This window comes from Juglans microcarpa x Juglans regia, chromosome 8S (assembly GCF_004785595.1).
Source record: "Juglans microcarpa x Juglans regia isolate MS1-56 chromosome 8S, Jm3101_v1.0, whole genome shotgun sequence".
NCBI lineage: Eukaryota > Viridiplantae > Streptophyta > Magnoliopsida > Fagales > Juglandaceae > Juglans > Juglans microcarpa x Juglans regia.
In genome coordinates, this window is record NC_054609.1 from 11,806,208 (window position 1) to 11,878,296 (window position 72,089).

Below are 72,089 nucleotides of genomic sequence, written 5' to 3' on the forward strand. Positions count from 1 at the left end.
GATAGTTCAAAATATAAGGAAAATGACAAAAGAGTAAGTAGTTAAGAATGTATATGGAAGTGAGAGAAAAGATAATAGATAAAGATTATTTTAATAAAATAGAGAAAAGATAATGAATGAGATGTATGAGGTTATTTATAGATGAGTAAACTTTAAGATAAAAATTTAGGAATGGTGTTTTTTAGCCAAAATTTAGGAAAATTTATAAGTGGATGTGGATGCTCTTAGATCGTATGTTACGTGCAATTAATTACACAATCACTATTTTCTAATTAATATATTGCTATAAAGCTTGCACTAGGTTTTTTTTTGGATTGAGTCGTGTTTTTCTAGGTGTTAACTAAACTGCTTTAACATATATGAATATGCCATTGTGGACAGATCCAAACTGCTGTAACATTGTGGTTCTCTGTCCAATTTTCTTTCAAGCTTACAAGATAAAAAATTAAAAAAAATTAAAAAAAAAAATATTTATTTTAGACAACTACTAAATTTGACAAAATTTGAGTAAAAAATCCAACCCAAACTTGTGCAGAAGTAAGTTTTACACTTATTTTTTTGAAATATAATAAAGCTTCATAGAACATCTATCCAGACAATACAAGATTACAAAGACACATAAGGACTTCATCTACATCTATAAGAACTTCATTACAAGATAATGCATTCTTAACTAAAGCATGAGCAACTTGATTAGCATCTCTTTAAACATATTGACAGCCAAGCATCATGCCCATGAAAGAAAGGTATGATTTCCTCCAATATATGACCATAGTTGCTGAGATTTTATGTCAGATTTGTTGACAGCATGAACAACCATTGCTGCATCTCCTTCTAATATAACATGTGACAAACCCAAGTCTCTGCAAAAGATGCAAGCTGTGTAAGTGTTGCACTAACTTCAGCTGCAGTTGGATTAGAACAAAAAAAGCTATGTTCCCTTATGATAGCAATGACTTCTCCCTTACAGTTTCTGATCACTATACCAATACCAATTCAAGTATGATCTTTATCAATTATCACATCCCAATTTGCCTTGAAATAATTTTCCTAAGGATCTTGCCACTGAAATTATGCAGATTGATCCAATGAATTTATGTCAGCATTTCATTTCTTGCAGCTTGATACTCCTGGAGCTGTTCCACAGCTTGAGAAACCAGGATATTTGAATTCATGAATATACCATCAAAGATCACAACATTCCTCCTAAACCACAACTTTCTCATTATGACAGTTACTTCTGCAAAATCATGAGAATCAAGAGCATCACTGAGAAACAAAATAAAGTTAAGAAAATTCTAAAAATCGCTATTTAGCTTCTTCACTTTCCTACGACAGACACTCCATACATCCCTAGCTACTGCACAATTCCATAGGCATGTATTACATCCTCTCTTACAAGTCCACAAATAGGCAGAGATTTGAGTCAACTACTAACTTCAACTGTAAGTTAGCTCTTGTAGGTAAGCCATTACTACTGGCCCTCCATAGAAACAATTTGACTACCATGGGAGTGCTCAAATTCCATAGCTATTTTCCAAAAATAGTTTGTTGAATTACCAGTAGAAGGCTCCCCTACACCTCTATCCATCAACAACTTCTGAACGTGATAAGCACTTTTAACAAAGAAAACTCCAGAGTTGTTATAATACCATATTTGTTTATCAATAATATTTAGCCATACCAAGGGGTATTTGCAATATAGTTGTAGCATCATAGTCATCAAAGATAGACCTCACCAGCTCTGAGCTCCATCTCTGTGTCAAAATCAATTAATTCCTCTACCATAGTAGTACTAGCAAGAGTATTAGGCAGAGTATGAACTGCAAATGTCAACGGTTTGGGGAGCCATTTATCTTTCCAAAATGAGACCTTGCTGCCATTACCAATTCTCCAAACCAAAGCTTCTTGTAATAACATTTTAGCTTCATGAATGCTTATCCTTGCATAAGAAGGTTTATAACCCAATTTTGAATCCAAAAAACAACATTGACTATAATATTTTGCTTGCATAACTTGTGATACCAAAGAATCAGAATGCTGAACAAGTCTCCGCCCTTTCTTAGTTAATAAAGCTTTGTTGAAACATGCATGCAAGATCTCGAAAACCAAGGCCTCCCCCTTTCTTTGATGTACACAGTTTTAACCAACTGACGCCGGACATAATTTAGATGAATTAGGGGTGGGCAATGGGGCTCTGCACCCCACTGCCCCACCCCCGTCTGCCCCGCCCTGGATTTTTTTTTGGGGGGGGGGGGGGGGGGGGGTGAGCCCCCGTGCCGCAGATGCAGGGGGTGGGTGGCCACTCCTGCATCTAAGGCCTCCAGTGGAGGCGGGGGTCGAAAGGGGCCAAGCCCCGCTCCGAGTTTCCCCTGCCGCGCACCACATGCGCGTGCGCGCACACACACACGCATATATATTAAACCCCCCCCCCCCAATAGACAAAACGATGCCCATTTCGTCATTATAGACAAAACGGCATCGTTTCGTCATTATTAAATTAACCCCCCCTCCGGCGACTCCCCTCCCCCCAACCCTCCCCTTCTCAGTTCACTGTCTCTCTCAAACTCTCATGTTGCACTCTCACTCTCAATTCTCTCTCAGTCTCTCTCTGCAAAATCTCTATCGGTCTCTGTGGTCGTCTCCGTCGTCGTTGCATCATCTTCGCCGAAGGTAAGCCCCAAATCCGAACCTCTTAACTTATGTATTTTATGTTTTTTTTTTTATGAGTTATGGAGATCGGAGGAATGTTGAGATTAAATGGAGATGAATGATAAGATTTGTGAACTGTGTGCGGTGGAGAATCTTGATTTTGCATGTTATTTGTGAATGTGATGTGATTTCTGAAATTGTGAATGTGCATTGTGCATGGGTTTGGGATTGTAACCCTAAATTAGTTTAGGGTTCCAATCCGAAATCCTAAATTAATTTAGGAGTTTCAATCTTTAAATTAATAGGTTGCTTAAATTATTGTGTGATCATATTGCATTTTAAACTGTTTTTTAAATTTTTAGACTGTTTTGCATCAAATTTTGTAAATGAATAGGTAGATCAATGAAAATTTGTATGGATGAAAAAATTTTGAGATGCTATTAATTATATACTTTGGGTGTTGAATTTCATAAATATTTGTGTGTGTGGCTGTGTGTGTTTATAGTCTAAATAGACTGCATATACTCAAACGACTTAAAAGCGAAGTTGATTTAATTTATAAAATTAAAGTTGATCATTTAATATGCCAACCTGAAGAAAAATCCCGACTTTGTCTCTGTCTATAAGGGAAGTAAAGTAGGCGTAGTACTATATATATTAACCTCATGAACTATATATATATGTATATGTATATAACTACTCATGAATCAAGTTAATTGGTATCTTTTACTGTAACCCAGAATGAGCATGCATGATCGAAATGCAAGTGGTCTTATTTGGAGAAAATATTAAATTATAGGAAAATAAAGTGTACAAGCTAAATAACAATAGCCAAGAGTACTCCAGATCCTTTCCAGTTTTAGTTCAGCAAAACACGTACAGCTGGTGTAGCAAGACTACGAATACATTTTCCTTTGGTCTCTAATTTTCAGAACTTATAAAAACATATTCTTGCCCCCTCCCACCCAAAAAAAAAAAAGTATAATAATCATATTTTTAGAAGATTTATAAAAATTATACATATAGTTAGGTTTCTACTAGAATTATATATATGACCCCCACATGCCATAAAAGTTTATTTTTTTAAAGTCTGAGTTAATTAAAAAGCTATATACACACATATATGCTAAAAGAAATTCCATCATTTCCTTTTTCTTTTTCTTTTTCTTTTTTTAACTTTACTTTGAGGCCCCTTCATTGATCTATGTTTAATGTTAGCTCTCTCATTGCAAGAATCAGTTTCTTTGATTATCTTTTGGCTTCCCATCATCATCACATTGCATGGTTTTAATTGTTTCAACTTGGTGTAATGTTTCTTCATTTCAGATTTTTGTCAATTTTGGGGAATGGAAAATCCGTTAGATTGTAATGCTAGCTCTCCTACCCCAACCCCAACACCTATCCCTATGGACCCTTGCCCTGCCCCCTTCCCCCCCACCCACAAAGCAAAAAACATGTTTCTATAGTTTGGACACACTTCACTAAATTAGAGGGTGGTAACCCCAATAACCTCCAAGCTAAGTGTAAGTATTGTGATAAAGTGTATAGATGTCACTATGAGAGATATGATATATCACAATTAAAAGTACACTTAGAAGAACAATACGAGAAAAGTTCATTATTAAAATCTTTACATGAGAATAGTCAATCTAGACTAGAAATTGAACTTAAAAAAATGGTAGATAGAAGTAGAGGAGGTGCAACGTTGAAGGGACATACTAAGTATGATCCCGAGGAGTGTAGGAGATACCTAGCTTGTATGGTCATCATGGACGAACAGCCTTTTTCAGTTTGTGAAGGAGAAAGGGTTCCAAGCATATTCTAAGTACTTGGAACCTAGGTTTAATTTTCCTTCTCGTCACACGGTGGCAAAGGATATAAAGAAACAGTATATGTCAAAGAAAGAGTTGCTAGGGGCCAATTGGCGAGTCAAATAGTTTGCCTTACCACCGATACTTGAACATCGATCCAAAATTTTAGTTATATGTCTTTGATTGCGCATTTTGTTGATTGTGATTGGACATTACATAAAAAAAATTAAGTTTTGTCAAATTTTTTATCACAAGAGTGAGAATGATTGGAAGGCTCTTGGAGGCCACAATAAAGGAGCAGGTGTTGGCAAAAGTGGTGACCATTACAGTTGATAATGTCTAGTATAACGATGTCCCAATGTCTAGTCTAACGATGTCACATTGGGACATCTTAAGACTTATCTTAGAGAGACAAATAAGATAATCATGGGTGGTGAGTGTTTGCATGTCAGATGTTCTGCACATATTCTGAATCTAATTATGATTGATGGTTTGAAAGATCTTGATGATTCGATTGCTTGAGTCATAGCTGCTGTGAGATTTGTGAGATCTTCTCCTGCTAGATTGAATAAATTCAAGATTGTTGTAAGGTCTGGGGGCATAATATCGAAGAAGGGCCTCTGTACTGATGTTCCTACAAGATGAAACTCAACCTTTTTTATGTTGGAGGTGGCCCAAGAATATCAATCGACCTTTTACATTATTAGGTGATGAAGACATTCAATATGTCAGATATTTTGATAAGCACAGGGGATTGAAGAAGCCTATTGATGATGATTAGGAGGTGGTTGCTAATTTTGTAGATTTTTTTAGGCTTTTCTATGAGGTCACAACAAAACTATCTAGTTCTTTGTACCCTACATCCCCTCATTTCTGTTAGCAAATATGTAAGGTAAGAGAAAAATTAGATGACATGTGCGCGAGTGACCATATTAGGATACAGGAGATGGCATTGATGAGTGTGAAGCATGACAAGTACTGAGGAGATTTTAGTAGGTGTAATATTTTCTTATATGTGGCTATTGTTCTTAACCCCCAATTTAAGATTGATAGCATACAAATTGGGAATTGCGCATAGGAATGCATGGGCGGAGTTTATTGCGGCAAGGGTTAAAGAAACTCTTGTTAAATTATTTGATGAGTTTACCGTCTTCAGGAGTGATAATATTCTCACATGTACACCTACCCCCCACCCCCACCTCCTCCAGAAGCCAGGGTTGAGAAAAAACATATCTTGGACTGGAGTGAGAGGTTGGAGCACAACCCCGTAGTCCGTCATTCTACAGAGGCTCAATCAGAGGTAGACAGATACTTAGCAGTGGACCTCCAACCATTTGCATGAGACTTTGATATATTAGCTTGGTGGAAGTGTCATGCTGTGAAGTATCCCATCCTTGGAGAGATAATCCACAGTATTTTGGTCATCCCTATTAGCATCGTAGCCTCAAAGTCGACCTTCAGCACTGGAGGTCAGATATTGGATCCATTATGGAGTTCATTATTTGCTACCACTGTGGAGACATTAATTTGCATGCAGAATTCGATAAGGGACCCAAATTCATATTCTGGATGTTCTCGACTTTCAGGAAGCCGATGATGAGGAGAGTGGTAATCAGCCTTGATATGGACCATCTGATAATCGTGAATTTTATTTTATTATTTTAATTTATTTATATTCATTTAATAAGTATTAATTTCAAATTTAATTGTTATAGCGAGACATGAGACGGCGTTTACGAATAGCTTCGCTGCAGTATGACTTCGTGTGTATTAAGCCCATCATTGCCATCCGTCATTGGTTTGTACAATTTGTCCCTTAATTGTTTTTTGTATTTCTATTTTATGTAATTTTTTTTATCTAATTGTTTTTCTTGTATTCTTTTTAGCTTTTATAATCTCAATATCATATGCCGAATCCTAATCCTAACTTCCGAAGGACCCATTGATTACTCTCATCTTAATCTCAATCTCATCTTAGTTAGTACTTTTAATGTTTGTAGTTTTTTACATTTCTAATATATGTTTTTAATTTTAATTTTTGTTTCATGTTTATAAATCTAATTTGTTTTTCTTTTAAATTATTAATGTTTCAGGTTTTATGATCTCAATTCTCACAGTCTCACAGCAGTTAGCACAACTCAATTTTTTACTACCATGGCCACCCCAAATTCCATTAAAGAGTGAATGTTATTCTTTTGTTATTTTAGTTAATTGTAATATTGCTCTAATAGTAGAATTTGTAATATTTTTAAATGAATTTGTAATTTAAATTTGTAGTAGTTTTCTCTTAATTATCATTGTGATATACTAATAGCTTAGTTATTATTATTAGTTAATAGTTGCAACTTAGTAGTATATAATTAATAATTTTTCTTGTTTTAAATTATTTTTTGTTATTTTTATTAATAAATTTTGTAATTTTTAATTTTTTTTTTTACTTAAATTCTAGTTCCAAAATGGTCTAGAAACAATTTTGGGCCTAAAAATAGCCCAGAATCTTTATTTGACCCGTGGCCCATTCATGCGGGCAGGGGGCAGACAGTTGGGGTGTCCGCCCCCGCACCCTGGTACCGGACGAGGTACCCCGCCCCCACACACCGAGGGGTGGGTGTCAGGGTGGAAAACTCCACTCCCTGTACATGCAGGACAGGGGGCGGGGAGGGGGCTACCTCATCCCGTAGGGGGCAGGTAGCACCCCTAAGATGAATTATGGCGGCTAATTTCAACAGATGATCAATATAGAGAAGACTAGATATTCTCTCATAAATACTGAGAAAATGAATCTAATGTTCAATTGAAATTATCAAAGCTCAAGAATGTCAAAATCAACCTACAAATCAGGTTGTGATAGCTGTAATTCGAAAATATCATATTTTTACCCAAAATAACAAAATTTCAATAAACATGCCAAAAATAAATTCGTAAATAAAGAAGTAATCTTCAAAAAATTTGGCCAAAATCGAGTTCAAAATCAATTCCTACACGAGAAATGAAATATTACCATAAAAGGCAAAAAATATCTAAAAATGGAGATTTGAAGGGGAAAACGGTTGATTTTGGCTCGAAAATGATGCACATCAAGCACAGCTACTATTTCAAGGTAGTTCAACTCCATCAATGTGCGATTTGACAGCTTAGTTTCATTTGACTCAGATCCTCTTACATCACCAACCAACCCATTGTAGTTTTTTGTTTTCCTAATGATTACCCCACCAAAAACTTTGCCCCATCTCACTTATATCTGACAGTAATCCTTTGGGAAGCTGAAACACACTCGTTCTATATAAAGGAATAGCCTGAACCACAACCTTTATAAGCACCTCTTTACCAGTTTGTGAGAGAAACTTTATTTTCAAATTACTAATTTTGTCTCATTCTCTATCAAGAACATACATGAAAGCTTTAAATTTACCTTACCTACCATGGCAGGGAGTCCCAAGTATTTATCATATTTATCATAACACTTAATGGCCTAAACACTAGTTAGACATTGAAAATCTGCTAAACTTCTAATCTAGTGGTGTTACTAAAATAAAAGGAGGTCTTGTCTTTATTCAACATCTGTCCAGAAGTAGCCTCATAAGCAAATAAATGTTTTGTAAACACCACCATTCCTGCATTGATGCTTTACAACAGAGCAAACCATCAAAAGCTAATAGAAGATGACTAATGCTTAGACCCCCTCTTCCAATCTTGCCACCACTAATATGTCCATTCTGCTATGCTCTCAACAAAGCTGCACTCAACACCTAAGTATAAAGAATAAACAGATAAGGGGACAAAGGATCCCCTTGCCCAAGCCTCTAGTAAGAAAGAATCTATCACAAGGGTTCTCATTTATTAGAACTGAGTAAGAAACAGATTGGAGGCAGTACATAGCACAATTGATCCATTTCAAATTAAACCACATCTTGAGTGAGACAACTTGAATAAAAGGTCATTCCATTCGATGCTTTACTCATATAACGTTTTAAGGTCATATATCATTCCCTTTCATACAGTTTCGAGACCTTGTTTGTTTTCACAACTCCTCTCAACTCATCTCATCTCATTTAATCATTATAACTTCTCCAAATTTTCACACAAAATATAATAAATAATTCAACTTTTTTAAATTTCAAAACAAAAATAATATTAAAAACATATATTCTAACAATATTTTATTCAACTTTTAAGTTTAATCTCAACTTATCTCATCTTATCTGTAAAAACAAACGAGACTTAAATGTAAGGTTTCATAAGCAACTAAGATCTTATCTGAAATAAGGGTGTTGCTGCATCAAGGAGTGGTATGTCCATTAATCATCTTCTGTTTGCAGACGGCTATGTCATTTTTTGTAGAGCAAAACAATAAGAATGGGGCTATGTAGAACAGATTCTATGGTTGTATGAGTGTGCTTCAGGTCAGACTATGAATAAGCAAAAAACTTCTATACTTTTTAGTTCAAACACAGACCCTGCAACAAGAGAGTTGATCACTAAGACTACAAATGGGGTGTTATGTGGCAATTATAACAAGTATTTAGGCTTACCTACTATGGTAGGTAGGTCTAAGTACAACACCTTTAGATGTTTGAAAGAGAAGGTTTGGAGAAGCATTAATAGTTAGAAATCAGAAATGTTATCATTAGCAGGAAAGGAGATTCTCATTAAAAGTGTTTTGCAAGCCATTTCATCATACACTATGAGTGTTTTCAAATTGCCCTCTATTTTATTAAAAGAAATTGAAGCTTTGTTCTCTTGATTCTGGTGGAGTCATAAGAAAAAAGAAAAGGCTATATTCATTGGAAGAGTTGGGAAAGATTATGGGAAGTTAAAAATAAAGGATGCCTTGGATTCAGAAATTTAAATAGTTTCAATAGAGCTCTATTGACTAAACAAGTGTGGAGATTACTTCAAGAACCCAATTCTTTGGTGGCAAAGGTTTTTAAAGGGAAATATTTCTAAAACTGTGTTATTTTGGAGAACTCAATTCTCCTTCTCACATTTGGAGGAGCACTTGGCCTTTTATTAAACTGGTCAAAAAGAAGGTGCAGTTCGGAAGATAGGAAATGGGCATAACATTTGAGTATGGCATGATAGATGGCTTCCACATCTTACTACTTATAAAACTCAAACTCCTATCAATGGGTCGTCTGCAGACTCAACAGTTGTTGAGTTAATTGATGTTGCTAATTTCAAGTGGAAGTCTGACTTAATAAGGGAAGTATTTAACTTAGAAGAGGCACAACTTATCTGCAGTATCCCTATCAGCTTGAGGAATGACAGTGACAAACTGATTTGGGCCAAAAATGCAAAGGGTGTCTTCTCTGTAAAGAGTGCTTATTTCTTGGATTGCTTAATGACAAAATAGTTTATAGGTGAAGATTCGGGTGGAAAGGCAGCTGAGGAAGTATGGAGGAAACTATGGCAGTTACAAGTTCCAGGAAAGATTAAATAAATTTTATGGAAGGCACTTATTGATATTCTACCTACAAAACAATTGTTAAGGAAAAAACAAATTGTGGAGGATGGCTTGTGTCCTGTTTGTTAGAGAAGTGAGGAGACTATCATTAATGTCCTTTGGAATTGTCCTGCTTCTATGGATGTCTGGGGGGAGAGAGATAGTCCTCTCAATAAATGGAGTTCTAATTATCAGGACTTCAGATTGTTGTGGTTGGACTTGCTTAGCAGATTGGATGTTGTGCAGCTAGATCAAGTGACTGCTATTCTACATAAGATTTGGGCTAGAAGAAATTGTTTTGTTTTTAATAACAAATTTAATAGCCCACTTGCTTTAGTTAGATCAGCATTGAATGACATAGAGGTTTATCATGAATTACATCTGAGCTTATCAACTGATGCAGATAGACTACCTCGACATATTGCTGACATGGGATGGAGACCACCATCAGATCCTTACTACAAGTTAAACTTTGATGTTGTTTCTTATTCTGAAAAGAGGTTGATGGGTATTGGCATTGTGGTAAGGAACAGTAGGGGTGAGGTTTTGATTGTGGCTTCTGCTCCAAGAAGTCATATTTGTTCTGCATTTTCTAGAGAATGCTATGCTCTTTTAAGAAGCATTAAATTGTGCCAAGAGATGTGTTTACACCAAGCGGTCTTCGAGGGTGATGCTAAGGCATTACTTGAGAGTGTTAATGGTTATAATAATAACTATTCTTGGCAAGGGTAATTGATTGATGATATACAATACTTATTAAATGAACATGCTGATTAGAAGTTGAATTTTGACAAGAGAACCATCAATAAGGCTGCTCATATTGCAGCAACATTTTTTTTTTTTTTTTGATAAAAAAGTAAACATTTCATTAATAGAATAGAAATTACAGACATTTATCAAGCCAAATAGTTTGGGAAATAAAGTTTGGAAAACAATCAAACCACATTGTGATACTCTCAACATTCCAAGTGTAACAAGCAAGCGTGTGAGCTACCCCATTGCCTTCTCTATAAACATGTTGAACTTGGCATTCCGTATATGAAGCTTGGAGCTTCCTAATTTCAAAAACCAGATCCTCAAGCAAAGCTGCAGCCTCTATATCGGCATTCACCACTTGCACAGCCATTAAGCAATCTGATTCCACAATTAATCTAGAAATTCCCAGCCCGGCACAAAGTTGCAAAGCTCTAAAAATAGCTAAGAGTTCAACAGCTTCCGCATTAATCCCTTCATCTTCAACTTTAGTAGCTGCCCAGAGAACTTGACCCTTATCATTCCGCAACACCAACCCCACACCAACTTTGTGAACATCCCCAAACATAGCACCATCAACATTTACTTTTAACCACTCTATAGGAGGCGGCTTCCATTCATAGAAACTCCGGATCATAGACCGTGATATCAGCTGAACTTCCTTAAAAGAGGCAAGCACCGATAATGCATTATTAATAACTTGCTTCACCACAACAGAGTGCTGCTCATGCACCATCTGGTTCCTCCTCCACCAAAAACCCCACGCTAGACAAAACAGTAAAGCTAACTCCCCTGACTTACCCTGCTCCACCACCTTCATCACAACCTACATCACAATCATGTCTCTATCCAAGGTTCGCATTACAGGCATCAAGGCATGCCAACTAGGAAAAATAGACTGACAAAAGAAAAGTGCATGTGCAAGATTTTCGGTCTCTCCTTGACAGAAACAGCAAGAAGGTAAACCCTCTTTGCACGCCCGCCAAGCAAAAATCTTAATTTTGTGTGGGACTTTCATTTTCCACAAAGCCTTCCATAATTTCCTCTGCTAATTAGAATTTGAACATTCCCCTTGATTCCCAGTTTTCCTCTCCATAGCCAACCGATAACAGCTTTTTACACTAAACTTTCCATTCCTTTCTTGAGACCAAATCCACTGATCTGATTGTTCCCGAAAACTGAGTGGCACTTTCAAAATATCTGCTACTAAATTTGGATTGAAGAAAGCCCTTAAAAGTGTCACATTCCACCCTCCTGTCTGAGTATCTATCAAGCAAGCCACAGACTCTTCTTGGTAATCAACGCTGAGATCAATTTGTTCTTGAAACAAAGCCTTGTGACCAGGTATCCACGGATCTTTCCACAACTTAGCAATCCTCCCATCCCCAATCTTCCATACACAACCAAACTTCAATAACTTTTTTGCTTCCCAAATGCCTCACCATGCATAAGATGGATTTCTTCCTAAACCAGCTTCTAGTAAAGTGCCATGAGGACAATATCTAGCTTTGTAAATTTTATGCAATAGAGAATCAGTCTCTTTCAAAATGCGTCATCCTTGTTTGGCTAATAGAGCCAAATTAAAGCCATGTAGAGATTTAAAACCCAGCCCTCCTTGTCCTTTCGAATCACACAGTTTTTGCCAACTAAGTCAATGTATCTTCCTCTCATCATTTTTCTATCCCCACCAAAATTTAGCCATCATTGCCTCCAACTCAGCACAAAAACCAGCAGGTAACAAAAAGTAACTCATTGAGTAGGTCGGAATGGACATAGCAACTGCTTTAATAAGAATTTCTCGCCTAGCTTGTGACAATAATTGCTCTTTCCAGCACTGCAATTTCTTCCAAACGCTTAATATGAGAAAAAGCCTGAGATTTTGACCTTCCAACAGCACGAGGTAAGCCTAAATACTTGTCATATTGTTGTACCACTTGAACTCCCCAAAACTGCATTAACTCAGCCTTCCTAGTAAGAGAAACATTGCCTGAAAAAACCATCGTTGTTTTGTCCTTATTAATTTTCTGACCCGATGCAAGCTCGTATCTCTCCAATAAGGCTTCAAGTTTCCTATTTTCCTCCATATTTGCTGTACAGAAAATTAGGGAATGATCTGCGAACAGCAAGTGATTTATAAAAGGAGCACTCTGACAAATTTTGATCTCAGGAATATCATGGTCAAAAGCTGCATCTTTTAATAAAGAAATAAGCCATTCGGTACATAGCAAAAACAGATAAAGGGACAATGGGTCCCCTTGTCTTAGGCCTCTACTTGGAACAATATTTCCTTTTGGTTCCCCATTCACCAGAACTGAGAAAGTAGCAGTTTTAACACAACACATAATCAAATTGACCAAATTTATGTCAAAACCCAAAGTACCCATAACCTTCTCTAAAAAATCCTATTCAACCCTGTCATAGGCTTTACTCATATCAAGTTTAAGGGACATATAGCCTTTCTTACCGATCCTCTTCCTTTTCAGATAGTGGACTAGCTCATACGCCACAAGCACATTGTCAGTAATTAAAAGGCCAGGCACAAAAGCACATTGTGAATCTGAAATTATGCTAGGCAACACTCGCTTCATTCTATTAGCAATCACTTTCGAAATCAATTTATAGACCACATTACACAAGCTAATGGGTCTAAAATCTGCTACTTTCTCTGGGTTCTTCTTCTTTGGAATTAAAGTTATAAAAGTATGATTTAAAGAAGATGGAAAAGACCCAGAATTTAAAGCATCTAAAACAGCCTGAGTAACTGAATCACCAACAAGATGCCAATACTTTTGGAAAAACAAAGGAGCCATACCATCAGGTCCTGGAGCTTTGGCTGGATCCATCTACTTCAAAGCCTCCCGAACTTCATCTTTTGTATACCTCTTAGATAAATTCGCATTCATATCATTTGAAACCCTTCCTGCTAGTGCATCAAGGAAATTCATGGGACCTCTCTGTTCTGCAGTAGAAAACAGCTGCTGGAAATATTCAGTAATCAAACCATCCCTCCTCTCCCCTTCCTGCCATTCACCCTCATCATTTTGCAATTTTCCAACCAAATTCTTCTTCCGTCTGTGAGTAGCCTTTGTATGAAAAAACTTTGAATTCTGGTCCCCCTCCCTAAGCCACGGAGCCTTAGACCTCTGCCTCCACATGATTTCATCTCGCTCCAACCACTTGTGAACATCATCCCTAACAGCTTTTTGCTCCGCCATTCTGAAACTCATTGGGTCCTCTTCTTCAATTTCTTTAATCGAATTTTTGCTTCTATAAGCTTCTTCTGCACATGGCCAAAGCTAGAGCGATTCCACACTTGAAGCCTTTTCCCACAAGCTGAGATCTTATACATCAAATCATCCATAGAGTTACGACCCGTGCCCCTCTTCCAGGTATCTTCCACAATTGTATCACAGCCCTTTTCTCCCAACCACATAGCTTCAAACCGGAACAACTTCTCCCTTCCACGTGCCACAACAGGTGCTTCTGAGTACAAACTGATGGGTACATGATCCGAATAGGCAGTCCCTTTGTGTATTACTCGCGCTTGTGGAAAACGATTCCACCATTGTGGATTCCCAAAAAACCGATCCAGTCTGACACTAATACTCGAACCAAACCCCCTCCCATTACACCAAGTAAACTTGGGACCACTGAAACCAATATCCCTCAATAAGCAATCATTAACAACCTTTCAAAAATCAAGCATCTATCTTTCAGGCCTAGCCCGACCTCCCCCGGCCTCCCCATTTCTCATGCTGAAATAGGATTTCATTGAAATCCCCAAACACCAACCATGCCTCATCATCCCTTCGCCTCAAAGAACGAATTAAATCCCACGTCCTATGTCTAAGACTATGATTCGAATGCCTATAAATCCCCGTAAGAAAACACGTATCGATACGGATCCCATCTATCATCACACATGCGTCAATATGGGATTTCGAGTAATTCAGAATCTTTAAATGAACATCCCTTCCCCACATCATTGCGATACCCCCACTCCGACCCTCACTACTCACTGCCAGACAATTACTAAATCCAAGCTTAAACTTAACAGAATCAAAATCACGCACCTGTAATCTGGTTTCCTGAAGAAACACAACATCGGGAGCTTCCTTCTTGATTAAATCACAAAGGGTCCGAACACCGCGTGGGTTCCCAAGCCCACGGACATTCCAGCTGAGGAGTTTCATGGCTCTCGGCGGGGCTGCACATCAGCCACCACCGATATAGAAGTTTGGGTCTCCACCAAACCCTCTGCTGTAAGATTCCTACCATACCTTCGTTTATTAGTGCTGACAGTCTCTGGGTCACCAACATCCACTCTCGCCTTACGCTTACGAGAGGAAGAAGTCCTCTGTGATATTTCTGTGGATGGAGGGGAGATACTATTAAGAATGGACATCCGTTTCCACTTTGCCCCTTTTAACACATCAGGCCTTTTATGCCCCGTCTTAACCAGGCCTTCATAGTGATCGGACTTGGGCCCAATCTCATTAAGTGGTTCCTCTGTTACGGGCCATAGTAGCCTCTCCTAAAAGCCCATTAACTCATGGCCCTGATCCACTACACCTCCCACAGCTGGATTTCCTTCAACCTCCAAGTTATTCATTTCGTAGTTCCTGGGAATTAAATCTTCTCTGGGATTTGAAATTTCGCCACCTCTGTTCCAACGTCTGTTCCAGCCCCTCATCCCATGCGGGTACAGTTCTAACATTCAAATCTGTCCCATTCGCCACATCATTCAAGCCAGAAGTTACGGGATTTTGGGATGATAACGGTTGCGGAATATCAGAGACCCATCTATGTCAGTTTCCTTAATCTCCGCCCCATCACCGCAAATCTCTCCAGTTCCCTTAGCAGAACCTTCGGAACTCGACGCCGGAAAATTTCTGGGGACACGAGCCCCATTGTCACCAGACAGAGGCCGTTGAGACCACCGTCGAAAACCTGGACTTCCTGCACGTAGCCAATGTCCATAGGGGAATCCCTCTTTCTCAAACTTATTCTGGCACCCTTCCACAACATGCATTCCATATGATTATGGCCTAAGCAACCACAATAGTAACAAAAGTTAGGGAGCCTTTCATAAGAGAAACGAATCCAGACCGGATCACTAGAACCAATATTAAGCATCTTTCCACGTAGCAAAGGCTTCGTAATATCAATGTTGATCCGAACCCGCATGAATTCCCCCCATGCCATTTCTCCCTCATCTATATCAACTACCTCTACTGTACCTATAGCAGCTCCAATCAGATGACCAATATAGGTAGTTCTGGCAATTAAAGGGAGATCATGCAACCTCACCCAGAAAAGTGCTTCAGTAAGATGAATTTGATGGACCTGTTTGTGCCCTTCAACCTCTTTGACCAGAACTAATTGCTTATCAAACGACCACGGACCATCTCGTATCACATGATCCTTATCACGAGAATCATCAAACTCAACCAACATGATGACCGGATTCATCTCCCGAAACTGAATTTGCCGTACCGGCGTCCATGCTTTCTTCATTATCATCTTGAACGCTACCCGGTTATAATGACGATCAGTGAGCAATTTAACCAGCAAACAATTACCACCACTCAGTGCTGCCGTTTCCAACTTATGAGCCTCCACACAAATCTTCTCGCTTTCCTTCTCCGTCAGTGACATTCGTTTGTACAGATCCTCTAAACCCTCATCCATTATACCACCAGCCTCCAGGACACCACGTTAAAAAGAGATCATGTACGAAACGACAGGCGGAAGCCTCTACAGAGGAAAAAACCTTTGAGAGGAGATCAAGGTATATTGCAGCAAAGTTAGGCATGTATCTAGATAGTGAGTCTCTGTGGAAAAAAGAGGGTTCCCCTGAAGTTTTGACTGCTATTTTGCTTGAAATGCCATGTACCGATTGATTTGAATTAATGGAATTATATTTCCTTTAAGAAAAATCTTATCTGAAATAATTAAGTTTTACACTAACACTCAAGGATTCTATAGTTTTGTTTTTTACATGTATATATAGTTGCATTGAAGTATTTTTAGAATTGAATTATTTTTATAAAATATTTCAGAATATAGAAAATTAGAAAATTATCAACAGTACGTAAAATTGCACAGTATCATATATTATATTGCTTGTGAAGCCCTTCCCGTGTTCGTATTACCGCACTAAATAATTTTAGATAATATTTTATATTAATTAATTTGAACAGTGCATGAATGATAAGCAAAATATGCATTGTCCCGTACATTGACCGTGAATTCTTCATTGTCTTGGGGGTTGTTTGGAGATAGTGATATTTCATCTCATCTAATCTTAAAATTTATAATTTTCTTTTAAACATCACTTACATATAAATATTCTTTAAGTTTAAATCTTTAAATTTTTTATCTAATTATTATAATTTTTCTAAATATCTAAACAAAACACAACAAATAACTAATGTTTTCAAATTCTAAAATAAAAATAATATTATAAAAATATTTTTACTTTATGTTAAAGTCATGTTTCGCACGATTTTGGGTCAAGTTTCGACAACTCAGGTATTCAAGAACAGGCCTGCAAAAGATGGAGAGTAGTGAAACTTGGAGAGGGTGGCCTTAGAGCCGGGTAACCTCCAATACTGTTAAAGTTAATAAATATTTTTGAAAGTTTGTAAATAAGTTAAGGAGTTTAGGGATCATAGAGTTTTTTGTACCTGGAACTGACTATTTATACCGTAGTTAGGGGGTGTGAATCATCTTTGTCTTCATGAAGTTTGTGTCTTCCTTTCTGCTTCTATTGACAGACATTCTTTAATGCGGCATGACTCTATGATGGTTCCATAAATGTGGCGTGTAGCTTAACAGCGGTGTCATTAATGCGACGTGGTTCCCTGATTCCGCGTCTGGTCTATGAGCCGTAAATGATCTGATACCGATGGATCGATGGTCCTTCGTATTTTCCGCTGCACTCTATGCAAGTATCTAGATACTAAAAGAGGCCGCAAACTGTCAGACTAAGCTATCTTGTCGACTATTCGGCACCCCTCTCTAGTAGATGTTCCATCCCCTACACGGACTTGGGAGCCTTCAGACTGAGCATTGGGCCGAGGCGCTGTGGGCTTTAAGCAGTGGAGAAAATCTCCTTACACTTTATAAAATTTTATTTAACTTTGTCTCTTTTTTTTTTCTCAAAATTTAATAAAGAGAAAAGCTGGGGAGCGGTCCAGCTGCTCCCTCATTAAGCCAGCCCTTTAATGGTTGTCCACCACGTAAGCATTTTATAGTATTTAATCTGCACTTACATACACTTGATTATATACCCATACAACCCCCTCCCTCACTCCTTTGTCTTCCAGGAGATCCCAACCCAAACGAAACCCCATCTCTCTCTCTCTCTCTCTCTTCCATTTGGATATGTCCTCTCTCTCTTTCATCTTCTACTCCCCCCTCCCGAATGCCTCTTGCGTGCCCCTCTCTCTCGCAAATAATCTTCTCTCATTTTCTTAATTCTCTTTTATATACTCCATGGCTCAAGACCCATTTCTCCTCCATTAAAATCCTCCACCCAATATTATTGTAATGCACATGAACGGCCAAAAAAGCAAAAAGAAAAGGAAAAGATTAAAGGCAACAATGAAAGAAGAAAGTTAAGAAAGAGTACATTTATATACATTTATTGGAGCATTTAATGTAAAGAAAGGTGAAAGAAAATAGAATCGTGCGCACACATACATGTATAGTTGTAGTGAAGAGGCCACCATTCTCTTATAGCTGCAGTGATGCATTCTAGTGGAGACTGCAGTGATAAATCTTCAACTGATTTGGTTCAAGCGGAAAGCAAAGTTAGAAGATGAAGACACGAAAAACGAAAGAGATGAAGGAGCGTTAAACGGAGTGAGTCACTGGAGATGAAGAGAGATAGACGAAGTGTGTGGAGATGGAGTGTGAAGATAGCCGTGTGAGAGGGGAATTCCCTACCAAGAGTGGGTCGTGCGATTCCTGGAGAGGGGGGCTGGAGAGACGACATGAGGAAGAGCTTGGTCTTGCGTGTGGTGATTCTGTATAGTGAAGTCTAATTAGTCTATTGTCTTTTTTTCCTACATGTCACCGTCTCAATAGAGGATTATTCTTATACATTTAATAACCCGACCGTCCTGCAACATTTCTCTTTAATAAAACACGTTAACTCAAATTATTTCACAAATCATTATACTATTATTTACAAATTATATATCTCATTTGATTTCTCAAACATCCTTTAATATCATTACTCTAAATAAATTTAGATAATATATTTATATTAATTAATTTGAACAAGCATAATAGAAAGGGGGTAGCACTTCAGCTATCAAATATACCGAAAATTCCTCCCGATACTTGCATTCCTTTTTCTTTTTATATACATTTTTTTAATCTCTTTAAATATTTTTTAAAAAATGTATAATATCATTAAAAAAAATACTTTTATTTATCATTAAATAAATAAAAAATCTGTCGGCACCATTGTCTGGCCCGGACCCATTTTCCTAAGAAAAAAATGTCCTGTCACCGCATTGCTTGTGATTCTGTGAACCGTTTCGGTGTCAGTATCTCTATTTTAAATAATTTTTTATAATATTTTTATTTTGATTAATTGAAACAGTACATAAAAAATGCACGTTTCCGTGAAGTCGTCCACCCATGTTTTTTGTTTTTTTTGCCATAAGTCGTCACATGTTAGAATCATTATAAATAATTTTATATAATATTTTAAGAATAATGCTATATTTATAAATAAATTATATAAAATTAATTTTATTTATTAAACTTATTTTATAATAAAAATAAATTTATAATTTAACTAATTAAATCAGTCAATTTATAAAATTATTTTTATATAATTATTTTATGATTAGATTATCTTTCATATTTTAATATTGTTTAATAAATTAATCAGTTAATAAAATTATTTTTATAGAATTTTTTTTGGGTCAGAGTACTTTTCATATTTTAATACTGATTAATTTGTTTTCTACATTATTCTGTCTGGTATGCGAACAAATGAAAATATTCTCTCCAAACTTAATATTTATACAATTATATAAAACAGTCGAGCTAGATTCCACCGCAGCATTACCAGCAAAAGGAGTGCCGATCTTTATTTGTTCGCTCTTCACAGAGAGGGTGAGAGGGTTTGAGAATCTGAGATGGCGTCGTCTGCATCAGGGGAAGTGAAGGAGGAGGAAGAGAAGAAGCTGAAGCAGAAGCAGAAACAGAGGAGGACGAAGAAAGAGAGGCTGGGATGGATAGAATGGGTGAGAGGGTGGTTCAATGTTATATACGAAATGCTGTTCCAGAGAATTATCGCCAGCCACTTGCAGAACCCTTTGCCTTTACCTCCCCTCAGCGATCTCACCTGCATTGTCACCGGTTCCACAAGCGGTATCGGCCGCGAAATCGCCAGGTTCTTGGCTCCCTCACCGTGTCTGGATGAAGCTCATCTCCAAAGCAAAGAAATATTTGTTTGTTTTTACTCTTTTTTCTCGTTTGGAATAGGCAACTGGCGGAGGCAGGGGCGCACGTTGTGATGGCTGTGAGGAACCCCAAAGCGGCTAACGAATTGATCCAGAAGTGGCAGAACGAATGGTCCGGAATGGGCCTTCCTCTCAATATCGAGGTTATTGGCCCTCATAAACCTCTATTTTAGCATACTGTAAATTTTGTTAATCAAAATGGTATATCATAATAATATGCTTTTGTGGTGTACATACTCACCTCTATTGATTGTGATAATTGTATTTAAGGTGATGGAGCTTGATCTTCTCTCTTTGGATTCCGTTGCGAGATTTTCCGAAGCATGGAATGCACGTTTGGGACCTTTGCACGTTCTTATTAACAATGCGGGGATATTTTCCATCGGAGGTTAGTCTTTAAGATGTCCCTGCATTATTTGTTTTCTCGTCATGGTCTTGAATGACATATTAGCCACCCTGGGAATTTTAGACCACTAGTGTAACTTCTGGTTCATAACCGCATTATTTATCAATCTGTATGTATGTGCTATGTTTTTTTTGTTTGGGAAAGATGTTCATTGATCTGTAGTGGTTATACATGTGTGTGTGTGTGTGTGTGTGTGTGTGTGTGTGTGAGAGAGAGAGAGAGAGAGAGAGAGAGAGAGAGAGAGAGGGGGGGGGGGTAGGGAGGTTCAAACAATTCAACCTGATCTGAGGTCGCTGAACAATGCCAAATTAGGCTTGATATCGTTTTGCTACTCTATGCCCGTGCTCAAGTTAAGCTTAAAAGCTCCCCCTCCAGCTAAAGGAACTGAGTCAAATTGCATTGTTCTTAGTGGGCAATTAAATCAGTCAGCTTAATTCTCCAGTATCTCTCTCAAATATGTCGTGATCTATTCCAAAATAATGTCCTTTAAATCTGGAGCAACATCTATTACATTGAGACGTGGTAACTAAGGTAGATTGCTCCTGTAAGGAAGAATGAAGCAGAGCACCTCGACGACTCCCCTCATCTTGAAGCAAACACCTATCAAAGAGATGGAAGGGGCTTGTTTCTTGAGGTCTGAACTTTAACCAAATTACATTCCAAATTAAATCTGGCAAGGAAACCATAAATGAGTCTCTCTTCCAGTATTTTCGAGAGTTTAATTGTGTTCACTGCATACTCAGTTTGTGGAATTTTCAGTAGAGATTTGATTCCTGCACAAAGCACGAAGCCTGTAAAAAGAAGTTGCTCCTGACCACCCAACTTAGGTTGTCCCATGAATTTGACGTTTCAGTTCATAGATTTGTGTTGCATTCCCTGGTCGTATAAGTTTGAGAGGTTGCATCCCAAATATCTTTTTCCAGTGTTGAGAAACATTCCATTGTCTAATCTCTGGTTGCTTTGAGAAACAAAGTCCATTGACTAATACAAAAAACCTTTTCATATGTGGGAGCATCTAATTTTGGTTCTTGAGTCTTAATATACTAGTTGTGTTTGAGCTCTTGGCCAGTTGGACAAATCTAGGCGGTATTCCACAAATCACAGCTGTGTAGAAGATGGTTCCTATTTGTATTCTGTGGTGTTTATGGTAGGAACGTAATGACCGGACATTTGAAGACAAGGAGTGTTCATTAGAGGAGCTTTGATTACTTTTTGCTAGAATTTATTTCTATGGGCCAAAGCTGTTGATTTCAATGGCCTTGATCTTCTGATTTTCTTGTTTCCATTTCTACTTCCTAAATACATGGTACCTCTTGTATACCCTTTTGTGTACTTGGGCTCTGCCTATTATTATTAATACAATCAATTTTTACTTATAAAAAAAAATATACTTGTTGTGTTTTGCAGAGTTAAATTTTCATTCTGGGAGGCCATGTGACTCTCTGCCCTTATTCTGAGGCATGACTCCTCTTTGGCTTTTAAATCAGACATCCAAACAAATAGCTCTAATACACAATAGCACTTAATAAATATCATGTTCTAAAACTAGTCAATGCAAATCATACAACATAAACAAGACAAGTAGAGCAGTCATCTTACCTAATAATTAGTGCAAACATTAGGTCTAATGATGGGTTATTTTTTAAACTGAAAATATTACTCATTCAGATTTTTTGTCATTTCCCCTTGCACTGAATGACATGTCATTTTCCCTTGCAGCAAATAACTTGTTTTCCCTTGCATTGAATGGCATGTTGGTTCTTTCATGTTAGAGGATTATAATTCCTACATGTCACATGATATATCATTTACTCGTACAAAAGGACCGTTTCTTTCTCCTATTTTCTCCACTGTCCAAGCACTAGAACTACCATCACTACCACCAAGAACTACAACTTTTTCTTTTTAATGATTTTTTTATAAGTAAAATAGTTTTTTTATTAATATGAGAAATAGGCATAAACCAAGTATATAGAACGTATACAAGGGAATGCACCTAGTTAGGAGCCAGAGATCCAAGAAACATCCTATAAGATGCCAGTTACTCCAATCAAGCACACCTCTTGTGCATATTTTCTTTTTCAGATTTAACTTAAAAAAAGAAACAAGAAGAAAACTTGGAAGGATGATCTTCTATTTATCTCAAACAACATTGGTGGGTAAGCACACGAGATTTGATCAAAACCCTAGGCTACACTTCTGTCAGCGGCAGAATTTGTCTGGTTGACATTAGCAACTGCAGAAGACAACATTTGTTTTTTGAGGATTTGATTTCTCTGATTTCAATTTGAAGAATATAGAATATAGAAGAAAAAAGAAAGAGAGGAGAAATTACCTTTGTTTATTTGTCTTGATCATTAATCAAACTTATCTCATTGATTAAAAAAATATATATATTTTCTACTCCAAGCCCTAAAAATGATCATTGTGACCACTAGATCCTCCTTTTGGAAGAGTTAAAAAGGTAATTTATCCTCCATGTGGACACACTATTCATGTATATTTGAAAGTTTATGTATAGAGTATATTTGAAAGTTTATGTATAGATGTATGCTATATTGTTTCTTGAATCAGTCAAATTATGTCTTTCTCATTTGCTTCCTCAACAACAGCAGGTTTAAGCTCTATGCATTCCTAGAACTTCTTTTTAATCCTTGCACTTATCATTCTTATTTGACAATTTCCACTGTTGTTGAAGTAGCTTTACCTTTTTCCCCAGACGGACATGATTGGGATTTCATGTCTTGTATCCTTCTTTCATATGGTACTCTTTCCAATTTAAATTTTATAGCTGTTTTCAACAATTTGGGTGCTTTCCTATCTTGTTGTCTGTAAAGAATTTGAAGATAGACTATTGATGTTTAATATAATAGTTGTTATGGTTTTGTCAATTTTTTTTTATATAAGTTGTTATGGTTTTGTCTATTAAATTATATGAATGGATTTGTTGTATCCAGAGCCACAAAAATTCTCAAAAGATGGGTATGAAGAACACATCCAAGTGAATCACCTTGCTCCAGCATTGCTTTCAGTATTGCTGCTGCCATCTCTTATCAGAGGTTCTCCGAGTCGAATCGTTAATGTTAATTCCATTGTAAGTTCCGCCATGATCATTCATACCTGTGATCTTCATTGTCATTGGCTGCTATGACAACTATTTTTTGCAAAGCATAGAGTTTTCCAGCACTGTTGGCTGGTGTATGGAATAGATTCATAGAAAGTATCCTTAGAAAGGGATGAGAAAAGGAAAAGAAAAACGAATCTATATTTTTGTCTAAAGTACATTCAATAATTTATGATTTAATTTTATTGCTTCTCTCCTACAAGTTTGGTTTTTTCTTATTGTACTACTCGTTATTATGGTTAGCAAGCTGTTAGAAAGGGGGATTACCGACTATCCTTTCTTGCACTTATTTCTCTGCTTCGGAAAAGAAATATGTGTTAACTAGATGTGTGTTTTATGCTTTCTTGTTTTGTTTTTCTTTTTAATTGCTGTGAAAGTTGATAAAGATGTGTAGGCAACAAAACTAGGCATGCATGGGAATTAAATGCTAGAATTCTCCAAAAAACTGAATAATTAAGGAGTATTGCTACATGTACTTACAATTTTACTTACAAGACTCATTTTATTAGTTTTTTTTTTAAATTCAAATTTCATAATTTTCAGCATATCAATAACTGACATGTGGAGAAATAAGTTTTTTGTAATTTTTTCTTAAGTACATTTAGCATTTTCCATTAAGGAGTTACAACTACTGAATTTCATTGCACAAGGCACTCTGCCATGATGTTCAATAATATTTGCAAACTTGCTATTGTTTCCCATTTGTCAGTAAAGACATAGCAAGTGAATTTCAAATATGGCTATTTTTGCTAGATTTCCAAATTAAACACAAATGCATGTCTATGTTTCAGTTATAAGATGCTTAAATGATTATTTCCAAGTATTAAAGTAATAAAGTAACACTTAATACATTGAACAACATGTGAAGCATTTGTTTTTGACTGGTCTTCACTTTTAAGCTTGAGTGGCCTGCCTTTTTTCCCCTTCAGATGCATTATGTTGGCTTTGTTGACGTAGAAGATATGAATTGTGTTTCTGGAAAAAGGAAATATACGAGCTTAGTGGGATACACGAGCAGCAAGCTAGCAGAGGTACACTTTGAATTCAATATTGAATCCTTCAAATATTTGTGGGCCTAGAAAATCTCTTGCATTCAATTATGGTTGTTTTCACACTTCATATTCGAAAGATAATTTTAAGAATCTTGTGCTATGTTTTGGGTTGTTTTAATTTATATCCCTTGCGTGTTTTATTATATTGGGTGTACTAAGCATGCTTGAACTCATACTATTGGGCACTGTGTTTTTTTCTATACCTCCCTTCTCCTATAGAAATACTATTTCTGTAATGATCCAAAGAAAGTGTTAACCACGTATGCACTTTAACTCTAAAAAGACTAGTCAATGTTATAATTTGAGTGCCTTGGAATTATTATAAAAAGATAAGATCTTTTCCATCCTAGACAATGTGAGATCTCATTCACCACCACGTACACCTTCTATACCCAAAATCCTAACATCTTCATCAGGCCATTCTATTGTAGGTGGCATGGCTCAAGTTCTACACTTTTGCTAGTGATCAACTCCAAGTACTAGACTAGTCAATGTTTTTTTATTGATAGGTCTAGACTAATCAATATTATAATTGGAGTTCCTTGGAATTATTATTAAGGGTAAAAACTTCTCCCTCCAAGGAAATGTGGGATCCTATTCACCTTATATGGAATCCAGGTTATTACCATTAAATCATATGGTAACCACAATTTTGTAGGATGCTGTTGAAACATATCTTGAGAAGTCTTTCCCATGTAGGACAGACTTAAGGAATCTGTCTATTTGTACTTTTGGGGTTTGTAGAATGTTTGGAAGTTGATTTGGTGTCAACTTTTTTTTTATTGGCTCCGGGTGTCCAAGAACAAAGTCCCAACTAATCTCGGGGGTGTACAGGCCCTCAACAAGGAGTTTCCCTCAAGTGCACCTCAGGTAATTCAAGATAAAGTTCTCACAATCCGATGCCCCTAAAAATTATTTGCATCCAAGATGTTTTGAACCTTAGACCTAGAGGAAGCATACTGTAACGCCCCAATGAAATATCCAAACCACATGGCCTATACTCCTAAAGGACTAGTCAATGATCAAATTGGAGCCCCATTGGAACCTTATAAAGACCAAGAACTTCTCATTCCTAAGCAATGTGGGGTCTCATACACCACCTACTCTTATCCTTATCAAATGGGGTATCCCACATACCACCAAAACCAAGGCCTTTACCACTTGAGCCACCCCTAGGGCTTTTGGTGTCAACTTTAAAGGCAAAAGATCTATTCTTGAAGAAATCGGGGGCAGTATTTTCTAAGTAGTAACGGTTTTAAGGTGTGTTTTTATTTGTTATTTGATACTGATTGGCTTCAGAAAGTATATGCTGTTTTTGGGTTTTTATAAATGTTTGAGAAGAGCTACAATTTAGGGTTGAACGACGAGAAAGGTGTAACTTATAGGCTGTTTGGGGGCTGTAAAAAGTAAAATGAACAGTGCCCAGTGCTCCAAGAAGAAGAGGAAGAGAGCTAGAGGAAACATGCACATACGAAACATACTTAGAAAATTACTTATAAAAATAACTACCGGGGGAGATTTATAAAACTTCAGATCTACCCTTGTGTATGTAGAATTATTGACAAATCTCAAACTAATATCTCAATGTAAGAACTTTTTTAACATTAGGCGCTTATGCTATCCACTTTGAGACTACATTGGTTTTGTTTAACTGGACATTGCAGGCCAGGTTTAGCACACTGAAAGCTAGAAGCCAACAAAATTGAAAATCATATTCAGGATAGCAACTTTGACATTTCTTCCATGGCAGTAATAGCAAAATTTCCAAAATCATTAGAAATCAAGTGGGTTCCACTAAAACATACAACGCGACATGCTTTACATTGAAAGCCCCAAATGGAAAAAATAATGACATTTCATTCAGAATATGATATTACTACTGGTGAGTAATGAATACATACCTAAAGTGTGTGGACTGACTTAACCTCTTGAGACTTACATTGTATCGCTCACGCTTCTTCACCAATTGCCATTTCAACTATCCTTTTTCCTTCTCTAATATTCTGAATCAAATTCATGTCCTATTCTAGATAAACGGTAGTATTAATAGGAATAGGCAAAGCCCAAGTACACAAGGAAGAATACAAGAGATAAACCTATCTAATTTGCTATAAAGAAACAAGAAAATCATGTACATTTAGGCCATTAAAATCTACAGCAATAGCCCAAAGAAATAAGGTGTGGAAAAATAAAGCTCTTAAGTTCCTCTATTGTCCGCTCCTTGTCTTCAAATGTCTGCTCGTTATGCTCTCGCCATAAACTCCACATGATGCAAATAGGAACCATTTTCCACACAATTTTGATTTGTGGCACACCACCCGGCATTACCTAACTAGCCAATAACTCTACCACTATAGCAGGCATCACCCAGTTTAACCCTATCCGACTGAACACTTCGCTCTATAAGTCTCTAGCTGTCTCACAATGTAACAAAAGATGATCCACTGTCTCGCCAGCTTTCTTGCACATGCAACACCATTCTGGAATAATTATCTGGCGCTTCCGCAGATTATCAGTAGTCAGAATCTTACCCAAAGCCGTTGTCCAAGTGAAAAAAGTGCTTTGGGAGGCGCCTTATTCTTCCACAATCTTTTCCAAGAGAAATGAGAGTTTGGTAGCAAAGTAACTGACTTATAGAAGGACGAAATGTGAAGGTTCCTCTACCTGCAGGCGTCCACCATAGCTTATCTTCACGCAAGCCATACAACTTCAAAGAATACACTCGGCTAAAAAAAGCCTCAAAACTATTTATTTCCCAATTTTGAGTTGCTCTACTAAAAGTGACATTCCAATGGACTTGGTCCCCTGAACGAGTCATGCTGCCACCGAGGCTTCTTGATCACATGCCACTCGGAAAACGGATGGGAAAGCGTCTGCTGGAGCCTCCTCCCCACACCAAATGTCCCCCCAACATTTTAATCGGGAACCTTCCCCCACCATAAATTTAGTATGACGAATAAACACCCCCCACCCACATCTTATGTGCTTCCAAACCCCCACCCTACAAGACCCATTCCCCTCTCTAGTACACCAACCCCCCTCCCCCCCCCCCCCCCCTCCCCCCCCCCCCCCCCCCCCCAAAAAAAAAAATAATCTACCATATTTGCAATCGACCACTAATTTCCATAGGGCTTTTGGTTCCAAATTGTGTCTTTCAGCCATTTCTCAAATAGTGCCCAATTAAAGGTTCTCAAATTCTTAATCCCCAACCCACCTGAAGGGATTGGTCTGCACACCTTATCTCAACTGATTAGGTGAAATTTGAATTCATCTCCCATCCCACTCCATAAGAAGTTATGATAAAGTTTTTCGATCTGCACCACCACGTTAGCTGGAATTGGAAATAAAGACAGAAAATAGGTAGGTAAGTTGGAGAGAGTACTCTTGATAAGAGTCACCCGGCCTCCTTTCGACAAGTACAATCTCTTCCATCCTGCCAATCTTCGTTCTATTTTCTCAATAATTGTATCCCAAATAGATAAAGCTTGTGAAGCAACCCTAGCGGTAGTCCCAAATAAGTCATAGGGAGAGAAGCGACCTTACACCCAAGTGTGCTAGCCAATTGCTGAGTAGTACTGACAGTCCCAACGGGCACTAACTCTGATTTATCGAAGTTCACTCAAGCTTGACACTGCGTCAAAGCATAGGAGAAGCGCCTTCAAAGCCCTAAGATGGTCTTGCTTTGCTTCACAGAAAATTAGTGTCATCTGCAAATAGTAGGTGGGAAACTGAGATAAGGCTCCTCTGCGGATCACCTACTGAGAAACCAGCCATCAAATCATGACTAACCACAGCCGACAACATCCTACTCAGGGCCTCCATGACGATAACAAAAAGTAAGGGGGATAGGGGGTCTCCCTGTCTTAGGCCTCGAGAGCTGTTGAAAAAACCCTCTGGATTGCCATTGATCAAAACTGAGAATCTTGCCGTTGAGATGCACCATCTGATCCACATACACCATTAGGGGTTTAATTCGGTCGGTCCGGACCGAACCGTCAAAACTGAGAATCTTGCCGTTGAGATGCACCATCTGATCCACATACACCATTAGGGGTTTAATTCGGTCGGTCCGGACTGGACCGGACCGAAAAAATGCATGGTCCGGTCCGGTCCAATAAATAGAGAAATTTCGGTCTCGGTCCTGTCCCGGGGTGGAGATTTCTCAGACTGGACCGGACTGACCGAATTAAAAAATATATATATTATATATATTATTTATATAATAATCGTACAATTAACAATATAAAATTTTAAATATGTTATTAACATTTGTTAATATTCTATGATTTAACTAATATATAATATCAATTAGTTAATTATATAGTAATTATATAAATTAATAATATAATTTTCATCTAATTTATTATCATTGACCATATAAAATATTTTTTTTATTGAGTTTGTTACATAATCCACATTAATAAATCACTTAATTTAATTTAGTATTTTTAATAAATTTGTTTTATTAATTGATTTAAAAAAAAATTAGGCCGGACCGATTGGACCAGACCGGACGGGTCCGAGGTCCGGTCCGGCAATGGACCGAAAATATTTGGTCCATTGCCGGACCGGACCGACCGGATTACACCCCTATACACCATTTCTCCCCAAAACCACATCTCTTTAGTAAATACGAGAGAAAATCCCAGTTCACATGATCATATGCTTTTTCCATATCCAGCTTACAAATAATCCTTGGAGTGCCAGACTTATGTCTACTATCCAGACACTCATTTGGCTATTGAGATTAGTGAACTTATGGCCACCCCTAACCTGTTTGCAAGCACTTTGGAAATGATTTTGTAAACCCCGTTTATGAGGATAATGAGATTTAGCCTAAAATCTTTCATTTCCAATGCTCCGGGTTTCTTCCGAATCAAGGTGATAAATGTAGTATTCAAGCTTTTCTTGAATTTCCCAGCCAAGAATAGCTCCTGGAACACATTCAAAATATCCTCTTTCACCACCTCCCAACAAGTTTGAAAATCGAGAAGCCGTCTGGGCCTGGTGCTTTATCCTTCCCCATCTTACAAACCACATCAAATACCTCTTCTTCCTCAAATGATCTTTCTAACCAAGACGCTATATGAGGCTCAAGAGAGTCAAAACCAAGTCCATCTAATTTCGGCCTCCAACTCTCTCCTTCTGTAAAAAGATGTTCATAAAAATTCACCACATGTTCTCGAATCTCAGGAGCCTCCGTGCAATCTCTACCATTGATTTTCAGCAACTCAATAGTATTATTTCTCTTATGAGAGTTTGCCACTTTATGGAAGAATTTTGTACTTCGATCCCCTTCTTTCAACCAAAGTGCTTTTGACTTTTGTTGCCAAGAAATCTCCTCTAACGATAGAACCCTTTCCAACTCTGAGTCTAGCTCTACCTTACGTGAGACTTCTTTTGTAGTGAGAGCTCTAGCTTCAATGATCCCCTCAATGTTTTGTAATTCCTCCATTAGAGATTTCTTTTGATCCCCTATGTTTCCAAAAGTTTGGAAATTCCAAAGCTTTAAATCTTCCTTTAATGCTTTCAATTTGCCTACAAGTATATAAAAGGGGTTACCATAGAACTAATAAGAATACCACCAAAGCCTTACCCTGTCCACAAAGTCTTCGCTTTTAAGCCACATGTTTTTGAACTTGAAATAACGATGACCTCCTTTAATACCGCCTCCATCCAACAATATGGGAAAGTGATCCGAACATAGACGCAACAATCTCTTTTGACATACCTCTAGATAATGACTTTTCCAATCCGATGATATTAAGAATAGAACAACCAAGACCACGTCTGACTATTAGACCAGGTGAAAGGGCCACCTTCTAATGGAAGATCCACTAGATTCAGGTCGAATATATAATCCGAAAATTCCACCATGGCCGGATTTAACCGACTATTTCCAGATCTTTCAGTAGGGAACCTTACTGCATTAAAATCACCACCTATGCACCAAAGGAGGTCCTAACAGCTATAGATACCAGCAAGTTCTTCCCACAACCGCTTTCTAATGTTGTCAACATTTGATCCGTAGACGCCTACAAAGGCCCACAAGAAATTATCCTCCACCATTTTAAAAGAACATGTCACTGTAAATTCCCCTACAAACTCCTCCATTTTCTCTACAACCATTTTATTCCACATCACCAAAATACCACCCGATACCCCATCTGGAGTCCAGAAGACCCAATCTGCGCACGGGCAACCCAACACACTTCTCACTAGTTTTTTAGATTCCAGTTTCAGCTTGGTTTCTTGTAAACAAACGATGTCCACCTTCCATTCCCATAGCAAATTTTTTATGCGCAAGCGCTTATTAACCTCGTTCAACCCCCAAACGTTCCAAGACACAATTTTAGGCTTCATAAAGAAACAATAGTCCTCTTCCTTTTGGATCTATCACGGCTTGAGCTACCATCATTCAAAGACCACTTAAGTCTATTAAGCTCCCTCTATTTCTTGGATTTAGATTTCTTGGACTAAGAATGACTCGCCTCTATGGCCGTGAGGAGGGCCATAAACTATTCTTCGTATCCCACACACTCCATACCCACAACATGTTGGATATCTTTCACCTTTTGAAACAGCCAATCAGTTAACTCAAATTCATTCTGTAACAAGCATTTCAGTGGAAAAGGCTCCCTTGCATCTGCCTCTTCCTCCCCGCCAATGCCCATCGGGATCACAGTTAAATCCTCATTACCCATCATAATGCCCACCGGGATCACAGCTAAGTCTTCATTAACCTCCATAAACCCCTGGGGTAACCCCACAACTTTGTCTTCCAAGAAATCCTCACTCCTCATGTCCCCATCCTCCAGTAAAGCCTTAAGATGCTCTTCATAGTCTATCGGCATTTCCTGTAGCTCGGGAGCTTGGAAAGCACTGAAAGGAGATGAGAAGTCCTTTGTCACCTCTATGCACGACAGTTGGATTTGATCTACCACCATTGGCGACGTTACCTAGGTGGAGAAAGTGCCGACAACCACCGTCAGAGTTGTCTATACAGGTCCCACTAATTCGAGAGGAGATGCTCCGTCATGATGGCTCTGTGAAGGATCACTAAGCACTGTAAATCGCCCCATCGGCATCGTGACTGCCGCCGATGACGTGACGGCCTGTGGCGAGGCTGCCTGAGACCTCATTGGCAACGATGGCCTGGGCACACTAGCCAAAGGGCCAGCTGCAGCCTGCTTCTTCATTCTTCAGACAAGGCCACTGTCTAGTGGGTTGCTTAGCCTCGTGGGCTAGAGCCAATCACATGGGCCCAAGGCCCTGCCCTTTCCTTTAGAGGACGTGAAGCCCGTCACACGAGAGCCCTGCTTGCTCCAGAAAAAAGAGTTTCGTTTCCTGCCCCAAGACGCACTATTTCAAGCACAACACTTTATAATTCAGTTCCTTCAACTGATTTTCGATACCGGACAAAACCTTAGCAACCATTTCCATTTTCGGGCCAACACCTCCCCGGACGTCTCCTTCCCCATGCTGGCCACTTTCCGAAGATGGAGCGCCTCCAGACTTGGGTAGACCTGCTAACTCTGTCCTCTTCACAACTCGAGGCCCCTCTTGCCGACCTAGAAGTGCCTCCCTATACGACGACGGAGCCGCACCAAACGACGGCTTCGTAGGCAATATCGACAAAGTAGAGACGCCATCCCTGACAGTTTCCTTCAACACCACCACTAGATTCCTCCGTCCCACACCATATCTCCCTTCCGGAATGAAGATGAAGCTCCGTTGCCCCCCTCCTCCATACTCCATCAGAGCCATGTATGTCCCTCTTGAGTTGGAACAACATTGCGCAGTGTACCCCTGTCCCCATCCCCATGGGCAGAGTAGAAACCTTTAGCCGCTGCCTTCAAACAACCTTCCAAAGCTCTACAAATCCATCTAGCTATCTCCAACCCCACCCTCATGTTCTTTACAAGTTTCCACCCTTTCTCACACAAGAAAACATATCTCCTGTCCCTTCTCACTTCAAAAAGCTTAGACTCAATCACCACACATTTCATGGACGGCATTTTCCAGTGAATAAACACCATCAAACACCCATTACCAACAACAGCAACGTAGAGGAGAAACAAGCGTACAGAGAGAAAAGTTGGAGAGAGAAACAGATTAAATAGAATAACATCCAAATTAAATATGAGAATAGAATGAAGTATAGTGGTTGCACAAACGATAAAGTATGTTGGTTTCCAGAAATGTCTTAAAAAAATAAGAACCGAGATTGGTTAATCAGTGTGTCATTTGAACAAGGCTTCAGATGCGATTAGGTAATTTTAATGTGGTTGACAGCTACTTGACACGACATTCAAACCTACCTACAAATGTCCTTCAAACGATATATTCCGTTGGCCTAGTGGCATCTTCCCTTGTCCTTAGGGACCATTGGGCTTTCAGTTGGGGGGTTCCAAATCCCCTCTCAACGAGGCTCCAATGCTCCCCTCAAAATTGCCTAGCCAAAAAAAAGTGTTTTGCGTGATGTTTCTCAGATTGAGGATTTTAATCAACATTCAAACTATATATCAAACGTGAAAGCCATTATTCAAATGACAACGAGCAGTTTGTAAATTTGTCATTTTAAAGCAAAAACAAACTGATCATTGTCTAACTTGCAACAATTTAACTATCATAGTTACTTGCATTTTTTAACTTCAGAGCAGTTGTAGTTTTTAGTTTATACTTACAACCTAAGGTGCAGCTTCGACACCTTGTGGTCAAAAAACAGGTTTGTTCCTCTTCCTGGATATGTGAGAATTCTTGGGAATTTTTTGGGATGTGTTTTCTATTGGGTTTTGTAAAAATAGATAGATAGAATGGAAAGTTTTTTCAATAAAATTTTTGGGATGTGTTTTGCATTGTTTTTGTGAAACTAGGTATGTAGAATGAAAATTTATTTATTTTTCAAAATGGGTTTTTTATTGGTTTTCTAAAAATTGGTTTTTGTGTTTTTGTCACAAAAACCAATTTAAATGATCAGATTAAAAGAAGTTTGAGAGATGATTTTTTTTGGAGTTCAATAAATGTTTGGATTGGAAGAGGAAAATATTGCTAAAATTTTTTGAAAAACTTGTGAAACTAAAGATACCCCGAGTCACATGCCATACTAAATGATTGAGATTGATTTTTAGCTGCATGATGGCATCTTTATGGGTGCATGCCAAACTTCAATTTTCATGCGACATGACTCATTAGATTTATGTTCTATTTTACAATTGCTGTGTCATCTGAATCTACCAAAACAACTTATGGAATACTAGTGGCGATGAAAGAGAAAACCCATCCTTAGTTGTAAAGGCTGGCCCATCTCCCTTCCAAACTATGACCAAGGAAAGATCTATCAAGATACTGTAATATCAATATATTATGTTCATTTAGCTGCTACTACAATTTATAATGCTACTAGTAGAAGTAATAATAATAACAATCCGACATTCAGTTTTTCTTTGTATTTTTAATTTTTTATCAAACTAATTAGAAATTTGCATGGACTAACACTTTAGCTTGCCATGGGTAAAATGTTGTGATGTCTTTTTTTGCCTTTGAACTAAAATGGTAAATTTAAAAGACATAGGAGTAGTCCCTTTTGGAAACAGGCCCTTTCTGCATTGTTGATAATATGGAGAGAAAAATAATTTCACTTCACTTGCATGAAGGCTACTACTGTTGAGCTTAAATTGTTATTCTTATATGCATTCAAGACCATTGCCTGCCTTTTGCCCTACATTCCGTTTGTGCACACTAGCTTTCTCCTCTTTTGCAGTAAAATATGTACTGATTATCAAAACTTTTTTTTTCATAAAGAACAAAAAACCAAAAGCTATGAGGGGAACTAGCAGAAAAAGTTCAATGTATTGAGGTATTTGGCTATTTCTCTGAATGACTTTAGCTTTGCTTTAGGATTATTGTTTGGATTCACGTTGTTAAAGGTATAATTGTACCAAGACTGGACAGATTTCTCATTTCTCCCTCGTGGGAGCTACAATATCCAGATGTAAGTCAAACAAGGCTCCCAAGTATATGCTCTAATCACTTTCCTATAATGTTAGATTGCGGTGGTATTCAAGGGGGTAGAAGGCCATTCAAATTTGAGAATATGTGGTTAAAAACAGATGGGTTTGTGGACTCGATTAGACAATGGTGGAATTCATACCTATTCGAGGGCAATCTGAGCTATGGATTGGCTGGAAAGTTGAAAGCTTTGAAGAAGGATTTGAATACATGAAATGAACAGGTATTTGGTGATGTAACCTTACAGAAGAAAAGTTTGTTTCAAGAGTTACAAAGCTTGGAGGGTGTAGGGGATGAGAACAACCGAAAAGATTAAGTAGTTTCTGAATTAGAAAGATTGATTCTAATGGAGGAGATTTCATGGAAGCAAAAGTCAAGAGCTTTGTGGCTTCAGGAGGGGGATAAATGCACAAAGTTTTTTCACCGAGTTGCCAATGTACATAGGAGGTTTAATTCCATTTGAGTCCATGAACATAGATGGAGATGCATCCTCAGATCAGGTTGTGATAAAGGAGCATGTGGCTGGCCATGTCGAACATTTGTTGTCGGAACCTCATGCATCGAGGCCTACCGTAGATGGACTAGCCGTTGAGGTCATTGGTCAAAATAGTATGGCTTGGGTGGAGAGACCATTTGAAGAGGAAGAGGTACAACAAGTAATCAGGACAGTGAATAAAGATTGGATGGTTTCACTATGGCTTTTTTTAAGACTTGTTGGGAGGTGGTGAGAGAGGATGTATTGCTGGTTTTTCAGGAATTCTTCACTTATGGCAAATTTGAGAAACGCTTAAATGTTACTTTTATTGCACTAGTCCCTAAAAAGGCTGGTGCAAGAGAGGTACAAGATTTCAGGCTGATTAGTCTTGTGGGAATCGTGCATAAGATACTTTCAAAAGTTCTTGCTAATAGGATGAGCACGAGAAGATCATCTCTAAGTCCCAAAATGCATTTGTGAGAGGGAGGCAAATTTTGGACTCGGTTCTTGTAGCTAATGAATGCTTGGATAGCAGGATCAAGTCGGGAGTTCCAGGTATTTTATGCAAACTCAATATGGAGAAGGCATATGCTCACGTTAACTGGGATTTTCTGATATATATATATATATATATATGCTGAGTAGATGTGGGTTTGGAAAAAATGGAGGAAGTGGATGAGGCATTGTGTGTCAACGGCTCGCTTCTCGGTTTTGGTAAATGGTGATTCTGTGGGTTTCTTTAATAGTTCGCAGGGACTACGACAAGGTGATCCATTATCACTTTGCATATCCAATCTTTGAATGCCATCTTACTTTGTTTTGAAGCGGTATCCAGGTTGAAGATTAATCTTGCTAAGATGGAGATGGTTGCGGTTGGTGATGTAAGCAATATTAAAGGGTTGGCGAACATTTTGGGTTGTGTGGTTTCTTCATTGCCATTGAAGTACTTTGGTCTTCCGTTGGGGGCTTCTTTCAAAGTTAAGACAATTTGGGAGGTGGTGCTGAAAAAATTTGAGCGTAGGTTGGCCGGGCGAAAAAGGTTCTATTTATCTAAAGAGGGCGGATCACACTTATCAAGAGTACTTTATCCAACCTTCCCACACTTGATAAGGTAGGGCCTAGAGAGGTCGGTGAAACCAATGGTGGTGGTGGTTTGCCGTAGGTGGCGGCGCAAATGGTGGTTTTAAGGCCAAAAAGTCTGAAACGGAGATGGAGTTAAATGTGCTTCACCGGTGGCGAATCGGAGCTGGGGCTGGGTCCATTGGGTTGCTCAGAGGTCGAGGATGAAATGGTGAAGAGATGGTGGCCGGAGGTGGCGCGACGGCGGCGCTGGAGCTCAAAATGCGCTGCGGCTTGGAGGGGCTCGTGGGGGCAAACGGCGGCACGATAGGAGCTGAGATTTACGGGGAAGGGTCGCCAGCCGGTGGGGGAGCGAATGGGATGGGCGGTGTCGCGTACGGCGGCGCGACGGCGGTGGGTTGGGTGGAAGGAGAAAACGGACGGGGAGGGAGTGCAGGGGCTTCACGCGCGGGGAGAGAAAAGGAAGAGGAAGAAAAATGGGGAAAAAGAAAACAAAAAGAAAAGAAAAAGGAGAAAAAGAAAAGTGGGGAAAAGAAATGAGGTACAATCTTCACCTCTTGGGTCACAAAAAATGATCCAACGAAGATGATTTTAAAACAGCAAATCAATTAAAATAAATTAAACGTAATGATACAATGAAAATAAAATAATTAAATCCCACAATCAATTAATTTAAAAGAAGAAAAATTTAAATGTACAACAATAAATAAATATTAAGAAAACATAACAATTTAATTTTCACAATTCAAAGATCATAAAATAACCCATTTAAAATATCCGATAATTATAAAATAAGAGAATAAATTTTTGAATTATTAAAAATAATCCTTCAGTGAAAATACACTAAAATATAGGGTGTTACATCCTCCCCCCTTAAAAAAAATTTCGTCCTCGAAATTAGTAAGGTCAAACATTAAGGCTAAGACAGGAATAAGATTCAACTAGGAGCAAACTTAAGAACATACCGTCGAATCAATCGAACAGATACGGGTATTGCTCTCTCATGTTAGTTTCTCTCTCTCAAGAGAAATCCTGAGCCATCGGATCGCCCCATGACACCTTCACCAAAGGTATTGTCTTAGACCTTAACCTTTGCTCTTTCCAATCCACAATCTGAGTCGGGACAACTTCATAAGAAAGATTAGGCCGAAGTTCAATGCGTTCAGGGTCGACAAAACGCGGCTCTAGCTGTCCAAAACTCTTCTTCAAAGACGACACATGGAACACATCATGGACATCCCCAAAATAATCTGGCAAGGCAACTCTATAAGCAACTAGCCCAACTTTCTCTATAATCTGGAAAGGGCCAACATACCTCGGACTAAGCTTTCCCTTCTTGCCAAAGCGCTTAACCCCCTTCATCGGAGAGACTTTAAGGTAAACCCAATCGCCTATCTCAAATGATAAGTCTCTTCTCCTTGTATCTGCATAACTCTTTTGGCGACTTTGGGCTTCCGCCATTTTAGTCCTTATAAACTGAACTTGGTCCTTCATTTCTTGAATTATCTCAGGCCCAATCAATTTATTTTCGCCAACTTCATCCCAACACAACGGTGATCTACACTTCCTCCCATATAAAGTTTCATACGGGGCCATCTGAATGGAGGAATGAAAAATGTTATTGTAAGCAAACTCAATTAGCGGCAGATGATTCTCCCAACTCCCCTGAAATTCCATGACACAAGCACGCAACATATCCTCAAGAGTCTGGATAGTACGCTCTGATTGACCGTCTATCTGTGGGTGATGTGCAGTACTAAACTTCAACTTAGTGCCTAAAGCTGCCTGCAAACTCTTCCAAAAATGGGACGTGAACCGCAGGTCCCGATCTGACACGATGCTCTTGGGCACTCCGTGCAAACGCACTATCTCCTTATCATACAATCGAGTCAACTTACCCAAAGAGTCAGTGTTATTGATAGGCAAGAAATGGGCACTCTTGGTCAGCCTGTCAACAATCACCCAAACTGAGTTCTTTTCACTAAGAGTCATCGGCAAACCCACAACAAAATCCATAGAAATATCATCTCACTTCCACTCAGGAATAGGGAGAGGTTGAAGCCTACCAGCAGGTCTTTGATGTTCAGCTTTAACTTGACGGCACGTGTCGCATTTCTCGATAAACATGGCAATATCCACCTTCATTCCTTCCCACCAGTAATTTCTCTTTAAATCTCGATACATTTTCGTGCTTCCTGGATGAACTGAATAAGGAGCCGCATGAGCCTCTGCCAAAATTCGCTCTTTAAATTCTGAATCTCGGGGAATCACCCTACAATCCCGAAACCGAAGGATACCATCCTTATCCAAACTATAGTGCAAGGGTCCTTTAGACTTTCTGACTCTCTTTCTGATGGTCAACAACTTTGGATCCCTTCTTCGAATAGTCTTCAATTCTTCAAAATCCACAACCCGGACATCCAAAACCGAAGATAATAACTCTTCCTGCTGCGAACTTTCAATATGGAGTCTCCTCATCCCGCAAAGGAGAGAATCCACATCTGACGACTCTGCTTCTTCCACTTGTTGAGACTTCCTACTTAAAGCGTCTACGACTAGATTCGCCTTTCCAGGATGATACTTGATCTCACATTGGTAGTCGCTAATCAATTCTAACCACCGCCTCTGCCTCATATTGAGATTCTTCTGAGTAAACAGATATTTCAAACTCTTGTGGTCGGTATAGACTTCGCCATACAAATAATGCCGCCAAATCTTAAGAGCAAAAACTATAGCCGCCAATTTCAAATCATGGGTGGGATAATTCCTCTCATGAATTTTCAATTGGCGAGATGCATTAGCTACAACTCGATCTTCTTGCATAAGAACACATCCTAACCCGAATTTAGATGCATCACTAAAAATCACAAATGGCTTGTGTGGCTCCGGAAGTGCCAAAACAGGTGCCATTGTCAATCTTCTCTTCAACTCTAGGAAACTTCTTTCACATCTGTCAGACCATACAAACTCAGCATTCTTTCTAGTCAAAGCAGTGAGAGGTCCAGATAGTCGAGAAAATCCCTCCACAAATCTTCGATAATAACCGGCAAGTCCCAAGAAACTCCGTATCTCACGAATTGTTGAAGGGCGAGGCCATGACAAAACAGCTTCCACTTTACTAGGATCTACGGCCACTCCCTCTTGGGAAATCACATGTCCAAGAAATTTAACTTCTTCCAACCAGAATTCACACTTACTTAACTTAGCATATAACTGATGCTCCCTTAACTTTCCAAGTGCCAAACGAAGATGACAAGCATGTTCTTCCACATCTCTCGAATAAATCAGAATATCGTCAAGAAACACCACTACAGAAGAATGCAAAAAAGGCTGAAACACCCTATTCATCAAATCCATAAAAGCGGCAGGGGCATTAGCTAACCCAAAAGACATCACCTTAAATTCATAATGCCCATACCTCGTCCTGAAAGCAGTCTTGGGCACGTCCTTATCTCTTATTCTCAACTGATAGTACCCTGATCTCAAATCAATCTTCGAAAAGACAGCTGCTCCCTGAAGCTGGTCAAACAAATCATCAATTCTAGGATGAGGGTACTTATTCTTGATAGTCACCTTGTTAAGTTTCCGATAGTCGATGCACATTCTGAGTGTACCATCCTTCTTCTTGACAAACAAAACAGGCGCTCCCCATAGTGAAGTACTAGGCTGAATAAATCCTTTATCAACAAGTTCCTGCAATTGAGTTTTCAACTCTTTTAACTCAGACGGTGCCATACGGTAAGGAGCCTTATGCACAGGAGCCGCTCCAGGTTCCAAATCAATAACAAATTTCAAATTACAAACAGGTGGTATCAGATCAGTTCGGCTCTGGGTAAACCCACATGTCCCTTAGGTGAAGTACCAGAAATATTATTTTAAAAATATAAGTTAAATTATTTATTTTAAGGTATCATTTAATATGGATTTGTTATTTATTTTGTTTATGTTATATTATTTTATTTTACTTTATCTTAGTTATTTCAGTTACTTTTGTTTTGTGTTTGATTTTGTTCGGGTGTTTAAACGGAGTTAAAGATTGCTATGACAGGAAGATGGTGAGACCAAGAAGGCAAGCTAATGAGCCCGAAGATGAATTACCAAGAGGTGATGGAAATTATGCCATGGCGAGGGCGTTGAATAGGATGATAGAGTTCCTCCAACAGAATTTCCGACCGCCGCAAGGAGATTTAAATAGAGCTGTCCAAGTTGGGTGCACCTATGAGCGCTTCCTAGCGCATAGGACTCCTGCCTTTACTGGGGAGGAGGATCCACTGCGAGCTAAGAGGTGGATAGAAGATCTTGAGAGAACATTTGAGGTTTGTGGGTGCACGGAGGCCCAAATGGTATTGTATGGAAGCTATATGCTGCAAGGTGAAGCGGCAAACTGGTGGCAGACCAAGCGGCAACTCCTAGAAATGGAGTTGGGATCTTTTGCTGCTGTGTCCTGGCAGCGATTCAAGGAGTTTGACGACCGTTTCTTTCCTATTGCGGTGAGACGGCAAAAGGCTCGAGAATTCACTAATTTGGTACAAGGAGACATGACGGTCTAATATGCTAGGAAATTCATGGAGCTTGGGCGATTCGCTACTCACCTCATTGCCACTGAGGAGTTGCGAGTTGAGCGTTTCCAGGAGGGTCTGCGCCATGATATACGCAGACAAGTAGCCTGTCTTGAAATTGTGGATTTTCAGAAATTATTAGATTTGGCCACTATTGCAGAGCGGGAAAATACTTTTGTGGTAGGCTCCCCTCCAGGACAGAAGAGGCGGAGTTTTGCTGGTGAGGGCAGTAGTTCTGGGTCACCACATAAGTTTGTACAGAGGACTGGGGCCCGTTCGCAGGCAGCCTCTAGAGTTCGTGCAGGAGGTCGAGCTCCAGTTTGTAGCAGGTGTAATAGAGCCCATAAGGGTGACTGTGGCTAGAGAGGGATCCAGTACTTTAGATGTGGCCAGTCGGGTCACTTTGCTCGTGAGTGTCCCAGTCAAGCTCAAGAAAGTCAAGGAGGACGAGGAGGTCGACGAGGCGGGAGGAGCAGCCAGAGACAGTTAGTACAAGCCCGAGTATATGCTGTGACTCCTGGTGATGTGGATTATGGGGCTCCAGAGACCCACGATGCTGGGGTGATTACTGGTATGCTTTTAATTTAATTGTTGGACTTGATGTTTGGTGTGAGTTGGTTTTTGGATTTATCTAGTGTATGTGTTTGCTTCAGGTAGAGTTCGTCTATATGATTTTTACGCATGTACCTTATTTGATTCTGGAACGTCTCAATCTTTTGTGTCCGCTACTTTTGCACGGATGTGCAATCTAGTCACCGAGCCGTTACCACAATCCTTAGTAGTGACTCTTCCAGATGGTGAGCTGGTGTGGTGCTCCAAGGTTGCTTTAGGCTGTCCTTTGGATTTTGGTGGGAGAACATTGGATGCAGATTTGATTGTATTCAAGTTGCTTGGATTTGACATAATTTTAGGTATGGATTGGTTGCATCGTTATTCTACAAATATCAATTGTAGGAGTCGGATAATTGGCTTACAACTTTCGGATGGAGAGTATTTGGAATTCGTGGGAAGCAAATTGAAAGTAAGACCTGCAGTTATATCTGCAATTCAAGCTAAGAGAGATATAGCATGTGGAGCAGATGCTTTTTTGGTTCAAGTGGTGTCTACGCCATCCGAGAAGAAGTCTTTAGTGGATATTCCGGTTGTGGAAGAATTCCCTGATGTATTCGTGGACGAGTTGCTTGGATTACCTCCTGTTCGTGATTTGGAATTTGTTATTGATTTGGAACCTGGAGCGACTCCTGTGCATAAGGCTCCTTACCGTATGGCACCGTCTGAGTTAAAAGAGTTGAAAACTCAATTGCAGGAACTTGTTGATAAAGGATTTATTCAACCTAGTACTTCACCGTGGGGAGCGCCTGTTTTGTTTGTCAAGAAGAAGGATGGTACACTCAGAATGTGCATCGACTATCGGGAACTTAACAAGGTGACTATCAAGAATAAGTATCCTCTTCCTAGAATTGATGATTTGTTTGACCAGCTTCAGGGAGCAGCTGTCTTTTCGAAGATTGATTTGAGATCAGGGTACTATCAGTTGAGAATAAGAGATAAGGACGTGCCCAAGACTGCTTTCAGGACGAGGTATGGGCATTATGAATTTAAGGTGATGTCTTTTGGGTTAGCTAATGCCCCTGCCGCTTTTATGGATTTGATGAATAGGGTGTTTCAGCCTTTTTTGGATTCTTTTGTAGTGGTGTTTCTTGACGATATTCTGATTTATTCGCGAGATGTGGAAGAACATGCTTGTCATCTTCGTTTGGCACTTACAAAGTTAAGGGAGCATCAGTTATATGCTAAGCTAAGTAAGTGTGAATTCTGGTTGGAAGAAGTTAAATTTCTTGGACATGTGATTTTCCAGGAGGGAGTGGCCGTAGATCCTAATAAAGTGGAAGCTGTTTTGTCATGGCCTCGCCCTTCAACAGTTCGTGAGATGCGGAGTTTCTTGGGACTTGCCGGTTATTATCGAAGATTTGTGGAGGGGTTTTCTCGACTATCTGGACCTCTCACTGCTTTGACTAGAAAGAATGCTAAGTTTGTATGGTCTGACAGATGTGAGAGAAGTTTCCTAGAGTTGAAGAGAAGATTGACAACAGCACCTGTTTTGGCACTCCTGGAGCCACACAAGCCATTTGTGAGTTTTAGTGATGCATCTAAATTCGGGTTGGGATGTGTTCTTATGCAAGAAGATCGAGTTGTTGCTTATGCATCTCGCCAGTTGAAAATTCATGAGAGGAATTATCCCACCCATGAATTGGAATTGGCGGCTATAGTTTTTGCTCTTAAGATTTGGCGGCATTATCTGTATGGCGAAGTCTGTGAAGTCTATACCGACCACAAGAGTTTGAAGTATCTGTTTACTTAGAAGAATCTCAATATGAGGCAGAGGCGGTGGTTAGAATTGATTAGCGACTACCAATGTGAGATCAAGTATCATCCTGGAAAGGCGAATCTAGTCGCAGACGCTTTAAGTAGGAAGTCTCAACAAGTGGAAGAAGCAGAGTCGTCAGATGTGGATTCTCTCCTTTGCGGGATGAGGAGACTCCTTATTGAAAGTTCGCAGTAGGAAGAGTTATTATCTTCGGTTTTGGATGTCCGGGTTGTGGATTTTGAAGAATTGAAGACTATTCAAAGAAGGGATCCAAAGTTGTTGGCCATCAGAAAGAGAGTCAGAAAGTCTAAAGGACCCTTGCACTATAGTCTGGATAAGGATGGGGTATCCTTCGGTTTCGGGATCGTAGGGTGATTCCCCGAGATTCAGAATTTAAAGAGCGAATTTTGGCAGAGGCTCATGCGGCTCCTTATTCAGTTCATCCAGGAAGCACGAAAATGTATCGAGATTTAAAGAGAAATTACTGGTGGGAATGAATGAAGGTGGATATTGCCATGTTTATCGAGAAATGTGACACGTGCCGTCAAGTTAAAGTTGAACATCAAAGACCTGCTGGTAGGCTTCAACCTCTCCCTATTCCTGAGTGGAAGTGGGATGATATTTCTATGGATTTTTTTGTAGGTTTGCCGAGGACTCCTAGTGAAAAGAACTCAGTTTGGGTAATTGTTGACAGGCTGACCAAGAGTGCCCATTTCTTGCCTATCAATAACACTGACTCTTTGGGTAAGTTGACTCGGTTGTATGATAAGGAGATAGTGCGTTTGCACGGAGTGCCCAAGAGCATTGTGTCAGATCGGGACCCGCGGTTCACGTCCCATTTTTGGAAGAGTTTGCAAGCAGCTTTAGGCACTAAGTTGAAGTTTAGTACTGCATATCACCCACAGACAGACGGTCAATCAGAGCGTACTATCCAGACTCTTGAGGATATGTTGCGTGTTTGTGTCATGGAATTTCAGGAGAGTTGGGAGAATCATCTGCCGCTAATTGAGTTTGCTTACAATAACAGTTTTCATTCCTCCATTCAGATGGCCCCGTATGAAGCTTTGTATGGGAGGAAGTGTAGATCACCATTGTGTTGGGATGAAGTTGGCGAAAGTAAATTGATTGGGCCTGAGATAATTCAAGAAATGAAGGACTAAGTTCAGTTTATAAGGACTAAAATGGCGGAAGCCCAAAGTCGCCAAAAGAGTTATGCAGATACAAGGAGAAGAGACTTATCATTTGAGATAGGCGATTGGGTTTATCTTAAAGTCTCTCCGATGAAGGGGGTTAAGCGCTTTGGCAAGAAGGGAAAGCTTAGTCCGAGGTATGTTGGCCCTTTCCAGATTATAGAGAAAGTTGGGCTAGTTGGTTATAGAGTTGCCCTGCCGGATTATTTTGGGGATGTCCATGATGTGTTCCATGTGTCATCTTTAAAGAAGAGTTTTGGACAGCTAGAGTCACGTTTTGTCGACCCTGAACGCATTGAACTTCGGCCTAATCTTTCTTATGAAGTTGCCCCGACTCAGATTGTGGATTGGAAAGAGCAAAGGTTAAGGTCTAAGACAATACCTTTGGTGAAGGTGTCATGGGGCGATCCGATGGCTCGGGATTTTTCTTGGGAGAGAGAAGCTGACATTTGAGAGCAGTACCCGTATCTGTTCGATTGATTCTGGCAGTATGTTCTTATGTTTGCTCCTAGTTAAATCTTATTCCTGTCTTAGCCTTAATGTTTGACCTTGTTAATTTCGAGGACAAAATTTTTTTTAAGGGGGGAGGATGTAACACCCCGTATTTTAGTGTATTTTCACTGAAGGATTATTTTTAATAATTCAAAAATTTATTCTCTTATTTTATAATTATCGAATATTTTAAATGGGTTATTTTATGATCTTTAAATTGTGAAAATTAAATTGTTATGTTTTCTTAATATTTATTTATTGTTGTACATTTAAATTGTTCTTCTTTTAAATTAATTGATTGTGGGATTTAATTATTTTATTTTTATTGTATCATTACGTTTAATTTATTTTAATTGATTTGCTGTTTTAAAATCATCTTCGTTGGATCATTTTTTGTGACCCAAGAGGTGAGGATTGGACCTCATTTCTTTTCCCCACTTTTCTTTTTCTCCTTTTTCTTTTCTTTTTCCCCATTTCTTCCTCCTCCTTTTCTCTCCCCTCGTGCAAAGGCCCTGCGCTCCCTCCCCGTCCGTTTTCTCCTTCCACCCAACCCACCGCAGTCGCGCCACCGTACACGACGCCGCCCATCTCGTTCGCTCCCCCACCAGTCGGCGACCCTTCCCCGTAAATCTCAGCTCCTATCGCGCCGCCGTTTGCCCCCACAAGCCCCTTTAAGCCACGGCGCGTTTTGAGCTCCAGCGCCGCCGTCGCGCCGCCTCCGGCCACCATCTCTTCACCACTTGATCCTCGACCTCCGAGCAACCCAATGGACCCAACCCCAGCTCCGATCCGCTACCAGTGAAGCACATTCAACTCCATCTCCGTTTCAGACTTTTTGGCCTTAAAACCACCATTTGCGCCGCCACCCACGGCAAACCACCACCACCATTGGCTTCACCGACCTTTCTAGGCCCTACCCTATCAATTTCGGGTCTTAGTTTGTCTCCGTTGAAAAGTGAGCTTTTGAAACCCACGGCCACAGTGTATTTTACACTGTTACGTTGCTGTGTTGCCACTTCTTGCACCTCCGGGATCCTTCAAAAATCATATTATAGCGCTGTAAGTAGTTTTCCAAATAACTATCGTGATTTAAATGTAGTTTTGCACTAACCCATATTATTGTGATTGGTTGGACATGCCGGACTGAGTCCGAGGAGTTCAGAAGTCGGATTGATTGTGGATGGAGTTGTGTATTTGGTTGGTATTCTGAAATGTTGGTTGTTGGTATGGTGTTGTTCATGTACATGGCATATTGCACGCATGATCATGTTTGTAAAGGAAACTGGGTTTTCGTGTACATGCATTCATGTTCATGTGTTTCATGAAAACTGGGTTTTCATGTGTTAAAAGGATTTTTGGGTGCGTGTGTATCACGGCCCCAAGCCGAGATGGGGCATTATCTTGGTGGAGCTCCTCTGGTCACTCGGGAGCGGAATATACTGAGTGACGTCCCCTGGGTTGTCGCTGGGCGACAACGGGATTGGAAGAGATGGTCTCGTGCCGACTTCGTGGTCCCTCTGCTGGTGGGGGCTAGAGGATGCTTGGCCACGTACGGGCTTGGAGCGGAACTGAGCATCGCTCGTTGCGTAGTGGGTGCTTGGCCACGAACGCGCTGGGTGCGGAACTGAGCATCGCTACGAAGCCAGGACGTGCGGATGATCCCTAGGGGAGATCATGGTGCATTGGTTAATGGAATAATGAGTTGTTTTCTGGAAAAATAGCGTGTATTGATTAAAAGGTTTTTATGTAATTCATTTTCTGGGAAAATGAGATTTTATTGATTTGGGTCATTTTCTAGAAAAATGACGGAGTATTCTTTTTGGGCCAAAATAGGATTTTGGCGTGTGTTGAAATATCTATTTTCGGAGAAAATAGTATTTTTTGGATTTAATGCATATCTCATCATATGCATGCATGTTGGTAGCATTAATGTATTTTTATCTCGTGGTTATTTGGGTTATACTTACCTGCGGTACCATTCTATGGTAACGCAGATTTTGATATAGAGGAGGATGAGGGTGAGCCTGAGGAGTCGGCTCCGCCCGAGGAGTGATTGGATTACTCGCATTCTGGTTTGGGACTTGTAAAATATTTATTTCGGATGACTGTATAATATTTAAACCTTTTTACTGTTTGTTTAAATTGTATTAACAATTCTGGTACTTAGCTGTATTAATTATCCGTTGCATTGTTATTGTATACTGTTGCATGTACACACACTTGGCACTAACGTTGGGATGTGTGACCCTGTTGTCATCATCCCGGCGTCTCGATTCCCGTGTCTCCTTACGTGGGGGTCGTGGGCGCCACAGGAATTATCACTTTGCATATCCAATCTTTGAATGCCATCTTACTTTGTTTTGAAGCAGTATCCGGGTTGAAGATTAATCTTGCTAAGATGGAGATGGTTGCGGTTGGTGATGTAAGCAATATTAAAGGGTTGGCGAACATTTTGGGTTGTGTGGTTTCTTCGTTGCCATTGAAGTACCTTGGTCTTCCGTTGGGGGCTTCTTTCAAAGTTAAGACAATTTGGGAGGTGGTGCTGAAAAAATTTGAGCGTAGGTTGGCCAGGTGGAAAATGTTGTATTTATCTAAAGAGGGCGGATCACACTTATCAAGAGTACTTTATCCAACCTTCCCACATGTTACTTATCTTTATTTCCCCTCCTTGCTAGCATTGCATCTAGAATAGAGAAACTTCAACGTGATTTTTTGTGGAGTGTACTAGGAGATGAGTTTAAATTTCACTTAGTGGGGTGGGATAATGTATGTTCTCCATTGAGAGATGGTGGATTGGGGATCTGGAATGTGAGGACTTTCAATAAAGCATTATTAGGAAAATGGTTGTGGCGTTATAACCATGAGAGGAGAGCCTTATAGAAAGGGGTGATTGACATGAAGTATGGAACTGAAAGGAGGGGTTGGTGTTCTAAAGAGGGTAGGAGACATATGGAGTGGGGCTATGGAAGTATATACAGAAAGGTTGGTGCTCTTTTGCTAGTAATACTCGGCTGTGTTTGGGGGATGGTAATAGGATCAGCTTTTGGCAGGATGTGTGGGTGAGAGACACGGCCTTGAAGGATGCTTATACCACGATTTTCAGAATTGCACGGGAAAAAGAAGCTATGGTGGCTGACTTCCAGGTAATCAATCAAGGTTCACAGGAGTGGAACATCAGCTTTACTCGGGATGCACATGATTGGGAAGTGACTGTTCTGGTGGAATTTCTTAACTTTCTGTACAACACTTCTACTGCTGCCACAACAGAAGATATGATAGAATGGAGACCCTTTAGGAAAGGAAAATTCTTGGTATGTTCTTTTTATGACTCTTTTACCATGCAACAAAGGAACAATTTCCCTTGGAAGAACACATGGAGGACTAAAGCACCTACCAAGGCCGCATTCTTTGTCTAGACAGCAGCTCTAGGGAAGATTATGACCATCGATAATCTTAGAAGACGTGGCCTTATAATTATGGACCGGTGCTGTTTGTGCAAAAATAGTGGTGCAACAACGGACCTTTTACTCTATTTTGTGTTACTCAACATCCGATTAGTCAATTTGTCTCATATCATGCCTTATCTCCTTCATTCTCATGTTTTACCTCAACTTTCAAAACTCTCTGTTCCTAAGACAGTTTAGGATGCTTTATTTGATCCAGGATAGAGGATAGCTATGAAAGATGAAATGGATGCCCTTTACCATAATGAGACATGGGATCTTGTTCCACTACCACCTGGTAAGCAACCTGTTGGCTGTAAATGGGTATACAAAATCAAATTTCATCCTGATGGTTCTGTGGAACGTCTGAAAGCCCGCTTGGTTGCTAAGGGTTACACTCAAACATATGGCATTGATTACGAGGAGACTTTCTCCCCGGTTGCCAAAATCTCCTTTGTTCGAGTGTTGATCTCTCTTGTTGCTAATTTAGATTGGCCCTTATTTCAGCTGGATGTTAAGAATGCATTTCTGTATGGCGACTTGCATGAAGAAGTTTATATGGTGCAACCACCTGCGTTTGTTGCTCAGGGGGAGTATCAAGATGCTATGTGCAAGTTAAAAAAGGCATTATATGGTTTGAAACAATCTCCTCGAGCATGGTTTAGGAAGTTTTCTGATGTTGTATTGGCATTTGATCTCCATAGATGCCAAATAGATCATTTCGTATTTCACCTACATAGTGATGCAGGTCACATTTTGTTGGTTGTATATGTGGACGACATTGTGATTATTGGGAGTGACTCTGCTAGAATTGTTAGGCTAAAATAGTGTTTACATGATCAGTTTCAGACAAAAGACTTGGGCAAGCTTAGATATTTCCTTGGAATTGAAGTCAGTAGATCTAAAGAGGGTATCAACCTATCTCAGAGGAAATATGTACTTGATCTTCTAGAAAAAACCGGCATGCTGGGTGCACGACCTATTGACACCCCTATGGACCCAAATCGTAAATTCTTGAAAGATGAATGGTTGTTGTTTGGAGATCCAGGTAGGTATCAAAGACTTGTTGGGAAATTGAATTATCTCACTATCACTAGACCAGACATCTCTTATGCAATGAGTGTATTGAGTTAATTTTTACAAACGACTAGGGTCTCACATTGGGATGTTGTAATTCATATTTTTCATTATCTTAAGCGAGTACCTGGCCTTGGATTATTGTATCGACCAATTAGACATATTAGGGTTGAAGCCTTTTCAGATGCTGATTGGGTAGGATCCCCTTCAGATAGAAGATCTACTACTGGATATTGTACTTTTGTAGGAGGTAACTTGTTTACATGGAAGAGTAAGAAACAAGCAGTAGTAGCTCGGTCTAGTGCAAAAGCTGAATATAGGGCAATGGCTCACACTACTATTGAGCCGGCATGGTTGCAACACTTCTTTCAAGAGATTGGGTTTCCAGCTCCTACCCCTCTTCAGTTATTTTGTGATAATCAAGCCGCAGTGCATATTGCCTATAATCTTATGTTCCATGAGAGGACTAAACATATAGAGATTAATTGTCACTTCATTTGAGATAAGATACTAAGTGGTGACATTGCTACACCTTTTGTGAAGTTTGCCGATCAATTCGCAGATGTGTTTACTAAGTCTTTGTGTTGGAGTCGATTAAAACTTATTTGCTTCAAGCTTGGTTTATATGATATATATGCCCCAGCTTGAGTGGGAGTGTTAGAAGACATGTTTGTAATTAGTATAAGTGTGTGAGGGTATAAGTGTCAATTGTGTATTGTATATATATGTTTGTACATCAATGAAATGAGCATGAGCTTTCCAATATGTTTTCTACAAGGAGTTTTTTCTGGAAGACTTTGTTTTTGTGGGCCATTTCTCTTGATTTGAATGGTCTCAACTTTCATGATTTCCTTGTAACTATTTCTAGTTCTTAAATAGGTGTATTCACATGTATACTTCCAGGATACTTGGGCTATGCCTATCTTTATATCAATAAAATAACTTATAAAAAAAAATTGTACCAACTACCAAGTGTATCTCATGAGGGGATAATCGTCTAATGTAACCTAAAGCATATACGATGCAATGGCAATAGGGTAGAGAGTTATTAGCCCTACATTTTCACATTTTCACTTCCAAATCTTGTTCTCTCTAAAAACTTAAGATCTCCATCGTATCAAAGCAAGTTGTTAAACAATGTGTCACCCTTTCGTAGTTTCCCTTTTTCTGTCCTTTTCCTAAAAAATTGAATCTATTGGTGGCTGTGGTTGGTGTGTGTGGCTGTTGATGGCCGGTAATGCCACCATTGTCACTCGGTTAGTAGGGGTCAGTGCTAGTCTTCAATCCTTTGTGGTGGTTGATGGTGCACCAGTGCTCTCAGTGAGTATTAGTGGTGTCTTTAAGTGTTATGGTGCCTGTAAATATGGTTTCTAGCTCTCACCCCTGTATGTGGTGTAAGTAGGCTTCGTTGAGTAGATTAAAGATCTACCTATATTGAATCTTTTTGGGAGGTAATTTGGTTACATGGAAGAGTAGGAGACAAATACTAGTTGTTCGGTCTAGTGCAGAAGTTGAATTTAGAATAGTGGCTCACACTCCTAATGAGCTGGCATGGTTGCAACACTCTCTTTAAGAGATTGGTTTAGGAGATTGGTTTCCCATCTCCAACTCCTCTCCATTTATCCTGATGATAAAGTTGTATTGTACATTGTATTTAATTTTGTATCTCCTTTTGTCACTTCATTCAAGATAAGATACCGAGTGGAGATATTTCTACTCCTTTTGTGAAATCTGAGGAGCAACTTGCAAATATGTTTACCAAGTCTCTATGTCATAATTAGTTGAAGTTTATTTGTTCCAAGTTGAGCTTTTATATGTCCTCTAGCTTAACCCCTAGGGGTTCCCTCAAGTGGTAAAAGCCTTGGGCTCGGGGTATGTTCCCTCCAGGTCTAAGGTTCAAATCCCCTTGGGTGCAAACAATCTCTAGGGGCCCATCGGATTGGGGGATTTTTTCATTGAATTACTCTAGGTGCACTTATGGAAAACTCCTTGCCGAGGGCCTCTGCACCCTAGGGATTTGTCGGGGCGCTGTTCCCGAACATCCGGTGCCAATAAAAAACAAATATATGTCCTCCTGCTTGATGGGGGAGTGTTAGGAGATATAATTGTACCAAGTATGTAGTCATAAAGTATCTTTATCAAAAAAAGAAAACGGTCAAATCCACCCTAAAAAATATAATATGCAATTGCGAGGGTAGAGAGTACTTGGGCTTGGGCTAAATTATTATTAATACAATCGTTTACTTATCAAACAAAAAGCTAGAGGGTAGAGAGTGACTTTAGCTCTTCCCATGATTTTTCACTGAGTTCTTTTTTATCTCTGAAACCCTAAGATCTACAAATGTCAATAATAAACATTCAACAGTGTCATCAGTAATAGTAGTAGAACAAGTTAACTCATATATTCTATGAAAAGATCAAAAGAGGGCTTCATTAAGGCATGCTGGAAAAGTTTCTTCTGAGGTTACATTAGCAGATTTTAAATAACTAACATCCTTAATTACCTATATTTCCAAAGAAATAATTGGCCATGCTTATCTACATTGTATACATTGTTACTTTTCACAATCATAAACTTTTCATCTTTTATACTAATTGGTCTTTACCTTTAGGCAAGAGCTTCTCAAGGTGTTGTTCTGCCATTTGAGTGCATACCTACATTACCATAATTATTCTGCCTTTCATTGCCCTTGTGGTCAATCCTTTTTCCTTTTCAGTGTCTGCTACCATCATTGTTAGCTTCTTAAATTGGAATATTAACTCTCAAGCTGCAGGATCATACATAGTGAAAAATGGATTATCATTGTAAACAACAAATTGAAGGGGGAAGCTTATACATTGCAGGTTATGTTTAGCAGTGTCCTCCACAAGCGGCTGCCTGCTGAAGCTGGCATTAGTGTATTATGTGTATCTCCTGGAATTGTCCATACAAATGTTGTAAGTCTCTTGTCGTATTATGCTTACTTGCCCAGGAAATCTGCTCACATAAAGCCTTTACACTACTTTCTGTTACACGTAAATACTGAGATCCTCTCCACTACCGCGGGCTTGAATGTTTTGGCTTTGATGGTAACCCAGCTTGAGATTCCCATCGTTTATACCTTGTTTCAACATTATAGCTTGGCACTATATAACTGAAGTGTGCATATGGTTTTGTATAGTCAAAACACAAATTATCTTACTGAGCTAAAATGTTGGAGCCTGAAGAACCTCACCTGTTGATTATACATGGTTAATTTATATGCCTGAACTCTTAACAAGTGTATGGGCCTGGAAAATGAAATGTTGGGACCTATGTAGGGGCTCTAACCGTGCAATGTAGGTTCTGTTTATATAGTTAAGCCCATTTGATTTCGAGAATTGTTCTCAAGAAGTTCAAGGTTTTCTTGATAGTCTTTTCATTCACTAAATCTAACAAACAGCTCAACATATTTGCTTCATAATCTCAAAATGTTGCTGATTTATACATATATTCTTATTTTCATGGTTTTAACTATATTTAACTGCAGGCCAGGGATCTTCCCAAAATTGTTCAAGCGGCTTATCATCTGATACCCTATTTTATCTTTAATGCCCAAGAAGGTGAGTCTTCTAGGATCGTAGTGCATCCTTTTTACCTTCTCTATTATATAGGTTTACTGGGACTTCTATAAGCATGGTGTTGTTAATCTCATTGATGCATTAATATCTTCTGATTTCTCCGTCATCCAGAGTTGGGTAACAACGATATGCATGTGTACTCTTCCTGTTTATGTTCCTTCCTCTCATCTTTAAGTCCTAGGGTCTTTTCATTAACCAAATGAACATAAAGTTGAAGGGGATTTTGTTGTTGGACCTGATAATTCGTGAGAAGTGTAGATATCTTTCCAAAGGAGACGTCTCTTTCTTATGCAAGCTGATAACCAATTATTTAAAGGCCCCTATATCTTTGACCTGTTTTACTTCTTTTAGATGCGGCGCGGGTATGAGAAAAACATTATTACATTTTTCATCCTAATGTGGGAATTGAAGAGTTTCTTAAAAAAATGAAGTGTGACCATCACTATTTTTATGACGTGTACACTATATCCTCCCTTAGTGGCAACAATCGACAGTTTATAACTGTAATCATTCCAATAAAATCTCAAGGGCTTTTCAAGTAAGGAGCAGAAGAATATCTTCGTGTATAATGAAGACAATAAAGAAAGAATTAGTGTTAAACACACCTAGATTATTCTGCAACTAAAAATGCAAACCCACATCATAAGTCAATCACTGCCATTTCAGGTTCAAGGAGTGCTCTTTTTGCGGCCACAGATCCTCAAGTCCCAGAGTACTGTGAGTTGTTGAAGGCAGACGAGTGGCCCGTTTGTGCTTTCCTTTCTCAAGATTGTCGTCCTACAAACCCTTCAGAGGAAGCACATAACGTTGAGACATCATACCAAGTTTGGGAGAAGACATTAGAGATGATTGGCCTTCCTTCAGATGCTGTGGAGAGGCTTATAGAAGGGGAAGAAGTTATATGCCGATATGGGAGGTAATCTGTTTTAAGGGATGTTTCTTTAGTTGATTGCAAAGTGATGGCCATTCTCTCTATGAAATGGACGGGAAAAACTGAAACGACCATCATTCTGCAACACCTGCTGCTATCACCATTTTGTTTCCGTGGCAGCCCGAAATTGATAGGTGCATATTTAATCTTTGTTATCTGGTCAACTTGTCTCTGTTGCTGTACACTCATGTTGTTGTGAAGTTCCAGAAAAAGGGTCATTAGTTTGGACAATGCTAACACAAAAGTAACAAACAATTAGGAATCTACTATGTCTCTATGGTTATGAATTGATTTTACATATATATCTTGTCTGTATAAGCTGCAAAACTAGCCTCTTTTGAATAGATTTAGCAACTTCCAGTTACATATGAGCAGGCTTTGCCCATCAAAATGATATTATTGTCCTTTACATATCCTATATATTAAGAAGCATCTATCTCTCATGTGAAATCCTTTTCTGTCTCGTTGAAGCTTGGATTTCTCAAAAGTTTCACTTCATTATTTATATATATATATATATATATATGGGCTTTGCAACAAATCAGCAATTGTTCACATCACACACCCTACACATGACGTGTAAATTTTTTTTTTTTTTTTTTTTCATAAGGTGTGGGGGTGTTTTTCATAGGGTGTAGGGTATGAGATGGTAAATAGTAGTTGATGAGAATAATTTTTTTATATATATGTTGTCACGGCATTGGTTGCAATTTACTATTAAGACATTGAAGTTACAAATGGATTGGGCCCTGGGGTTAGCGCTTATTTTATTTTTTATGTTTTGGTGGTCTATATATATATATAGTCTATATTTTTTATTTTTTATTTTTTATTTTTCGGGATTTATTCAGCTAAGTTTAATCTTGATTCTTGACTCAGATTCATTTTGTTCGATGATTCACTTGTAAAAACAAAATTATAATCAATTATTAAATATTACTATTCAAACAAAACTCCGTTAGTATTTGTAAATAAACATTTTACTGTATAAAGTTATTTAGCGACCATCTGAATTAATAAGGTATATAATTTTTGACGCAAGAGCCTTGTTCCTGTTGAGTCACGTCATCTAGTTTTATGTCGAATGTAAATAATTTTGATAGTTCAAGTTTAAATTAATTTGAAAGGCTATGTTAATGAATATTATGTAATCTAGATTTCTTAAATTCGAGACACTTTTACTTCTTTCAAATATGACTTTCTTTCGTTTATATAAGGACTTGTTTGGAAAGTGGGATGATCTCTTTCTCATTTTATCTTATCTTAAAACTTCTAGTAATTTTTTTCTCAAATATCACTAAAAAATAAATTTTTTAATTTCAAATTTTTAACTTTTTCATCTAATCATTATTTAATTATTATAATTTTTTCAAGCTTTTAAAAAAAACAAAAGAAAAATACAACTTTATCAAATTTTAAAACTAAAATTATATTAAAAAAATTATATTTTAATAATATTTTAACTTTATAATATTTTTGTTCAATTTTTTCTCATTCATTTTTCAAAATCTAATAGAATATCTTAATTCAAATTATTTCATTATTAATCACAAATAATTTTATTATTATTCAGATAATTCTCATCTCATATTATTTTCCAAATAAGCACTTAATTTATTACAATTAATAATAAAAAAAGGTTGTGACAATCGGTTGGTGCACGATTATACATCAATATTTACAATTATACATATATATATATATATGTAATTAAGTTAAACTTGTAAATTTACAATAATACATTTAACTACTAATACTAAAGACGTAAATCTCAGGTAATAAATAGCTATTGATAATAGCTTAATAGTAATAATAGGCGGTATAACCGACCATATACATGATAGCAATTAATACGGGCAGTATAACTGACCATATGCATAAGAAAATAGATAAGATAGAAAAGATATACAAAATCAACTTTATTAAAAACATAATACTTACAAGGAGATTAATTCTTAGAAGAGTTGGAAGCAGAAGACATGAAAAAATAAAGGTTTACAAATGATAGATTTTAGAGATTGAGGAAGACTAGACTAGTGTGACTTGGATGAGAAAAGAAGAGGCTTCAGATAAGAGTTTCTAAATACTCTTCTTTCTTTACAGACTCCCTTATATAGACACTAGAACAGTATAGAATAGTAATTCTAATAATACATGAACAGTACCAACACGTGAATTAGAACAGTAATTCTAATAATATATGAATAGTATATGCCAAGTCATTTGTTATTTTCCTATATAATCATCTTGAGCAGCAACAATAATTTGACATGAATAGTGTAGACAAGTTTGTTTTTATTCTCCTGAAGAGATAATATTTTCGACAACTTTCATCTATCATGCTGACTAATTGAGAAAGTAGTAATTTTCTAGAATCACATAATCTAAGGGTTATAGTTTGCTAATTCCATATCAAACAAGTCTTGGGAATCTATCAGATGTACTGGATGGTAGGGTAAGTGATCTTGAGAATGAAAGGCGACCGAGTTGCCCTGAGAATGAGAGGCTTGTTGAGAAGGAGAGGCATGATGGGCCAGTGATAATGTAAGTTGCTGTAATGAGGATAATCTGACTAGATGTTGATCATCTTCTTCATCATCGCTATCTGAAACTTGTGACATTGTTTCGGCTAATTTTTTCAAATCTTTCTTGCTTGTAATTGATGCTAATTGTGCCTGAAATCTACTCCGTTGGACTAGAACTTCTAGAGCTTTGGTAATTCTTGAAAACATTTTTAAGACATGATCATAATTATATTTTTTCCACCATTTGACAGAAACTTGGTGAGCTAAAAACATAATGTTTTTTAGAGAGGGATGAGGTTTGATAACATATTCTCATTTTATAATCCAATTTAATTTTGTCTTGAGGAAGAAAAGAAGAAGTGGTGAACAATGGCTTAATACTGGTAATGCTAGTGGACTATCATCTTGTGAAGTAAAAATCCAAAGACTTTCCTGGGGGAGAGGAATGAGAAGATGCTCGGGCCCATAATGGTCCCACCATAGTAAGAACCATTTTGGAAGTGTCTTGATTTATTGTAATTTGTCAAAGTAAATGAACCACGAGTGGCGCAAATTTTTTTTTTTTTTTTGCTTTAAAAATATTTTTGTTCATGTCTGCTGATAATCATAATAATCATAATACGGCAGGTCATAAGGATGATAAAACTTTTTTGTTAAATAATGATTTTTTCCCCATTGTTCTAAAGTGAGAACCTATTTAATGGTAACTTTATGAAAAACAATAATTGAAAATGTAGGTGGAGAATATTGAGTTTGAAGAGAACAATGGATTTTAGATAGAATAATTGAATCGGTGTTATTGTTATTTTATTTGTTTATATTGTTATTGATATTTTATTTGCTATTCTATTTTGAATAATATAATTTATGATGAATTATTATTTTGCTCATAGTGTTGGTTAACAAGATTTATATGAAATAAGATATACGGAATACAATCTAAGACTTGAATTAGAAATATTGATAAATGATATAAATGATCTTAAGGAAAAACTTGAATTAATGAAACAAGATAAAGAGTTCATGATTACTAACTATCTTCTATATCAAAGAAGAAAAGAATTATCATAACACTAGGAAAATCATCGCAAATTCTTAATAAACGAAATTAAGAGTATAAGATATCATTTGAGTATCCTTACTTTATAAAAATAAAAAATAAAAAAGAGTCATTGACACAGATCTTTAACAAAGATAACCTATAGAAAAAGAAAAAGAAATATATTGGGAGGTTTGTATTGGTAAGCCATGAAAAAATCGTTGGTCAGCCCATTCATACTAGAAGGCTTTAAGGGTAGTCCCGGTGGTATTCTATCAAGTCCTTAATCTACTTATTTCTGTTTGGATACATGAAATCTTTGTTTCAAATCCAGTCTCAATGAATTCTCTATTTAAACCTAATGAATTTATTACTAGTATCTCTATAGAACTTGATAACATCAACCAAGAAGAATACGTATAATAAATATAGAAAGAAATTTACAAGATTGGACAATTCCTAATGTTCCAAAAAATAAATATACAAATATTTTACTTTTTCTTTTAAATTATCATTTCTTACAAATTATATTATTAAAACAATAGAAAAAACCAGTAGTTTAAATAATGATTATGAATCGTTATAACTATTAACAAATGAAGCTACTAAGCATCACAAAGAACAAAAATATTCTTTCGTACATATTGGATTAGTATAAGTAGCTATAAAACCACTCACCAGAAATGGATTAAACGCCTCAGTATCACTCTGTTTAAGAGATGAAAGACATTATAATTTTCAAGATTCATTATTTGGAATGGTAGAATCAAGCTTGTTTCAAGGTCCAGTTTATTTTAATTGTTATCCCAATTATTCTCTTTCATTATTCAATATTAATATCTTACATGCTTTAACATTAAATATAAAAACAAACGGTTATCATATGATGAAATAATCACATCTTTTAACAGTAGTATATAGGATCCATTATAAGCTGATGAAAATAACATTAGAACCACAAGCTCTTATTAGAAGTCCAAAAGGATATACATTACTATTACAATCTAGTATACAAAACTCTAGTATACAAATTCTCAAACAAATTAATTGGAATCAAATTACTCTTCCTAATGAATGACAATTAGAGAATATTACTTAATTACCTAAAATAGAAAATAATTCTAAAAATGATCTTGAATATATAGATAAAAAAACGGACGAAACAATCTAAATAGCATTTCAACCTTTTAGAAGATCTTTATCACATTATTCTTCTCCAGTATTTTCTAATTATCATACACCCATATCTGTTCTTACATCAATTTCTCGAAATAGATCTCAAATTTTTGACATCAGATCCCAGAGTCTAGACATCCAAATTATTTCTGAAAATATTATTTATACACCAGTATATACTGTTAATCATCCAAATTAGGCATCCACCTCTCATAATCCTGAAAAGAAACATTTTTCTCCAACATATTCACAAGTGATTGGAGATGATGCCCAAATATACATATTGAGTAAAGAAGAATTTAAAATTAACAAAGAAATCTCAAATAAGATTATATGAAAGAAAAAAAATAATCATAAAAGAGTAGCATTTTTCTCGACTTTTACAAAAATAAAAAGAGATTATATTCAAGAAAAATATTACGAGTATTTAGAAGAAATACAAATTAATATATCTTTCTTTACATGGTTTGACATTTATAAATTGAATCAATTATCAACCATAAATAGGACAACTAATCGATGAATTAAAGAAGAAAATAATCAAATTGTTTATGAAGAACACCCACTTTGAAACCATCAAGTTCAATCAAAGAAATATTCAAATATTGGCTTCACCAATAAAAAAAAAATAATGATACAATAGAAGGTAAAAACATTGATAAAACACTAATAATATAATCCAACAAAATAATTACACCAATTTATTTCTAACAACCATAAGTAAACAATTAGAAAGAATTGAAGCTAAAATATCTCATATTAATCCTACTATTAAATAAGCAAAAGAAACCCCATTATTTGTTCCCCATAAAATCACATCTCATCTAAAAACTATTTTCTCTAAAAACAAAAATGATTTATTAGAACAAATCTCTAATAAATTAGAAAAATTAACTATTAGCAATACCACATCTACCTCAAAACAACCCCATATTAATATATTAAGCAAGACAGACTCATATGTATTATCTGATTCTAAAATTAGTAATATTGAAAATCAATTTAAAAAATTAGATTTACAAATAAATAAGATTATAGGAGATCGTGTTAATAGTTTCTCAGCTAGAGATTCTAAACTTCATGTTTCTATTACTCGTAATTGGTATACAAGGCCTACTCCACTGGATATGCAATTCGAAAAAAGAGAACATATAGTAAGATCTGCTTTTGCACCAAATGTATTATATGAATGGAATATAAATAGAATATCTGAATTTGAAATATTAAATCATTTCCAAGAAATGATTATAGTTTCTAATGTCTATAAAAGTAATAGAAAAACTGATCACCAAGTAGCACATATTATTGTCACAAGCTTTACTGGCCAATTAAAAGGATGGTGAGATCACTATCTTTCATATGAATAAAGAATACAAATATTAACTGCATGTAAATATGATGAAAATATGCAAATAATTAAAACAGAAAACGGTCTACCATTAGAAGATGTTGTAAATACTTTAATATACAACCAAACACTTTGTTGGTGATCCTATTTAATTTAAAGAAATAACCAATGATTTACTAATTAATTTAAGATGTCCTCAATTGCCTAATTTTCATTGGTATAAAAATATATTTTTAACTAAAGTTATGATAAAAAATTACTGTCAACAACCATACTAGAAGAAAGAGTTCATAGCCAAACATCCATATTACTTCGTCCAAAATGTACGAGAATCATTAGTAAAAACAGATAGTACTATTGATTTTATTAATCTCATATATGGTGATATAATAACTACTATTAATAGAAAATGTTTAATTATGTGTAATGATTTAAGATTAAAAAAACAAATAGATAAAGAAAATAAATTTTCTAAAAAATAATTAGGTATCTTTTGTGAACAGTTTGGTTATACTCCATTAATAAGCCCTTCAAGAAGACACAAAAAGGATAAAAGAACTTATAAGAATTATTATAACAAAAAATGAAAATATAAAAAACCTTATAAAAAGACAAAAGATAAACAAATATATAATAAAACAATAAAAAATTCTCCTAAAAAGACTAATAAAAAGAAAAAGTAAATTGTTTGTTATAAATGTGGAAAAGTTAGACATTATAAATCGAATTGTAAAGTCTAACAATTGTGGCGCCCCGGATCCCATGTACGGAAACTCGAGAATCGAGACGTCCGGATGATGAAAATACAGTCACGCATCTCAACGATAGTGCCAAGTGTGTGTACATGCAACAGTGTACAATGAACAACGCAGCGAATAATTTAAGTAAGTCAACTAAATACCAGAATTTTTAATACAAATTTACATAAGTAAAATATTTAAGTAGAGTTATACAGTTATCCAAAATAAAATATAATACAAGATCCAAATACAAAAACGAGTGATCCCATATCACTCCTCGGGCGGAGCCAAATCCTCAGGCTCACCCTTAGCATCATCTGCATCGAAATCTGCATTACCATAAAACGGTACCGCAGGTAAGTATAATCCAAACAACCCTCGAGAATAAAAATGCATTAATGCAACCAACAATAATGCATGCATATGATGAAATATGCATTAGACCCAAAACATCATTTTCTCCGAAAATGAATATTTTCCAACGCACGCCGAAATTTCATTTGGCCCAAAATATTTCTTTAAAACATTTTTCCAGAAAATGGCCCAAACCAATAGTTCACCATTTCCCCAGAAAATGGTTCACATAAAATCATTTTATCCAACACACGCTATTTTCCCAGAAAATAGCCCAATAATCCATCTTAACCGTATGTACCATGATCTCCCATAGGGATCATCCGCACACCCTGGCTCCCTTTGTCACACCTAGGGTAACGACCATGCGAGTGACTTCGTAACAAGCAATGCTCAGTTCCTCGTCCAGCACGTTCGTAGCCAAGCATCCCCTAACCCCCGCCAGCAGAGGGGCCGCAGAGTCGACAAGATAGTGTTACCATCCCGTTCGATCCCATTGTCGCCCAACAACAACCCAGGAGACGTCACTCAGTTTATTTCGCTCCCGAGTGATTAGAGGAGCTCTACCGAGATAATGTCTCATCTCGGCTTGGGGTCGTGATACACACGCACCCAAAACCATTCTCACATGAAAATCCAATTTTCATAAAATGCACATGAACATGTTTGCAATCATGCGAAAACTCAGTTTTCATTTACAAACATAAACATGCGTGCAAATATGCCATGTACATGAAACGATACAATATCCAACAACCAACAGAACACAACATAGACTGGTCACACAAACAATTTCATTCTCCAATTCATCTGACCCCCTTACTCTTCGGACTTAGTTCGGCACAACCAACCAGATCACAATAAAAATGAGTTAGTGCAAAAATACATTTAAATCACGAAAGTTCTTTGAAAAAATACTTACAGTGCTATAATATAATTTTTGAAAGATCACGAATGTGCTAGAAGTGGCGGCACAGCAATGTAACAGTGCAAAATACATTATGGTCATGGGTCTCAAAAACCCACTTTTGAATAGGGACAAACTAAGACTCGAGATTACTAGGAAATGGCTTAAGGATGTCGATGAAGCTAATGGTGGTGGTGGTGGTTGGCCTGGGTGGCTGTGTGAGAGGTGTTTGGAGGCCAAAATGCTCAAATCGGAAAAGTAGATGGTGAAGTTTCACCGATGGCAAATCGGAGCTAGGGATGGGTGGTTTAGGTTGCTGGGAAGTCGAGGGTGATGTGGTGAAAAGATGGTGGCCGGTGGTGGTGCGACAGTGGCGCGAGAACACAAAGAAGGCCGCGACATAGAGTGGCGCGTGGGGACAAACGTCGGCAAGAGAGGAGATGAAATTGGAGTGGGGTGGTTATCGGCCGGAGGGGAAGAGAATGAGAGGGGCGGTGACGGCATTGGGTGGCACACGGCAGCTTTGAGGGAGAAAGAAGAAAACGCACGGGGGGAGGGAGAGAGGGGCTTATGCGCGAGGGAGGAAGCAGGGGAGAGAGGAGAAAAGAAAATGAGGGGAAAAAAAAAAAGAAAAAGAAAAAGTAAGGGAAATAAATGAGGTTCAATCCTCATATCTTAGGTCACAAAAATGATCCAACGAAAAAAATTTCAAAACAGCAAGTCAATTAAAATAATTTAAACGTAGTGATTAAATGAAAATAAAATAATTAAACCCAACAATAAACTAATTTAAAATAAAGAGCAATTTAAATGCAAAACAATATTTAATATTAAGAAAGCACACTAAAATAGATTTCACAACGTAAAAATCATGAAATAAACCAACGAGAAACCCAATAAATTTTAAAACAAGAGAACCAATATTTAAATTAATTAAAATAATCATTCAATTAAAAATACACTAAAATTCGGGGTGTTACATCCTCCCCCCTTAAATAAAATTTCATCCTCGAAATTGGCAAGGTCAAACATTAAAGCTAGGACAGGAATAAGATTCAACTAAGAGTAGACTTAAGAAACATACCTTCAGGGTTAATCAAACAAATACGGATATTGCTCCCTCATGTCGACTTCTCTCTCCTAAGAGAAATCTTGAGCCAACGGATCGCCTCATGACACTTTCACCAAAGGTATCGTCTTGGACCTTAATCTTTGCTCTTTCCAATCCACAATCTGCATCGTGGCAACTTCATAAATAAGGTTAGGCTGAAGTTGAATGCATTCAAGGTCAACAAAACGTGGTTCTTATTGTCCAAAACTCTTCTTCAATGACGACACATAGAACATATCATGAACTTCTCCAAAATAGTCTGGCAATGCAACTCTATAAGCAACAAGCCCAACCTTCTCCACAATCTGAAAAGGGCCCACAGACCTCGAACCAAGCTTTCCTTTCTTACCAAAACGCTTAATGCCTTTCATAAGAAAGATTTTAAGGTAAACCCAATCACCCATCTCAAAGGATAAGTCTTTTTTCCTCGTATCTACATAACTCTTCTGATGACTTTGTGCTTCCGCCATTTTAGTCCTTTTAAACCGAACTTGATCTTTCATTTCTTGAATTATCTCAGGCCCAATCAATTTACTCTCGCCAACTTCATCCCAACATATAGGTGATCTACACTTCCTTCTATACAAAGTTTCATACGGGGCCATCTGAATGGAGGCATGAAAACTATTATTATAAGTAAACTCTATTAGCGGCAGATAATTCTCCCAACTCCCCTGAAATTCCATGACACAAGCTCGCAACATATCCTCAAGAGTCTGAATAGAACGCTCTGATTGACCATCAGTTTGAGGGTGATATGCAGTACTAAACTTCGACTTAGTGCATAAAGCTGCCTGCAAACTTTTCCAAAAATGGGACGTGAACCGCGGGTCCCGATCTGACACAATACTCTTGGGTACTCCATGCAAACACACTATCTCTTTGACATACAATCGAGTCAGCTTACCCAAAGAGTCGGTATTATTAATAGGCAAGAAATGGGCACTCTTGGTCAACCGATCAACAATCACCCAAACTGAATTCTTTCCACTAGGGGTCATCGGCAAACCCACAACAAAATCCATAGAAATGTCATCCCACTTCCACTCAAGAATAAGGAGAGGTTGAAGTTTCCCAGCAGGTCTTTGATGCTTAGCCTTAACTTGACAGCATGTGTCACATTTCTCAATAAATATGGCGATATCCATCATACTCGCATTAGCCTCCCAGTGGCACATCACGCCCAGTATTCCTAGGGTGGCTATGTATTCAAAGTCTCATTTTCCACAAAAACTTTAATACAACATCCAGTAAATTTCAATGATTAACCATCAATAACATAATTGGTCCAACTGAGTAATTAATCTCCAACTATAAGTATCATCTCAAAAATTCAAGTCACCACTAATTTATCAAAATCAGCATAAAATTTGAACTCCTAATTACAACCAAAATATTACGCTCCTGCTGCGCACTCTGATAATTCACCACATGTATAAAAGTTGTCCTTATAAAAAAAAAAAGACATCATCGAGTACAAGGTGGTTCCATACCTACTAAACCAGAAAACTCTTACCACATTTTGGTAGAAAATATTCTCTTTTCCAAAACCATAAGTTATCACTCATATTCCTCAAGTAACTCCCGCTGCCTTGATCTAAATCAATATTCTACAAATGTGACGCCCCGACTCCCACGTACAAAAAACAAGGGAATCGTGACGTCAGGATGGTGACAACACGGTCACGCATCCCAACGAAATGTGCTCAAGTGTGTGTGCAACATGCAAAAGGTGCATAATAAAAGTCGCAGCGGATAATATAAATAAGTCAACTAAGTACCAGAAATTTAAATACAAATATTCAACACAATTTATCTTTAAAAAATATACAGTCATCCCAAATATAATACAAAAGGTAAATACATAAATTGATAAAAACATAACTCACTAAACAGGAGCAATCCCAGATCACTCCTCCAAAGGGAGCCAAGCTAAGGCTCGTCATCATCATCTGCATCAAAATCTGCGATACCATAAAATGGTACCACAGGTAAGTATAAACCAAACAACTCTCGGGATAAAAATATATTAATGCAACCAACAATATAGCAAAATACATTTAGCCATAAAATACCATTTTTTCCCAGAAAAATGATTATTTCCAACACACGCCAAAAATCCCATTTTGGCCTAAAATATCCGTAAAACATTTTCCCATAAAATGATTCACACAAACAACCCATTTATCGGACACTGTAGGCGGGAATCACAGGCGGGACTCTACCACCGTCCCTGCTTACCACCATCCCTACCGCGTGTACCGTAGGCGGGAATCACAGGCGGGACACAACCACCATCCCTGCTTACCACCATCCCTATCGCGTGCACCGTAGGCGGGAATCGCAGGCGAGACTCTACCACCATCCCTGCTTACCACCATCCCTACAGTTCCTTTACACACAATGAATACTTAACAGAGCACTGTAGGCGGGAATCACAGGTGAGACACAACCACCATCCCTGCTTACCACCATCCCTACAGTCTCTTTTCCTTTTACTCACATGAAAATCCAATTCCAATAAACACATGAACATGTATGCAATCATGCGAAAATCCAGTTTTCTTTACAAACATGATCATGCATGCAATATGCTATGTACATGAACAAGCCATAACCAACAACCAACAACCACAATTCACAATGCAAACAAACACACCACTTCGTCCACAATCCATCCGACCCCCGAAACTCATCGGACTCAGTCCGGCAAAACAAACCAATTCACAGATAATATGTGTTAGTGCAAAAATATATTTAAATCACGAAAGTTCTTTAAGGAAAATACTTACAGTGCAATATAACAATTTCCGAAGGATCACGAAGTTGCAAGTGATGATGTCTGAGCAACACCACAGTGTAAAATACACTGTGGCCGTGGGTCACAGATACCCACTTTTCAACGAGGACAAACGAAGACCCAAAAATGGTAGGGTAGGGCCTAGGGAGGTCGGTGAAACCAATGGTGCTGGTGGTTTGCCGTGGGTGGCAGCGAAATGGGCGGTAGAAGACCAAAATGCCCAAATCGAAAATGTAGATGGTGGAGCTTCACCGGTGACGGATCGGAGGTGGGGTTGGGTCCAATGGGTTGCCAAGAGGTCGGGGATGAAGTGGTAGGAAGATGGTGGCCAATGGCGATGCGACGGCGGCGCAACGGCGAAAAGAGTGCCGCGGCTTTGAAGGGCTACTGGTGGTTAACGGCGGCACGGATGGAGGTGAGGTTGGTGGGGTGAGGTCGCCGGCGGCTGGGGAAGCTAGCGGGCTGGGCGGTGAAGGCCACCGCCGGCTCACGGAGGCGCTGGCGTGAAGGTGGCCCGCGGCTTCGTGGGGTGCGTGTGGGCTACCGGCGGCGAGGTAGGGGCTGAGATTTGGGAGGTGAGGTCGCCGGAGGGAGGGGAGCTGGTCGGCCGGGCGGTGTCGCGCACGGCGGCGCGACGGCGGCGGGCTGGGGGAGAGGAAGAACGGACGGAGAGAGAGGGAGGGAGAGGGAGTTGCGCGGGGAGGAAAAAAATAAAGGAGAAAAAGAAAAGAAAGAAAAGAAAAAGGAAGGAAAGAAAAATGGAGGGAAAAGAAATGAGGTCCAATCCTCATAACTTGGGTCACAAAAATGATCCAACGGAACTGATTTTAAAACCACAAGTTAAATAAAATAATTTAAACGTAATGGTAAAGTCAAATTGAAATAATTAAATCCCACAGTAATTAATTTAAATATTAAAAGCAATTTAAATGCATAACAATAAATAAATATTTGGAAAGCACATAAAAATAATTTTCACCAAATTAAAATCATAGAAATAAACTTACTAAAAATCCAACCAATTTTAAAATAAGAGGATAAATTTTTGAACAATAAAAAATAATCCTTCAGTAAAAATACACTGAAATACGAGGTGTTACAACAAAATACATCCATTATCATAGATAGAAAACCAATATCAATCAACCTCAGCATCCCAAATTAAAAACAAGTAATATCATCCCAAAATATACCCGTCTCATTTAAGATAAGGATCATACCCTAAAATGCTCGATTCCAACCCGGCCAACCAATAAGTGCGCCTATAAACTTCTACCCGACAACCTAAACCCAAAAGCTCGTTTCCTTAATTCAGAATATCATCTAATCTAACAATGATTAAACTTACTACGAATCACCATTAACTTCACCAAAATATTATCAAAACCTTCTTGGTAACTCGCCCACCTACTTCTACTCCTATAAGCTAATATTAGCACGTCTAGTTTCTTCAATAGCACATCACTATTAAACCTCGGGGCAAGCCATACTGCTCAAATCTTCAATCCACCAAAAGCCATTGCAAAGCACCCATGGATCCTAATGCTTATTTAACTCACATACTTGATCATATTATCTACCGCTGATGCCTAAGCTTCAACTTCCAAGATTTTATCATATACCATACATGACAACCCATCAATCTCTCTTCAAGTTAAATAACAATGTCCTTAATTCAACCAACTGGACGCTCAATCTCCAAACGAAAGTGTAGTCTCAAAATTTAAATTCCTAGGTAACCTCAAGTCGCAATTAATTCATGTAGATAATCACAACAATTATTGCCAACCATCATTCCATTGAGTAACCCGTTTCGACTATACACTTCGATTAACTCATCAAAAACTCAAAGTCAAGGTCTCTTGAATTTAATACTATTGTATTTACTCCTCTTCAACACCTACCAAAGCCACTTCTTCCAAGCCAAAAAAATGAGACTAGGACCTGTACTCTCCGAAATGCATACACACTCACCACTACTATGCATCGATCTCATGCACCCTTAGCCCAATAATCCTCCAAACGTGCAAGTGATCCATCACTACCATTTCCATCATCTGGACCTATATCCTCGAAATCAACAAGAATCATTTCCTAAATCCGCACCATCTATTATCTTTAAAATTGATATGGATTAAATCCTTAACCTGTCACTGTAACCTCGAGCTAAAAATAATTATTTTCCAAACTATATCAATATCTTCAATACTCAGAAAATACACGAACTAGATCATCACCTTCCATCTCCAAAGAAATTCTCTCTTGAAAAATTCTCATATCAGTAACTCAACTCTGATTAATCCTATTTTAATGGTTACCGACTAATCAATCGCTAGAATAGATCAAGCTAGCGTACCAAGTCTACAAAACTAAGAACTCAAATCCTATTATAATTCAGCCCATCAACTCTACAATTCTAAAACCTTAAACCAGATAAGAATCATTTCCCGAAATCCTCAAGATCGATGACCTTAAATCTAAAACATTCACCTTATAAAACTTGTAAATTCTAAAGCCCCAAATGTTATCAAACTGCTTATCAAAGTCAACAAGATCGAAAACTTCTAATCTAAGTAATCCTTCAAATGGTTGTTGAACCTACCACCTTAAATCCAATAAACTTATTTCCTAAAAACTATAAGGCCTCAAACCTTAGATGAACTTCTCATAAATCTAATCTTGAACTTCGTTGAACTTACAACCTCCTACTCCATAGACTCATTACATAAATTCTACGGAACCTAGGACCTCAATTATCTTAAGCAATTTAAAGCTATTCCTCTCCTCCGTTGCGACTTGAGTTCCTACTCCATAGAGTTCACCCAGACCATGACGTTCCTTTCAATCCTCGATACTAAAACAAACCAATCGCCAAGAGTTCAGGCCTACTACACTAAATGTTTAAGTCTAACAATGGCATTCTCGGTCGTACCATCTTCTTACCATAGCGTAACCCTTAACGCTACTTTAAACTCAAAACAAACTAAAATATAATTATAGTAAAATAAATTAAAATACAACAATATAATATAAAATAAAATAGAATAAAACCAACAAAATAAAATATCATATGACAAAATGAATAAAACAAATGAAGAAGTACACAACAAAATAATTAAAACAAATAAAATAACCTACCATAAAATAAAATAACTAAATAAAATAAAATAACATACAATAAAATAAATAAACAAACAAAGTAATGTACAATAAAATAAATAAAATAATTAAAATAACATACTTCCAACAAAATAATTTCAAATCACAACTTTAAAATTTTCTGGTATCTCACCTAAGGAACATGTGGTTTTATCCAGAACCAAACTGCTCCGAAACCACCTGTGGCGCCCCAACCCATGTACGGAAACTCAGGAATCGAGACACTCAGATGATGACAATACGATTACGCATCCCAACGATAGTGCTAAGTGTGTGTAGATGCAACAGTATACAATGAACAACGTATCGGATAATTTAAGTAAGTCAACTAAATATCAAAATTTTTAATACAAATTTACATATGTAAAATGTTTAAATAGAGTTATACAGTTATCCAAAATAAAATATAATACAAGATCCAAATACAAAAACGAATGATTCCATATCACTCCTCTGGCGGAGCGGAATCTTCAGGCTCACCCTCAGCATCATCTGCATCGAAATCTGCATTACCATAAAATGGTACCGCAAGTAAGTATAATCCAAACAACACTCGAGAATAAAAATACATTAATGCAACCAACAATAATGCATGCATATGATGAAATATGCATTAGACCCAAAACATCATTTTTTCCGAAAATGAATATTTTTCAACGCACGCCAAAATCCCATTTGACCCAAAATATTTCCTTAAAACATTTTCCCACCATTTTCCTAGAAAATGGCCCAAATCAATAGTCCACCATTTTCCTAGAAAATGGTTCACATAAAATCATTTTATCCAACACACGCTATTTTTCCAGAAAATAGCCCAATAATCCATTTTAACCGTATGCACCATAATTTTCCCTAGGGATCATCCGCACACCATGGCTCCTTTCGTCACACCACGGGTAACGACTATGCGAGTGACTTCGTAACGAGTGATTCCCAGTATTCCCAGTTCTACGCCTAGCACTTTCGTGGCCAAGCATCCTCTAACCCCCGCCAGCAGAGGGGCCACAGAGTCGGCACAATAGCGTTACCATCCCGTCTGATCCAATTGTCACCAACGACAACCCAGGGGACGTCACTTCGTTTATTCCGCTCTCGAGTGACCAGAGGATCTCCACCGAGATAATGCCCCATCTCGGCTTGGGGTCGTGATACACACGCACCCAAAACCATTTCTCACATAAAAATCCAGTTTTCATAAAATACACATAAACATGTATGTAATCATGCGAAAACCCAGTTTTCATTTACAAATATGAACATGCGTTGCAAATATGCCATGTACATGAAACGACACAATATCCAACAACCAACATAACACAGCATTGATCAGTCACACAAATAACTCCATTCTCCAATCCATCCGACTCTCTTACTCATCGGACTCAGTCCTGCACAACCAACCAGATCATAATAAAAATGAGTTAGTGCAAAAATACATTTAAATCACAAAAGTTCTTTGGGGAAATACTTACAATACTATAAGATAATTTTTTAAAGATCACGAAGGTGCTAGAAGTGGTGGCACAGCAACGTAACAGTGCAAAATGCACTATGGCCGTGGGTTTCAAAAACCCACTTTTGAACAGAGACAAACTAAGACTCAAGATTACTAGGGAATAGCTTAGGGATGTTGGTAAAGATAATGATGGTGGTGGTTGGCAGTGGGTGGCGGCGTGGGAGGTGTTTGGAGGCCAAAATGCTCAAATTGAAAAAGTAGATGGTGGAGCTTCACCGGTGGCAAATCGGAGCTGGGAATGGTTGGTTTAGGTTGTTGGGAGATTGAGGGTGATGTGGTGAAAAGATGTTGGCCGGTGGTGGTGCAACAGCTGTGCAGGAACACAAAGAAGGCTGCGGCATAGAGTGGCGCGTGGGGACAAACGTCAGCAAGAGGGGAGATGAAATTGGAGTGGGCTAGTCATCGGCCGGAGGGGAAGAGAAGGAGAGGGGCGGTGATGGCATTGGGTGGCGCATGACAGTGCTGAGGGAGGAAGAAGAAAATGCACGGGGGGAGGGAGAGTGAGGCTCGTGCGTGAGGGAGGAAGCAGGGGAGAGAGGAGAAAAGAAAATGAGGGGAAAAAGAAAAGAAGAATAAAAGAAAAAGAGGAAAAGGAAAAAAGGAAAAAGAAAAAGTGAGGGAAAGAAATGAGATTCAATCCTCACATCTTGGATTACAAAAATGATCAAACGAAAAAGATTTCATAACAGCAAGTCAATTAAAATAATTTAAACATAGTGATTAAATGAAAATAAAATAACTAAACCTAACAATAAACTAATTTAAAATAAAGAGCAATTTAAATGCAAAACAATATTTAATATTAAGAAAGCACACCAAAATAGATTTCACAACTTAAAAATCATGAAATAAACCAACGAAAAACCCAATAAATTTTAAAACAAGAGAACCAATATTTAAATTAATTAAAATAATCATTCAATTAAAAATACACTAAAATACGGGGTGTTACAACAACAGATTAATGAATTAGATATATTTGAAACACTAAGAGAAAAATTATTAGACATTTTTATAATACATTCAAGTGAAGATGAAGAAAGCTCTTCAGAAGAAGAAGAAATATATCAATTAAAAGAATCAAGCTTTTCAGAGTAATCTTCTGATAGTGAATCTGAAGAAGATGAGGTACAGGTCTGCAATTGTTTAGATAAAAATAATTGTATTTGTAATAAAACTATTAATGTACTTTCAAAACAAGCAAATATAATATTAGAATTAATAGATAAAACTAAAAATCCACAAGAAAGAAAAGATTATTTAGAAAAACTAAAAGATACTTTTAATAATAAAACTACTTCAGTAATCTCTTCATCACCTTATAATTTTTCAGAGATAGTAGGAAGAGTTAAAACAAAAAAAAGAAATAAAAAATTACAATACAAGATCTACAACAAGAGGTTAAAGAAATAAAATAAGAAATTTGAAAATTGAAAATATCCAATCTTAAACTAGAAGT

The 72,089-nt window shown here is 38.0% G+C and overlaps 2 protein-coding genes across 3 annotated transcripts; both read left to right on the top strand.

Moving 5' to 3' along the window:
* Nucleotides 1-10,044: 10,044 nt before the first annotated feature.
* Nucleotides 10,045-10,638, top strand: LOC121244226. Its single transcript, XM_041142247.1, has one exon. The coding sequence runs from the start codon at nucleotides 10,045-10,047 to the stop codon at nucleotides 10,636-10,638; it is 594 nt and encodes a 197-aa protein (XP_040998181.1).
* A 9,081-nt stretch (nucleotides 10,639-19,719) lies between these two features.
* LOC121244615 (dehydrogenase/reductase SDR family member FEY-like) lies at nucleotides 19,720-54,319 on the top strand. Of its 2 annotated transcripts, XM_041142765.1 has the most exons (8): nucleotides 19,721-20,077; nucleotides 20,170-20,290; nucleotides 20,418-20,535; nucleotides 23,511-23,647; nucleotides 24,607-24,708; nucleotides 52,269-52,361; nucleotides 52,934-53,006; nucleotides 53,691-54,319. In XM_041142765.1, the coding sequence occupies exons 1-8, from the start codon at nucleotides 19,821-19,823 to the stop codon at nucleotides 53,942-53,944; spliced, it is 1,155 nt and encodes a 384-aa protein (XP_040998699.1). In that variant the 5' UTR covers nucleotides 19,721-19,820; the 3' UTR covers nucleotides 53,945-54,319. The 2 variants fall into 2 exon arrangements, with proteins under 2 accessions (XP_040998700.1, XP_040998699.1); XM_041142766.1 differs by lacking the exon at nucleotides 24,607-24,708 and having other exon boundaries at nucleotides 19,720-20,077.
* The last annotated feature ends 17,770 nt before the right edge of the window (nucleotides 54,320-72,089 follow it).

Coding starts and splice junctions, on each gene's coding strand:
- LOC121244615 (XM_041142765.1), top strand. CDS start 19,821: ATGGCGTCGTCTGCATCAGGGGAAGTGAAGGAGGAGGAAGAGAAGAAG. Junction 20,078..20,169: donor ATCGGCCGCGAAATCGCCAG/GTTCTTGGCTCC, acceptor CGTTTGGAATAG/GCAACTGGCGGAGGCAGGGG. Junction 52,362..52,933: donor GAATTGTCCATACAAATGTT/GTAAGTCTCTTG, acceptor ATTTAACTGCAG/GCCAGGGATCTTCCCAAAAT.
- LOC121244226 (XM_041142247.1), top strand. CDS start 10,045: ATGGATGTCTGGGGGGAGAGAGATAGTCCTCTCAATAAATGGAGTTCT.